This window comes from Cryptomeria japonica, chromosome 10 (genome assembly GCF_030272615.1).
Source record: "Cryptomeria japonica chromosome 10, Sugi_1.0, whole genome shotgun sequence".
Taxonomy (NCBI): Eukaryota; Viridiplantae; Streptophyta; class Pinopsida; order Cupressales; family Cupressaceae; genus Cryptomeria; species Cryptomeria japonica.
Window position 1 is genome coordinate 115517474 of NC_081414.1, and position 72089 is coordinate 115589562.

The window sequence follows — 72089 nt, forward strand, 5'->3', positions numbered from 1 at the left end:
CTAGTTCTTGCAACTAGAGGGCTCATTCTGGTTTAAGTTACCTCCCATATTGAACAGCAGGTTGAAGTCCCCAATGGTGTATCTCACAATTTGCAGGCCTAGATTTAACCACAAGTTCATGAGCAAAATTTTGGGGTAAAAAAATAGAGTCCCATCCGTGATTTTAAAGAAAATAATAATGGCTGCACAGATCCAGCACTTATTATTATAATCTCCATCACACATACGATCATAAAAATGATGCCTAATAGCAATCATTAACTGACAGTTCATTTGCCCCCAAACTCTATCTTTGATTTCCGGACCCCAAAAGGTAATCATGATTTTAACTTGACCCATTGATGTGATCAAATAATAATTGCTCCCTAACATCCCTTTTACATTGGGCCTCTCTGATATATTTAACCTCCACCTCTAAATTGACCTCTAATATTCCAAGATGAGGAACTAGTACCTTTAAGAGCCTAAATGATGTTGAGGGAGTCCCCTTCCAACCATTTTTTTTTAAATTTGAATCCCTGAGCAAGCTGGAGGCTTTTCAGCATAGCCTGAGCTTCAGCCACATGATTATTTTGGACCCCAAAAGGAGAAGCAATAGCAGAAATACAGACACCTTGAGCATTTCTGATGACTCCTCCCCCACCAAACTTCCCAGGGTTGCCTTTAGCAGCCCCATCAAAATTCACCTTGATCCATCCATGATCAAGAAATCTCCAAACAATATTTTCTCTCCTTGTCTTATTGTTAGATCTGCAAACTTTGTGGATTAAGTTCCATTCAGTAAGGATGCCTTTTTCAATTTCATTCATATCAGTAAAAAAGCATTGTTTATTGTTCCTGTGAGGAATATTTATGTTTTCTTTTATAGCCCTGCAAACTTTTTCAAAGACCACCTAAGAAGTGCACTTAGCTTCCCTAAATATTATGTTATTTCTCTCTTTCCAGATGCCCCAGCAAGTCATGGGAAGGATCAGGGACCAAAGGTTCCTGATAAGAGGAAATTTGGTGGGAAAGGTCCATTGCCAAATAATTTCCTGGAGACTCTTGTGCATAACCCAATCAACTTTCCAATTCACCCAAAACTTACTCTAGATTTCCCAAGTGAAGGAGCAATGGATAAATAGATGATCAACTGATTATTCCTCTTTCTGGCATAGCTCACACCTGTTAGGGAACATAAAACCTCTTCAGACCAAGTTATCAATAGTACGGATCCTATTGTGAGTAGCAAGCCAAAGGAACATGTTGACTTTAGGGATAAGAATTCTATTCCAAACTTTACCCCATATAGGGTTGCTGATCTGTGTAAAAGTGTTTTTATAGGCTGAGGCAACCGTAAAGTCACCCCTTGGATTATTCTTCCAGAGGAAAACATCATCAGAATATTTGTTAATAGAAAAGGACAACAACTCCTGCTGAAGCAGGGAAAACCCAGCATGTATAACATCAAGCCTCACCCATTTGTTCTCCTTCCAGTAGTTGCATTCCTCAATAAATTGATTGCAGTCTTGATTAAAGAGAGGTTCATTTTTCATCCAAGGATCCTCCCAGAACCTAATTTTGTCACCTTTTCCAAGGACCCATCCAACTCCAGCTTTGGCCACTTTTATGGATTTGATAATACTATTCCAAATGAAAGACCCAAAAGGGATATATTCAGAGTAGAGGAGATCCTGGAGAGGTTGACCATGAATATATTTGTCAAACCAAATCTGGTTCCAATCTTTCTTAATGTCATAAGCTCTCCATATTTGTTCAACAAGAAGAGCTTTATTAAAAGTTTTAAGAGATTTAATACCAAGACCTCCTTTGCTCTTTGGCTTACATACTTTGTCCCAAGAAACCAAGGATAATCTCTTTTTTTCTTCAACCCCTGACCAAAGAAATCTTTTCTGAATCCTTTCTAAGGCTTCAAACAATTTAGTTGGGATGCCAAATAAACTGAGAGCATAGACAAGGAGATCCTGGAGAGTGGCTTGAAGAAGTTGCAAGTTTCCAGCCTAAAATAACATGGATCCTTTCTAGCCAGCAAGTTTTTTGTTGAGTTTGTTAATTAACATATTCCAAAAGGAGTTTGGGGGAACTAACCCCAATGGGAGACCCAGATAAGTGGAGGGGAGCATTTCCACCTTGCACCCAATGATTTTAGCAATTCTCTGTTGTCTTATGATAGGAGTATTCATGAAGTATATACCAGACTTGTCCTAATTGACTTGTTGGCCAGTAGCTAAAGAATAATAATTAAGAGCACCTTTAAAGGCAGCAGCCTTCCCAACAGAAGAGTATCCCATTAAGATAGTATCATCAACAAACTGTTGGTGAGAACAAAAAACATTAGTAGAGGAAGGTTGAAGACCTTTGATAATTTTATTCACTTTCATTTTTTGGATCAGTTTGCTCATGCTCTCTGCCAAGATGGTGAAAAGGATAGGAGATATGGGATCTCCTTGTCTAAGCCCCCTAGACAATTTAAAGAATTTAGAAGGAGATCCATTAATGAGAATTGAAAACATTTGGGTGGAGATCAACTCTCTGATAATTTTGATTATCTTCTCATCAAATCTAAAAGCCTCCATAATTCTGAAAAGAGCTTGCCAATCCACTCTATCATAAGCTTTTTCCAGATCCAACTTTATCAGAAATCCTTCCTTATTGGCAACATTGAGGGAGTGAATATTCTCATGCATAAGAATGATAGAGTCCAAAATCTACCTACCAGGAACAAATCCTTTTTGCTCCTCAGAGATGATGAAGGGGAGGATGGCCAAAAGTCTGGAAGTCAAAAATTTAGATATGATCTTATAAAAGGAGTTACATAGACCTATTGGCCTAAATTTTCCCATGGAATCCGCCCCAGCCACCTTAGGAATTAAGGCAATAAAAGTGGAGTTGATTTCCTTAAGGATTCTTCTTGAACCAAAAAAATCTTTGACCGCATTGACTGTGTCTTTTCCCACACTATGCCAAAATTCCTGGAAGAAGAACATGGGGAAGCCATCAGGTCCTGGAGCCTTATCCCCTTGAAAGGACAAGACAACTTTTTTAATTTCCCTAGCAGAGGGGATAGCAAAAAGGGCCTTATTCTGATTAGGATTAATAATCTCGGGGATGATGTCAACCAGATCTTGTTGTTGGGTATAATCAATCTCCTTACTACCGGTGAGGAGATAGGAAAAGAAACTAACAGCTTCATCCCTAATATCATCCTCATTAAGAAGAATTTTGTCCTCAATAATTAATCTAGAAATTCTATTCGCAGCTTTATGTTTCATAGAAGTCATGTGAAAAAATTTAGTGTTTTTGTCCCCAGCCTCGAGCCAAATAGCCTTGGATCTCTGCCTCCAATAGATTTGCTCCCTAGAAATAATATTGTGAAGTTTGACTAATATATCAACTTCCTTAGCTTTGGGATACTTTTTATAGCCATATTTCTGTATTGAGTTTTGGATCTGTTCTAATTCCTCCTTCAACTTTTTTTTTGAGTCAAAAATATCACCAAAGACCTTCTTGTTCCATATCTTAATGTTATCTTTGATGTTTCTAAGTTTTTTGGCAACTTTGTACATGGATGTTCCATTCACATCAATATTCCACCAGTTGGCAATGTATTTTTCAAGAGAGGGGTGAGAGATCCACATTTTCTCAAACCAGAAAGGGAAGCACCGTTTACTCCTAATGGACTCAACAACAAAGGCAATGGGATAATGATTCAAACCAATTCTATTGACAACTGACAAGGAGCATCTATGAGAAAGAATCCAATCATTAGTAATAAGGGATCTATCAAGTCTTACCTGAATGAGGTCTTCTCCATCCCTGCAATTAGACCAGGTGTAAGAAGCTCCAGTAAGATCCATATTAATAAGAGCATTGACATTGATGAGGTCCATCAAATTAGATTTGTTGTCCAGTTGGGCTTGAGTTCCTCCAAATTTTTCAATTCCTTGCAAAGGAGTATTGAAATCTCCCATCAACAACTAGCTGTTATTAGGGAAAGATCTTCTTTCTGCTGGATTTTATCCCAAAATTTACTCCTAGCGGCTTTAGAATTAGGGGCGTCTTTATTTGTGACCACCCATTCCTTTCCTTCAGAGATTCTTTTAACTTTTATAGATATAATGTTACCATCTTCATCAATTATTTCTCCTAAAATAGTTTTCTTGTTCCAAAAAATAGCCACCCCACCAGATGCCCCATTCGAGCTACTACCATAGACCCCTCCATTTTTAAAGAGTTTAAAATTCTGAACTTTCTCCTTACTCATTTTGGTTTCCTGCACTAGGATAATATCCGGCTTATGGTCTCGAATGAGATTCTGTAATATATCTTATTTATTGAGACCATTTAGGCCTCTAATGTTCCATGAGATTACCTTCATTTGGAAACCTGGGGGCGGGATTCCTGTATAGTTCACTACCTTCCATCAGCTATGTTTTTCTTACTCTCTTGGTCCCTATGCCATTTCATGGTTTTACGTCCCTGCAGAGATTCTGATAGACCAATATCATCCTTGGATCTGGTCCTAGTTTTCACCCCATTAGGGCATCCTGCCTTCTTATTTTTCTTTTTTTCATTCCTTATTATTTCTTCCTCATGCTCATCTCTAGGATCATCTTGCATGTTATTCCATAGTTCTCCTCTTTTCTGGGATGAAGTGGGTGTATCAACTCCAATATTCTGGAATAACACATTTAGATTAACCTTAGGCAATCCAAACTTGTTCTTCCTTCCAAAGTTAACTTCATGTCCTTCAAAATCATTTGGGCACTCTTCATCTCTTTTTATTGCTGAAAATTGAAGGACCTCATGTTGATTTTCAGTTGCATCCTCAATCTCACCTTCTTCAAGAATCTCTTCAATGATTGCAATCTCTTCCTCCTGAGCCTGTAGGGCCTCAAAAGTATTGACTGTTTTGATCTCAAACTCCCTGATTTCAATCTTTTTATCTTCCTTCAAAGGGGGAGCCTTAAGAGGGTTAGCATTTCTATCTCCTTCTGATAAGTCTTGTATGTTACCAGGAATTCCACTTCCTCCTTCCACTTTACTAACTTCCTTAATATTATTCTTTTCTTTCCATACCTGTTTATGGGGATTGTTAACCTTCATAGGTTTTTTAGGGTTACTAGGGCAAGCCTTAGCCCAGTGACCAGCTTTCTTACAAAAAAAGCACACAAAGGGGAGGGACTCGAACTCTATTGTATGTTCCCATAATCCAAGTTTGGAACTTATATCAATAGAGCTAGGAAGATCCATCTTCTGCGAAATATTGACACAAATGTGTGCATAAACCAGTCTCTTTCATGCTACAGTCATTGGATCTATCGCAACAAGCTCCCCAAAGGAGTTTGATATTCTTGAGAAAACATCCTCAACCCAAAATTCAAGTGGCAAGCCAGGCAGCCTTACCCAGACTGGAGAAAATTCAAAGAAAGAATCGTTGAGTTTCATATTAGGAGACCATTTTCTCATGGATAGGGAAGATTTACCAAACATCCAAGGACCACCGCTTAATGTAGCTTCCATATCTTCACCACAAGAAAAGGAGAAAACAAAAAAAACATCTTGACAGGGATGAAACATCAACCTGACCTTTCATCCTCCATTTTCTCTTAACAAAAGACCTAACATCCTCAATATTGGGTCGTGGTCCAGCAAACTTCCCCACCAGAGAGAAGGCCATTAAAGAGATGCTATGATCAATAACCAAATCTGGAACAACAACAGCTAGTTTACCTGTTTTTCTATCAAAGATGTCTTCCACTAAGGGAAAGGATGATTTTCCAATCGATTTATTTGCAAAAAGACTACTCTAGGGTTTGAGGGCCTTCACCTGTATAGTCTTTTCTGAGTCAACTTTCACCACCTCGGGACCCAATTTTGGAGAATCTATCATCTTTTTGTGGTCAGGAGGAGGGTCTCGTTGTCATGGGTCCCCATCCGGTCTCCCATCCTCATCATCCATCGCTTGTCCTTGAGCTGCAGAGGCAGCAGAACCAAAGGACCCAACCTCATTGTTCCCTCCATTTCCAGGATTCAAATTTCCCTCTGCTTGCGTTGTTCCCCCCATCAAATTAATACAGCAGCATAATAACTTTGATGTTATAGTGAATCAATTTGAAATATTTTAACTCTGTTTGATGCTCTCTTTTTGTGTTTGGTTGTGTTGCCCTTCTTAATCCTTTGGGTCGATTTGATCTGCAGGTTCATTTTTGATAGATTACCATTAAGTTTTCCTTTTGCATTTATAATTGATCTAATTATGACTTAATAGGGTAGAATTCGATGTTAAATTTGTATTACGTTTACCTAATTAAAAACTTATAATAATTTTGGAAGACAAATGAAATCCTTATTCTGGTAGGAAGTAAGAATGAATGAATACACTTATTTTGCCCCTCTCTTTCACATTTTGTACAAATCGGCAGGGGTTGGTTTTCTTTTATTTATTTATTTATGGTTACTTTGTTGACTCGAACTATTCTTTTCCTAATCCTCCAGCCACTTTTTGGGTATTTTATTCGTTTAGCCTTTGATTTTTTTTTGTCAATACAACTAGTTTCTAACACTAATCAATTGTTTCCAGAATATATATATATATATTTTTATATATTTTTATAGAAATATTTAGGTGGTGACTATAAAATTACATTATTATATTATAAGGTGTAGCGTTAATCAGATCCATATACATAAGATGTGTTTTCGGTTGAATGGAATCTAAATTCCATAAATGAGTATAATTATAAGAGAAATAACAAACATGATACAAATAAACATTAATTATAAATTTAAAGAAAAACATAAATACTCGGGAAGGTTAATTTTTATCTTTGTCTATGAGGGAGGTATAATGGATAGGGTGCTTGATTATGGGTCAAAGAGGGAAGGGTGTTTATACCTACCCCAAAAGGGTTAAAACTTGGCCAAGTTATTATTTCTCCCTACCATATCATGTGTAGATAAGTTCAATTGGTTAGGGTTGTTAGATGCTACATGAACGCACAAGTCCAATTCTTGAAAGTTGATATCGGCTTGTTAAGACACTCCATCGTGAGGGATGGGAGCTTGTCATGAGCACTGGGAAGCACAAGCTTCAATTGGTTGGGCAGATAAAATGCCTGGGTTATTTGTCTATCTTTCATATCACGGATGGAGGTGAGTCTGATGGCGAGGAAGACACTACATCCAGAGACAGAGTATTATGTATATCATTGTTAAATCTCATGTAATATTGTATGATGTATTAATGATTTCTTATAATAGACCAATGAGGTCTCATAATTAAGCTAAGTAAGCTATGATCGAAGTATGTAAGCTATGTAAAGGGGATATGAAGCCTACTGTCAAAAATGCGATAGGAAGTCGCTAGGACAATGTAACTAACAAAATTATGTAGGGTCACCGGTGTAGTTCTTATCAATTGAGCAATTAGCAGTGGAATTGCTTGGAGATCATGGCATCTATTCGTGTTTGAGAGTTTAGCGTTGTGGATTTGGATTTATTCCCTTGTGTTCGTGGTCTTTGTTGTGTTTGATTTTCATGGCATTTGGATTTAATTCCAGTGAGACATTGATTCCGGTATTGGCCCGGTTGATATGTTCTTACTGATTAGTCTGGCAGTGTGTTGAGCAAAGATGATTTCAGGTTGCAGTTGATTCCTGTGACTTGTGGATCATTGATTTATGTTTCTTATGTCTTTTTGATGTTCCTGGAGGACCGCATGATTTTTTGTACATTGAAAGTTGTTCTTAGTGATTTGAGTCGACTTGTTATTGTTTACACGTTTCATGAACCAGTTGGTCTTTGGGCCGACTTGATCAAGTTGTTATTATTTGTGGATGGTATAAATAGAAGTTTGTCATTTGAGAAAATAGAAGATAGAAGATAGAAGACTGAAGTTTGAGAATAGGCAAGATGTAGTTTCTGGAGAGATTTTGGTATGGGGAGACTGAAGCCGGGATGGAATCATTGAGAGTTTGAGTCCATGCATATTTGTCAGAGCTTGTTAGATCAATTGCAGGGTTGTGGTGCTACAATGTACATGAGGAGGGATGGAATCATTAAGACCTCAAGTCCATGCCTATTTGTCAGAGCTTTTTAGATCAATTGCAAGGTTGTTGTGATATCCAACTCTTTACTGCATCTCTTTTTCATGATGGAGATGACCATTTGTTGTAGCTTAACTTTACTACCTGGAAAATTTAGCCAGCTAATTTTAGAATCAAAATTTTGAATGAATAACATACTTTTATCAACAAAGTGAAAATTTAGAATAGTAATATTATTTGGAAACATGGATATTATTTTTTGTCATTTGTTAAAAATGCCTATAATTTTTACCAATATTTTCTGGTATTGGCCCGATTGATATATTCTTACTGGTTAGTTTGTCAGTGTGTTGAGTGAAGATTATTTTGGGTTGTAGTTGATTCTCATGACTTGTAGATCATTGATTTATGTTTCTTATGTATTTTCCGATGATCCCGGAGGACTACGTGATGTTTTGTGCATTGGAAGTTGTTCTTAGTGATTTGAGCCGACTTGTTATTGTTTACACGTTTCATGAACTGGTTGGTCTTTGGACCGAATTGATCAAGTTGTTATTATTTGCGAACAGTATAAATAAAAGTTTATGAATCATTTGAGAAAATAGAAGATAGAAGATTGAAGTTTGAGATCAAGCAAGATGTAGTTTCTAGAGAGATTCTGGTCTAGGGAGACTGAAGTCGGGATGGCTAAAGTCTGGATCAGTGTTGAACAGTGTAGATTGTTATCAAAGACCTATTCATCAAGCAGAAGATTTGTGGATCTTAGATTTGTATATTGATTCCAGCGAGATTCTGATCCGGGCAGACTGAAGTCGGGTTAGTTGAGGTCTGAATCAGTGCAAAACAATGGAAGTTGTTACTGGATGATGATTTGTTGAGAGGATGATCTGCGGATCATAGATCTAAGGTGTAAGAGTTGTTTGTAAACCTAGGTTGTGATCCAACATGTGGCATATGTAATTCTTCAATCTGTTATAAGAATTTTTTATACTATTTACCGGTTATGTATTGTGTGTTGTTACTGGTTGTTTTTTCTGTTATTTCTGGCATTGTGTTACTGGTTACCGATATATTTTGCATGATGTTTATGTTAGGCTGTAAGGATGGGTTTTCCTTCATTGGATCCCCCTACCTTGACTGCATCACAAAAATAAGGCAAACTACTAACCACTAACATGTGTCCTACTTGTGCATAATTGTAGTATGTGTGTTTTCATTCTTAGTTCTCCTTCATTTCATGAATGTTTGTTTAAGTTAATGCATACTTAAATTTACATTAATCATACGCATGAACCATTACATAACATTTTTTTTGAATGCATGACGCTCGGGTCAGATGCTCGGGTTAGACGCTCATCGTATTTCATAATTTTCATCTACTTGTGGTTATCTTAAATTTGCTAGATAATTGGTTGGATTATTTATCCATTTGTCCATTTTTTCATAACTTATGGATCTTACTTTCTTTGCATTGAATGTAGTATTTGCACTTATATTAATGGTGATTGATATTTGATTGCATCTTGCATTTATGGAAATGAAGATTTACTTAGATTTAATTAGAAATCTGATGCACTGCAAAAAGGATGTTAGAAACACACAAGATTCAAATGTTAATGTTGTTAGTATCAATCAAAAATGAAATAGAAATGAAACTACAATCCTAAGAATGCATACCAAGAGAGATATCAAACAGATTATAGAAAGCACACAAAAATGGAGAAAAGACACTAAACCCTCCCAAATGCTCTCCAACATGCTCATAGTTGCTCCTCCCTTGTTCCTCTCATCTCCAAGTTCACATGAGTGTAGCCCTCAGCTTTTTGCACTATTATGGATGTCTTATGGAGATTCAAGATTATGAAAAATGACTAATTATGCAAATGCAAGCTAAATATGAGAAAGTCTAATTAATCTATGTTAATTTTATCCAAAATAACAAAGAAAAGTGCTCCTAGAATGCTCTCTTAAAATTGGTGTAAGTTTGATGCATACAAGATTTATGGATCTGGATTAAGAAGGAATGAGCTCTATTTATAGGAAAAACAAGGCAATGGATGGTTGAGATTGAGTAATCTCAACAAGGGGACCAAGATTTATGGGTTTATGATCCATGTGAAGGTTTTCAACCCAATCCCAAGATGACAAATGTCAACATGAGATGGTTTGAGAAGAGAGGGAAGAAGCAATAAATGCTTGAAATGATATGAAGGTTACCTTAGGAGGTAAGGTTAGGCTTGAGTTGAATGAATAAAGCCTTTATCCAATGAATAATGTCTTTATCCAATGGATAAACTCTTATGCAAGAGTTAGTGGGGATAACCATGGTCAAAGCAATGAATGCTTGAAGGGACCCAGGAGTTAAATGAGGGTTAAGTTAGAGGGAAAGTCTCTAACCATGTGGGCAAGTTGAACTAACCATTAATGGTTATGTAAAAGCCATAAATGGTTATGTAAGAACCATTAATGGTTATGTAAGAACCATTAATGGTTTGGAAGACTTTAGGGGTTAACTTGTTGAAGACATAAAGCCTTTAATGCTTTCCAAAGAATTTGAGGCTTTGAGAAGTGACTCCAAGTTACTTAGTAATGTGAAAATAATTAGGGAGGGTGATTAGGCTAATTAGGAATGGATTAGAAGATTCTAGAATGGGTTATAAGAGTCTAGTGGGTTTGGTGGGTAAGAGAAAATAGCACTTTAATTAAAATAAAATTCATTTATTTCAACTAAATAGGTGCAACTTGCATTTGTAGGAGAATGCAAGTGAGGGGTGTAGTTTGGGGATTTAAATAAATATTTTATTATTTATTTAAATGAGGAAAGGGGTTTAAATTAAATAAATGTGCTTTATTCATTTAATTGATTTAGAGTGTGGCTTGATTAATTAATTTAAATAAATTGAATAATTTATTTAGTTAATAGGAGAAGAGGTTGAGGATGGAATTAATTAAATATTAATTTAATTAACTGATTATTGAAGGTAAAATAATGAAATAAATAGTGAATATTCATTTAATTAAGTGGACAGATTTATGTGACTACAGAATCAATTATGTTAGTTTTTCTAAGGATAAGATTAGCGGGTCATTACAAATCAACCCATCATCCAAGTGAATAGAAAAGATATTCAATAACACTTACACAAATCTTGGAGAGTGGAGTAACCATATAGAGCTCTCAATTCAATAAAAATATAAATTTGAGTTATTTTTTTACCCAGTTTGCATTTATGAGACTTGTGAAGGTTGATAATTTTTCTCACAATTTCATTGAATTCAAAGTAGAACTTCCTAGTGAATATAATTTAGACAAAATAAAATCAAGAAAGGAACAAATTATATTGGGACATGAACATGTGGAAAGAAGGTGAAATGACATGTTTCAGTTATTTTAGAGTTTAAGGTTCAATTAAATTATAGAATTTAGTTATTTATAATGGTTGATATTATTTTGTCTACTACTACTACAAAACTAAATGTATAAAATTTAACAAAAATATGAAACCTAATTATATCTAACTCAACTAATTATAAATTAGCAAGTTAAGGGTATTTTTTTGTATATTATATAAGGTCCACTAAGATGAATAGTTGGCGGCACATGATAACATGTTCTCAAATAATCACCCCTCTTTTCATGATAAAATAATAAGATTTGTAATCCAATTTGAAATACATGTGCATGTGGAAAAATGTTTGCCATGGTTAATTAATTTAATTATTGAAAAAATAATACAAATAAATATATATGTACATAAAATACATGGCATAGTTGTGTATAAATACTAGGTCCATTTCTCTCTAACAAATCAAAGAATAATGTCTCCTCTACAATAGTTCCTAAAGTGGATATGTAAGGACCATAACACAATTGGTTAAATATTTTGCATAAACAGGGTTGATTCCATATTGGCGTTGGTGTTCCTTACATGTTGGATAGATAAACACCATCTCCTCTACACTCTCTACTAACTTGAATAAGATGGGTCATTACATAAATCAAATTCTATGATAGTATGCTCAATGCTCCTAGAGATACAATCATCCCTTTTTGGTAAAAAGGGATAGAGATGGTGAGTATCAAAGGAGCAATCATAGGTGGAACATGTAGCTATCGATTTGGATCAACATGTGCACCAAGTCTAGACTATGGCACAACATCATTGACACCCTATAATGATCTTGAAGACAAGAAAATGGACAAAGGGTTAATTGCATACAATAATCATAAGACACAAATAAATCATATAAAACAAGCAAATAACCTCTTATACCTTTCTCCTCCTCCTCGAATTGAGATAAGTGATGAAGTGGATTCGCCCTTTCTCCACTTGATTTGCTCCTTTGGATGGTAGATTGTGGATTTATATCCACTACATAATAAGGGATTGATAAAGGGGATTTTTGGCTTTCAAACTTACTTGAATGATGGATGAATTTTGAAGGGAAGAGACTCTGATTTATAGATTGGAGGAGGCCAAAATGGAGGGCCAAGATTTATTTGGAATGAAGGGTTGAGATTGAAATAAAATGGGAGAGGATTAAGAGGGCAGGGTGTAGGATTCAAGATATTTTCCATAAAGGTATTTATTGTCTCCACACTCCTCAAGTACATGGGGAAGAGTTCCCCTACTACATTGGAAGAATAAAAAGGAATTAATATTCCTTGGGGGAGGACAAAGGAATTAAAAATTCCTAAATAGGAGATTGTGTGGGAAGAATAAAGGGATAAAGGACTTAAAACTTTCTTGGGAAGAGGAGGCATGGGGATATGCAAGGGATTTGAAATCCCTTGACATGACCAAAGTTGGTGCATTTAAGGTTTGGAGGGTGAGATGGGAAATCCAGTTATGATAAAAAGTTGACCCATCCCTAATCAAGGTGATTAGGGATTTGAAAATGATTAGGAAGAGTGATTAGGCGGGTTAATGAGGGGTTAGAGTGCAAGTGGAAAAGTTAGGAGGATGTGTAAAGATGTAAAACGTTTTAAATTCAAAAAAAAATGAAATAGTCTTTATTCTTAAATAAACTCATAATTCCTTTAATAAGTCTATTTTCTTCCATTATTCTATTCTTAGCTCTAAATGATCATTCCACTGATATCATAACATGCACGAGATTTCTATAAAGAGAAAAATATTCTTTATTCAATAGTATCTCACTCATATCTACATATAATGCTTAGGACTTTCAAATGCCTTAAGTTCATATAACAGAAAAACATAAACTAAAGGATGAGATGTGTCCATTGATCTTCAATCCAAGCTATCTTCAATGCAATCTTTAGAATGAAGATGAGAACAAGATTCAAGTGCTTTTTCCACCCAACCTTGAAGCTTACACTTCCTCAGAATTCTTGGTCAATAACGAATACCCGACCCTGCACAAACTGCTTAGCAAAAAGAATTCGATAGACAAGATGGAATATGGTGCATGCCTCGAATGATACATGCATTTTCACTTTTCTAATTCCATAAGAAACAAGAAAGATCAATCAAGGATATGGTAGAGAGAATAAAATATATCCATCTATTTCAATGGTCAATAAGTTACTCGGTTGAGTATATGATGAATACTAAGAGGGGGGGGTGAATTAGTATACCAAAAAATACTGAACTCAAACACTTAAACAATTTAGCAGTAAACCGATATAACAATTTTACTAACAAACCGGTTAAGACAAATGCAAACTAAACAACAAATAAGGCATTCACCCACAAGAGCACAATCACCATAACACAAGAGATTTTGACGTGGAAACCCAAATGGGAAAAACCACGGTGAGATGAAACTAACAAGTAACTATCTGCAGAATAGTAACCTGACCGATTAAGGTCATACAATGTTCTTCACCAGAACAAATCCTGGTAGAAATCTCAATCTTTGTTAGGAGATAAGTCCGATTAAGGACTACCTTGTGAGAGGATTTCAGATCCACAGTTGTGAACCACCTTGTTAGAGGATTTACAAAGGCTTTGCCAGGCCTACCCAATTAAGGGTTTCAGACTTGTCAAAGATGTGAGTAATCAACAAGTGAGTGATCTAAATACTAGCACAGTATGCTTGGTTAGATCCTTGATAGCTCATTGTTAATGCATTTCAGCATTACTTCAGTCTTCAGTATTTCCACACCTTGTTTCTTCACAAAGACCTAATCTACTTTTGTGATCGCACATACAAAAACCTCATCAACCACGTAAAACCCTAACAACACCTAAAACCCTCGACATGATGTCCTTATAAAGGAATCTGATTTCATGTCGGTCCAATAGGATTACATTGCAAGTTCCTAGGTTCAGTGCATCTGGACACATTTGGTAACATGGCACAGAATCACCACCAAAGTGTTGGTGGATGATAACTCATCACAAAAATAATACCGGTTGGTAACTCATCATAGAGTAATATCGGTTCATACATTTAATCGATTACCGGTTCACTCAATTTACCAATTATCGGTTTGTCAAAATGAAGAGTGGGAAAAATGATAACAACTGTTTTGATCCTTCATATTGCTTTGCCATCCTTGAACCGCTTTAGGTCTTCATACCGCTTGAGATCGGTAAACACTTTCTACAAAACACCGATAGTCTAAAGACTATAATACATGATATCGTTTGGAACAAATACTAGTTGAACATAACTCATACATACAAAAAGTGATCTCAAAGCAAGTGTGTGTCCATCAATGACAATCACAACATCATCATCAAAAATATTCCAACAGTATAATGCCATGCATAGCAATAAAATATAGTTTGGAAAAGAAAACTATTATCTCTATGATTCCACATTCGGCACCCGTCTCGGAAGGTAACTTTCTCACAAACACAAACACATCAATCTTTCCTACTATTTGTAATGTATTTAAAGAAGACAATCTTTTGCTTAATAGATAAAGAAGAAACAATCCTTCATTTACAACCAATTATGTTTAATAAGAAAACATTCTTTCACTTCTATCTTTTTAAGTAAAACAAGAATAAGAATTAAAAATAAGAAGGTGTAACACATGTATGCATATTTAGCATATAGATAAAAGTAAAATTCAGAAATACAATTTACATTCTTTCATCTTTTCTCATAAAATCCAAATAGTGTAATCATACATCTTATGAAGTTTATAAGTTTAGAATGCATAAGTTCTCTATCTTTCCATATGTTCTTGACTATCTACTTCTTTTCTTGAATTTGATATTAACAAATGTTTTCCATGATCTAAAATGATAATTCTAATTTCCACATACCTATATGTCTTTTTCAAATGAAATTTCTCATAATCAGTGTGACTTCTAAAGAAATAACTATTCAGAAATAGAAATCTTTTCTTCACTAAAAATCTAAAACAATCAAATCTCAAGATAATACTATTCTTATTTTCTAATAATAAAACAAATCATTGCTCGTTTAAGAGCCTACCTCTGAAATACTAACCAAGTTTGATATGATGAATGATAATCTTCTCCAAATCTGTCTGCAATACGTGCATATATCTTACTATCTTTTTAGTATCGTTGTACTCTATATTGAATCCAAACAACAGTCTATATTTATGCTAATTGCACGCTATGTTTTCTGCAACGTTTTCTCATCAATTTGGGCTTACACCCCACTGCTATAATAGTTTTCCTTGCCACCATGTAGAACATCTAATAGCTACTTGGCCACATGGGGCTTGTTCCAATGGTAAATACCACATCTAACATTTTGATAACTTCTTCAAACACATCATGGTTATTCTTCCTTGCAATGTCCATGTTCAGCTCAAACACTACTTTGTGGTTGGTTACATAGTCGATATACTCATTGGCTCTTTTTTTGCAAGGTATTTATTACGTGGAACAGTCCTCATAGTTCTCATAGTTCATAGCACAAAGTGCTTATCTCATTTGTACTCAATGAGTTCGATATGGTGATGAGTCGATATTGATATTGATCTCCCTATGCAAATCGTTTATATATGTATATATAACATAAACTCGATTATTTGATACTTGTGCCATTCTTTTAACTTTTGACATTACATATATATATAAATGATTATGTATATGTATAAACAAAATGCATGAATTAAAGTAATTAAATTTCATAATAATAAGATATATATACATTATAATTATATGCATATATACATGTATATGATCGAATTGATATTCAAACTCCTACATATATACATATATATAGTTATATATGTGTGTGTGTGTACTATTATAAAAATACAAAAGTGAACACATAAGTATAATATTTCATCCAATTACACATATCTGCACACAAAGAACATATAAATCTATGATCAATATCTATATTTAACCTAATATTTGAATATAAGTCTTGCTTTGAAATAAGACATGTCATTTCACAATCACTTATGCAATTTGGATTTGATTCAATCACAAAATTAAATCATGAAACAGATACACATATATATTCTAAAGTGGTGTGTGAGATTCCATCTATTCTAGTGAAGTCCATGAGCTAAAACAACTCTACTTGAACCATGTTCTCGCCTTCATCCACATTCACCTATTCCTGCATTCACTTTCACTCAATTGCTCATTAGCAATGGCGATCCCTACTTTCATAATAAAAATAATATTGATCATTCAATTGCATTTACGTAATGTAAATCATTTCATCACATTGAATTCCTATTTCATTATCATCTATTTCACTAAAAATTCCATTTCCATTTCATTTCAATTTCATAAATGAAAAATAAGCATTATTTTCCTAATAAAATAATTATAGATAAATATGATTTGTGACATCCTTCCTCACTTGGAAGAGACAATGTCTCAATGTCTTATTATTCAATCAATAAGCACATAGTATTTCAACATCATAAAATATTAACCATACATCATAGTCTCAAATCATAACATAACAATAACAATAGCATCCATGCTATCCAAGTTCACAACATGTAAATCAAATTAGAGTATCAAAGTATCTCGTGCAATAAGAAAATACTATTCTAAGAAAGAAAATGAGGAAAATGACAGTTAATCATCTCAACATCCTCCCATGTAGCACTATCCTTAGAATATTGGTCCCATTGGACCTTATACTGAGTGAAATCTCTACTACGTAGATTCACACTACGTTTATCTAGGATTCGGATGGGATCCACTAGCATCACTCTCGGATCCTATACCTGTAAAGATCGCCAATCAAGAATATGAGATACATCAGGGTGATAAGGTTTCAACAAAGAAACATGGAAGACATTATGGATTCGAGCTAGAGAAGGTGATAAGGCAATTCTATAAGCAATTGGATTAATAACTTCCAGCACATCAAAGGGTCCCACATATCTCGGTTCCAACTTTGATGATTTCCCAATAAAGTTGTTATGAGGCTTGACCCTCAAAAAGACTTTATCTCCTACAACAGACTATCTGAAAGTCTTCTTTCTATCAGCATATCTTTTCTATCTATTGGTTTCTTCTTTCAATCAAGTCCTAATCAAATTCATATGCTCATCCATTTCTTTGAGTAAATCAAGACCAATAATGATCCTATATTCCATTATATCCCAACTAATGGGTGTGTGACACTTTCATCCATAGAGTGCCTCAAAAGGTGCCATCCCTAAAGATGTGTGAAAGGAGTTGTTATATACAAACTCAACGAAAGGCAAATACTCCTCCCACTTGTACTGCTAATCCATGCAATACATCTGTAGAAGATCCTCCACAACCTGATTAACCCTTTCTGTCTGGCCATTAGTCTAAGGATAATATGTTGAACTAAAGTTCATTCTGGTTCCCAAAGATGCATTCAATGTTGTCCAAAATCTAGATGTCATCCTGGTATCCCTATCTAAAATAATGGTTTCTGGTACACCATGCATTTGAGATATTTCTTGCACAAATTTCTTTGCAAGAATAAATGATCCATCCTTTATATTTCTAGGTATGAAATGTGCAACTTTTTTCAACTTGTCCACAACTACTAAGATGGTATCATGCTTGTTTTTTCCCATAGGTAACCCTTGGCTAAAATCCATATTGATTGCTTGCAATTTATACTCAAGTATAACATGTTGAAATAAAAGTCTTGTCAGATAAACATGCTCAGCTTTCACTTATTGACATTCCAAACACTGTACCACATACTCAATCACCTCTTTCCTGAGTTTAGGCCAAAACTACAAAGTTCTCAATTCACCTGCCATCTTTATCACTCCAGGATGTCCTAAATAAGATGATTGTGCACCTCATGCAATATTAATTTCCTTAATTTTCCACCTTCAGGAATATACATCCTTCCTTGGTATCTCAAAATACCACCAAGTTCCAGTTCATATCCATCAAATCGGTGATTTGAAGGATCTACTCCCAAGGCTTGCTTAACCCTTAGGTAATGCTCATCTCCAAAAAGATTCCACAACACTTGCTGCTTCAAGTTTGACCTTGTACTAACCATAGCAGATAGATGTCTTCTTCTGCAGAGAGCATAATCAATGATGAATCGTTTGTACCAAACTCGTACTGAGAGGGGGGGGTGAATCAATACTGATAAAAATACTTTTCCTTGAACCGGTATGACTAAGAACCCTGCACTTTGACTAGCAAGCAATAACACCGGTCAAAACCAGAGTACTACCGGTTAAGCACAGTGAAATATATAAACTAGTAACTTAGCTTTCCACACAGTCCAACATCTTATTTCCACTTCACCCATATGCATACACTAGTAATACGACGTTAGAAATGTAAAGACTTACTAGTTCAACATGCTTTATAGCTTAACAGAGAATAACAAAGCATCACATGAAAAGCATCACACATAACACACATATTTTTCATGTGGAAACCCAACTAGGAAAAACCACGGTGGGGATGAATACCCATAAGTTGTTCTTGAACTCTTTTGAAGTCCGCTCTATTAGGATCCTAGTCCGGTTAAAGACTGTTACAACAAGTTCTGATAGGAACCGATCCTACTAGGGATCACCCAGTTAAGGGATGGCTAGAATACCCAGTTAAGGATTAAAACCTGTTAAAGGTTACCTTGTTAGAAGATTTTAGAACTCGATGATTTTGAGTCACCCTGTTAAAGGATTTACAACAAGTTGGTTAAAGCTACCCTATTAAGGGATTTTCCAACTGTTGAAGTGGTTAGAGATCAACAAGTATACAATGATCTGGTAATAGCACTCAATGCCAATACAGATCCGCTTTTGTTCACATATTTTGCACTCACACTCTACAGGTATCTATTCTCTTATCTGGTCTGGCAAGAATCACATATCTCTGCACTTAGATACACTCACAACATTTGCCAACAACCTCAACATGAAACACAACATCGACCTTATAGGAAACCAAAAGGTCGGTAGCATAAACCCTAAGCCCTAAACATATAGGTTGAGCAATTCAGTCAGTTCAATCCTAACCATTGAACACTTTGCTTTGAATACAAAGGTCTTGAATAGATCTCAAGATCTTCTCCATCGTTCGTTCTTCACCACTTCTTGGAGACTGATAACCCATCACGCATTCTCCACTATTTATAGAGACTTTACACATTCCTGAGGTAGATAGGATCAATCTCCTTCATGCAAGATCCTTCACGTGCACAAGGCTGACATGGCAACACAGTCTGTTCTTCATTCCAATGCTAACACATTACCAAATTTCACCGGTTGAATCACAAAGGCGTAGAACACTTCAACTGGAAACCCTAAAGCTAAGACTACCAACCAGTAGTTATACCATATGAAACCTTGATACAAAACATTCCATATACCGATTCACATTCCAACATACCGGTTCACTTGGACAGACATACCGCTTCACTTTTTCACATATACCGGTTCTCTTGCAAGTGCTTACTTAATATACTGGTTCACTCTTCATCATATTGACATCAATGACAACACACAATATCATCATGTCAACATACACTACACATATGCCAACAATCTCCCCCTTTGGCATTGATGGCAATATACAAAGATATCTCTAAGCTTCACAACTTTTCCCCCAATACTGCAGAAATCTTCTCCGCTTCACATCTTCTCCCCCTTTGACAACAATGCTAAAGTGAAGGCATAAGCATCTATGTTCTACTATGTTGCTCCCCCTAAGGAGTAGCATCCTTCAACACACCAATCCTGAGAAAAATATATCAATGTAAGTCCTGACTAATGTGGAGCACACACCTTTAGTTCACCTCTTGAAGGGGCAGCACCCCTAATTCACCTCTCAAATAGGTAAAGGTATCCTTCGGTAGAGGTTTGGTGAATATGTCTGCTAACTGTTCCTTACTGGAAACATGTTCCAGTACAACTTCTTTGTTCTGAACCTTTTCCCTTAAGAAATAATACTTAAGCTCAAAGTGATTGGTTCTAGACTGTAAAACTAGATTCTTGGAGATGTTAATCGCACTTGTGTTGTCACAAAATATACTTACTGGTTCAGATACAGGAACTTTGAAGCCATTTAATACATGCTTCATCCAAATAGTCTGGGTGTAGTTCATAAAAGTTGCAACATACTCTACTTCTGCTGTAGATTGAGAGATGCAGCTATGTTTCTTACTCATCCATGAGACCAATCTTCCACCAAGAAAGAATGCACCACCGGTTGTGCTCTTTCGATCGTCCATATTACCAGCCCAATCAGCATCTGTAAACACTTTCAGTTGAAATCATTACTATATGGATACCATAATCCATAGTCAATAGTTCCCTTCAGATATCTCAGAATTTGCTTGACTGCTACCAAGTGGGATTCTCTTGGGCTTTTCCGGAACCGTGCAGCAATGCCCACAGCATGTGCAATGTCTAGTCTACTATGTATTACATAGTGCAATTTACCAATCATTGATCGATATTCCTTCTCATTTACCAATCCTGAGTCATCATCTTTGGATAACTTACAACCGGTCACCATCGGTGTTCTAACCGGTTTGCTATCTTCCATGCCAAAGTTCTTCAACACCTCTTTGACATATTTGGACTGAGTGATAAAGATTCCATCTTTCAATTGTTGAATCTGCAGTCCAATGAAGAACTTAATCTCCCCTATAAGTCACATCTCAAACTCCTTTTACATCTCATCTGCAAAATCATGACTCATCTTGTCATCTCATCCAAAGATTATGTCATCAACAAATACCTCACAGATCAGAATCTGATCTCCTTCTGACTTCAGGTAGATATTACTATCCTCACTTGTTCTCTTAAATCCAATCTTCACAAGATGGGAGTGCAAGCATTCATACCATGCTCTAGGTGCCTGCTTTAGTCCATACAAGGCCTTATGTAGCCTACACACCATGTCACTGTCTTCTGATAGGGAAAACCCATCTGGTTGCTCTATATACACTGCCTCTTCTAGTATTCCATTCAGGAATGTAGACTTTACATCCATTTGATATACTTTGAATCCCTTGAATGTTGCATATGCAAGAAGCATACGAACTCCTTCCAATCATGCTACTGGAGCAAAGGTTTCTCCATAGTCTTCTCATTCTTCTTGGGCATATCCTTTACACACCAATCTGGCTTTGTTTCTAACCACTGATCCATCTTCATTCAGCTTATTTCTGAAAACCCATTTGGTGCCAATGACATTTTTATGCTCGGGTCTAGGTACCAAAGACCATGTACTATTCTTTTCTATCTGGTCAAGTTCCTCTTCCATTGCCTTGATCCAGTCTTCATCTTTATGTGCCTCTCTGAATGTTTTAGGCTTAAATTTAGAGATCATGCAAGAGTTTTCTCTGATCTTTCTTCTTGTAAGAATTCCTGCATCCTTGTCTCCTATGATCTGCTTTGGATCATGATTCAGCTTTACATACCTAGGAATGATCTTAGTTGTTTCCTCTTGCTTTTCTTTTTCATCCTCATCTTCATCAGCATCAGCATCCACCAGTGTAGGAGCACTGATACTGGTGCTTGGTTGTTTTGCAACCGATTCCTAGAAGGTTACTACCAGTTCATCTCCTATTTTCTCAGTGTCAGTTTCCTCATATTTCTCAGAGGTTTCATCAACTCTAACATTGATGCTTTCAAAAATTCTTTGAGTCTTATTGTTGAAACATTTGAGAGCTTTGCTCTTTGTGGAATACCCTAAGAATATTCCCTCATCACATTTAGCATCAAACTTGCTCTGATGTTCACTCCTCTTGATATAACATCTACTACCAAATACTCTGAAGTAACTTACCACTGGTGTCTTACTGGTCCAATACTCATAAGGTGTTTTATCCTTGCCCTTTTTTATGAGTACTAGGTTCATTGTGTAGACTGCAGTGCTCACCGCTTCTCTCCAAAAGGTGTGAGCAACCTTTCCTTGGATCAACATAGTTCTAGTTGCTTCAACCACAGTTTGGGTGTTTCTCTCTGCTGGGCCATTCTGTTGTGGAGTCCGGGGGGCACACATTTGCCTCTTGATGCCATTCTCTTCACAATATTTTTTGAATTCACCGAAAGTGAATTCTCCTCCTTGATTAGTTCTTAAGCACTTAATCCTCTTACCGCTTTCTTTTTCTACAAGTGCTCTGAAGGCTTTGAACTTTCCAAAAGCTTCAGATTTGTCCTTCAAGAATGTGACCCACATCATTCTTGAGCAATCATCAGTAAGAATCATAAAATACCTATCTCCCTGCACACTCCTAGTTTTCATAAGACCACACAAATCAGTATGCACAAGATCAAGTAAATTATCTACAGTGAAAGGTTTACCTTTGAAGGTTGAGGAAGACATTTTCCCCAGTTGACACTCTCTGCACAAAGGATTCTCCAGTTTTCTCAGTATAGGCAATCCTCTAACTGCCTTGATCTTACTGGCCTTCACAATATTATCAAAGTTTACATGGAAGAGTCTCCTATGCCATATCCATCTATCCTTAAACTTATTAATAAGACATGTACTAACATTAGCATTTAGTTGAAATAGGTTACCTTTGGTCTGCATACCGGTAGCCATCAGTTCACCATTCTTTCCCTTCATTTTGCACACTCCATTTCTAAATTCCAGAGTGAGTCCATTATCATTCAGTTGAGAAAAACTCAAAAGGTTGTGCCTAAGACCTTCTATCCAATACACATTGTCAACACTACTTCTTCCATTCAGAGAGATGGACCCTCTACCTTTTACCATACATGGTGCATCATTACCAAAATGAACCACACCACCATCATACTTTTCCAGAGATAGAAACTTACTCCGGTCACCAGTCATATGGTGAGAACAGCCACTGTCAATAATCCACTCATTGGAATTATCAAAGTGGGAGACAAGAGCCTTCTTGTCTAACACATCTTCCTTGACTACAACAAACACAACAACTTCATTCTCTTCATCTTCTGATTCCTCATCAGTGACACCTTCATCAACTCCTACAAAATAGTTTCTCTAATTTCCTCCTTTGAACTTCTTGAACCTCTTTGGTTTATCCATGTTGTCACCATTAGGGCAGTTTATAGCAATGTGTCCTATCCAGTTACAAGAAAATCATTTCAAAGGAAGCTTACCTCTGTATTTACCAGTTCCCTTGGGAAGTCTCTTGGCAAGAAGAGCTTCAAATTCCATCAGGATCTCCTCATCATCCATTTCTCTACTTTGTCTTGGTTCACCACTGGTACTAGATTCTTTACCTTTTCTAGATGGTGCAATAGATGCTCTGAAGGATGATTCAGTCTTCTGAATACTACCATCATAGCTATTTAGCTCATAGGATGTTAAATTTGCAATGATGGAGTCCAGGGATACCTTTGTCTTGTCTATAGACCTTAACTCATGAATAGCAGCAACCCTTATTGCATAGACCGATAATAAGGATCTCAAAACTTTGCTAACAACAGTGGAATCTTCCATTTTACCACCTGCACTCTTGATATCTCCAACAACAATTTTGATTCTTATTCCATATTGTTGAATGGTCCCTCCTTCAACCATCTGCATGTCTTCAAACTTTCCCCTAAGGCTTTCTTCCTTAGCTTGTTTCACATGCTCATCACCGCCATAGATATTCTCAAGGGCATCCCATACTTCTTTGGGATTCTCTTTGTCCCGAACATCAATAAACTCAATGTCAGATAAACTACTAATTAGGACTTCCATGACTTACCCATTCTCCTGAATCTCTCTTTTGATCATTGGTGAGAGTACCGGTAGGGATAACATAAGCATTCTCAACATAGCTCCAATGTTGAGCACCCATGCTTCTGATATATATCTTCATTATGTCCTTCCATATTTTAAAGTTGTCTCTGTTGAACTTTGGACCTTCCCTCTTCATCATTAGATTAGGATCTTTACGTCAAGCGGTTAAGCTTACAACACAGAGGACCTAGAGGATGCTCTGATACCAATTGATGAATCAATGATGAATATTTGGTACCAAAATGGTACTGAGAGGGGGGGGTGAATTACTACTGATAAAAACACTTTTCCTTGAACCGGTTTGACTGAGAACCCTGCACTTTGACTGGCAAGCAATAACACCGGTCAAAACCAGAGTACTACCAATTAAGCACAATGAAAGATATAAACTGGTAACTCAGCTTTCCAAACAGTCCAACATCTTACTTCCACTTCACCCATATGCATACACTAGTAATACTACAACAGAAATGTAAAGACTTACTGGTTCAACATGCTTTACCGCTTAACAGAGAATAAAAAAGCATCACATGAAAAGCATCACAGATAACACACATATTTTTCATGTGGAAACCCAATTGGGAAAAACCATAGTGGGGATGAATACCCACAAGTTATTCTTGAACTCTTTTGAATTCCACTCTGTTAGGAGCCTAGTCCGGTTAAAGACTGTTACGACAGGTTCTATTAGCAACTGATCCTGCTAGGGATCACCCGGTTAAGGGATGGCTAGAATACCCAGTTAAGGATTAAACCCTGTTAAAGGTTACCTTGTTAGAGGATTTTAGAACTCAATGATTTTGAGTCACCCTATTAAAGGATTTATAGCAAGCTGGTTAAAGCTACCCTATTAAGGGATTTTCCAACTGTTGAAGTGGTTAGAGATCAACAGGTATACAATGATCTGGTAATAGCACTCAATGCCAATGGAGATCCGCTTTTGTTCACTTCTTATGGACTCACACTCTCCAGGTATCTATTCTCTTATCTGGTCTAGCAAGAATCATGTATCTCTGCACTTAGATACACTCACAACATTTTCCAACAACCTCAACATGAAACACAACATTGACCTTATAGGAAACAGATAGGTCGGTAGCATAAACCCTAAACCCTAAACATTTAGGTTGAGCAATTCAATCAGTTCAATCCTGAGCATTGAACACTTTGCTTTGAATATAATGGTCTTGAACAGATCTCAAGACATTATCCATCGTTCTTTCTTTACCACTTCTTGGAGACCGATAACCCATCACACGTTCTCCATCGTTTATAGAGACTTTGCACATTCCCAAGGTAGATAGGATCAATCTCCTTCATGCAAGATCCTTCATGTGCACAAGGTTGACGTGGCAACACAGTCTATTTTTCATTCCAATGCTAACACATCACATAATTGATAGTTCTAATACTTAATGTAAGTACAGATCCAATAGCTAACAAGATGAGAGGACGGGAGGGGCTGAATCATACAAACTTAATCTTCCATAAAAACAACAGATTCAACCTCGGTAACATATACTTCAGTAATATAACCAAAACTGCTAAACATGCAAACTCAAAAGCATATAAACATCATAACACTCATAACACCAGATTTAACGTGGAAACCCAAATAGGGAAAAACCACTATGGGATTTTAGACCCACTAAGAAATATACTCTTCTAGAGTATGCTCGGTTAAAAGCAAATCCTGTTAAAGATTACAAACACATTGCTAGATGTGACCCGGTTAAGGGATTTCCCTCGGATCTGTTAGGATCTTCACCTTGTTAGAAGTGACCTTGTTAAAGGATTTCAAACACTCAATCAGAATGTCACCTTGCTAGAGGGTTTTACAAATAAGACTGTTAAGTCCACTCAGTTAAGAGATTTTCTATCACTTTACAAAATAACAGTAATACAAATCTATCTACAACTTCACATCTAAAATGCTAAAGCAGATTCTTATTTTCTCGATACAATAGCACTTATCTTGTCCATCTATTGGGCTCTATACTCTATTATTTAAATAGGTCTTCAAGCTTCTATGCTCGGTAATCACTATGTAGCATCCCTGTGCATACACTTGCCTGCATCCATTGTTTATCAACAGTTCCTTATTTATAAACAATTTTCTAACCGCTTAATCTCCTTGATCACATTTCCCATGATCAATCATAGCCTTCAGATCTTCAAACTTTGACCAGGTTCAATGTATCCTTTGATCTGAAAAATGTTTTACCCCACCTTGGAACTTGCATACATTCCTTGGAACTTGTGCTAGGGTATTGCGGTTCAATCTGAGTTGTAGATCTTCTTGTCGATTTTCCTTTGCCATAGATTCTTTAACAAACTTCATGCACGGCATACCAATCATTCAATCATAGCCAGCTCATCAGCTTCCTTCATTAAATAATGCTTTTATTCATTCAATGCATTCTGTTACGACTCGGTTGCAACTCGGTAAATACTAAACTTCACTCGGTAGACATTCTGCCTTCATTAACTGATAGCGATAACCTTAGGGTTTACCGACTAGGTTCCTTAGGGTTTACCAACTAGGTTCCTTAGGGTTTACCGACTAGGTTCATTGCTCGGTAACATGGTATAGTATTAACCTTACAATCAATTACATATGTAGGATATCAAAACAATCTAAACATCATGATCTCATCATTGTCTAACTCGGTAATAGTTGCCCATTGAATAACTTATTTCTCCCCTTATTCATCACATTCTTTCTATGTCTTTTACCGACATCTTTATACTCATCAAATCATACTTTTTAAGATATGGCAACATCATACTGAATTAGTTCTTGACATCAATAACAAAATAATAATATTAAGACAGTAAATATCCTTAATCAGTTATATCCATAATCATCAACAACCTTCTCAATATCCTTATTGAAATACCAACAATCTCTCCTTGTCTGTTATAATGCCAACAATAATGTCATCGGTTGAATCACAAAGGTGTAGAACACTTCAACCGGAAACCCTGAAGCTAAGACTACCAACCAGTAGTCATACCATATGAAACCTTGATACAAAACATTCCATATACCGGTTCACATTCCAACATACCCGTTCACTTGGACAGACATACCACTTCACTTTTTCACATATACCAGTTCTCTTGCAAGTGCTTACTTCAATATATCGGTTCACTCTTCATCATATTCACATTAATGACAACACACAATATCATCATGTCAACATACACTGCACATATACCAACAGATAGATGTCTTCTTCTGCAGAGAGCATCTACTACCCTATTTTCCTTTCCTTTGATATATTCAATATCAAAATCATACTCATTTAGGAATTAAAGTTACCTTCTATGTCTTGCATTAAGATTAGGTTGTGTAAAAATATATTTCAGGCCTAATTGGTCTGTTTTCAACTCAAATGGATTCCCTAGAAGGTAATGCCTCCACATTTGTAATGCATGGACAATAGCTAAAAGCTCTAAATCACATGTTCATAGTTCAACTCATATTGCTTCAGTTTTCTAGACTCGAAAGAAATCACTTTTCCTTCTTGCATTAACACTGCTCGTACACCTTCACCTGAGGCATCTGTAATCACTACGAAGTGTCCATTAGGATCTAGTATAGTTAAGACTGGTGTTGTTGTCAATTTTTGCTTCAAGAGCTGAAATGACTCTTCGCACTTCTCAATCCACTCAAATTTTGTTCCCTTCTTCTGAAGAGAAGTAATAGGTGTCGCTATTCTACAAAAACCTTCCACATATTTCTTGTAGTATCCTACAAGACCCATAAAATGTTTGACCTTTGTAACACTCTGAGGTGTTGGCCAATCTACAATTGCTTCTATCTTTGCAAGATCAACTAAAATTCCTTCAAGAGATATAACATGACCTAAATAGTGCACCTTTTCTTGAAAGAAAGCACACTTTGAAAACTTTCCAAAAAGATTTCGATCCCTTAGTCGTTGCAAAACTATCCTTAAGTGCTTCTTGTGTTCCTCTTCATTCTTGGAATAGATCAATATGTCATCAATGAATAGAAGAACAAAATCATCCAGATAATCTCTAAAAATGTTATTCATAAGGTTCATGAATGTTGTTGGGGCATTGGTTAGACCAAAAGGTACGACTGTGAACTTGTAGTGTCCATATCGAGTTCAAAATATTGTCTTAGGAATATCCTCATCCTTAATCCTCAGCTGGTGGTAACCTGATCGAAGATCGATCTTAGAAAATATTGTTGCACCTTTCATTTTATAAAATAACTCATCTATCCTAGGCAAAGGATATCTATTTTTGATGGTTACCTTGTTTAGCATCCTATAATCAATACATAATCTCAAGGTACCATCCTTCTTCTTCATGAAGATTATTGGTACACCCCACTTAGATACACTAGGTCTTATGAAACCTTGCCTAAGCAACTCTTGCAATTGAGCCTTAAGCTCATACAATTTTGTGGTAGTCATTCTATATGGAGTCTTGGATTGTGGTTCGGTTCTAGGCAAGAGTTCTATAGAGAAATCAAATTCCCTTTTTGGTGGTAACTTAGTAAGGTCTTCTGAAAAAACATCCAAGAACTCTCTGAGAACTAGATAATCCTTAGGGCTTTTCTTAGCATTATCCAAGTCACTTACAATGACGGAAAAAATAAAACATCCCTTCCTTTGGGCTTTCTTGAGTTGCATAGCTGATATGTGTCTTAATTCAAGAGGCTTTTGAGATCCAAGAATCTCAACCGGATTTCCAAAATCATCTATACAACTAACAACCATATCCTCATAGTTTACTATAGCTTTGTGCTTAGTTAACCAATTGATACCTAAGACCACATCATATGATCCTAGTGGTGCCACATATAGATTAACCTGAGTTTCAAAACTAGGAAGCTCTAAGTCACTGCAAAATAGACATGAATCTACCCTCTTCTCTACTCGATTTCCATATTGAACCATCCATGCATTTGACATATAACTAGGTCTAATAGATAATATAGAAACTACTTTAGGATCAAAAAAGCATTCAATAGCTTTTGTATCTATCAAAATAGAAACTGATTGCCCAAAAAGCTTACCCATCATCTGGATAGGTGAAGCCTGAAAATTAGCCTGATGGTTGTCAACCGCTACATGATTCTGATGTTTTGAAGCTCCTTGTTGATTTCCTTCTCTTTGAGTTGTGCTACGTGTATACACCTAAAATAGTCTGAAGATAATTAATTAAATATGCAGTTATTTAATCAATCCCCCTTCCCAATTAATCGAATTCACAAGCAAATTTGATTAATTCCCTTATTCATTTACTAGTAAATAAATATACATGATTGATTTATATAGTTCATTTCATATCCCCCTTTTGATTAATTAATCCTCCCCCCATCTAAATTCATTCTTATAATCTCATAATTAGTTAAAACAAATCAAATCATGATTTGTTGAGATTAATTACCATTTTCCAATTATTTGAATATCTAAATTCAAATGAGCACATGGCTCCTAACTTTTAACATCCTAACCTAACCATCCCCTAACCTAACCCATTCTATCTAATCCTGGAGTCTAACTAACCCTATCCTCTTGCACATCCTAACCTCTTTTATCCTAACCTCTTATGGGTTGGATATTCTCTCCTTGAGACACGTAACACTTTTGCCACATGTCTCCTCCCTTGGACACTTTCCCTCTCATCAGCAAGGCTCCTTGACACTTGTCACCATAGAGATGACAAGTGTCCCTTCCTCCAACCTCTTCTCCAACTTCCTCAATCTTGACCCTCGATATCTTCGGATCAAATCTGGACCGTCAATTCTTTTCACCTCAACTTTGGCCTTGGAATTCCTATAAATACCCCTCATTTTGGAGCAATAACGATCCCTTGCATTCATAGTTTTAGTATCATTACTATAGGCATTTTCATCTCAATCATCTTATAATTAGCATTTTGGATTAATCATATCATATTAATCTAGTTTTTTAGATCATGCATTTCATACCATTTGCACAATCAATCATGAAGTAGCTATTGAACTCTTGATTTTCCACTTTGGAGGTCATTTCTCCGTTGAGAGCCAAACAATCCAACACCTTCAAGGTCCTCAAGAATAGAGGAAAATGGGACATCTCAAAGGAGATTTTGGTTTGATTAAGCTTTCAATTTTCTTCATAATTCTATTTATGTTGTCTCATTATATGTGTATTCCTATTCTATTTACCATATTTTTAGCATCACATTAATTGGCACACACCATGGGAACGACCCAAGTGGGAACGGCTAAGGCCAAGTACTCCAACCCACTATAAAATAAATATGATTTGATGAAAATAAAGTCAGCGAAAGTGCTCGGGAATAGCTCTCCTTCGTACCTTCGGGTATATCAAACCTTGGTTTTCAAGGCTAGGAGACCTCTTAATTGAGTTTATACCCCGACATGCCAAACGGATCCCTTACTAGTTCCAATTAAAATTAGAAGCTGCCCAGTTTACCTCTAAACATTATTAAATTCTTAGTGCATGGAGGGGGGAGAATCTCTCCTTAAGACACTCACCATATGTCTCTCTTGAGCGTATGTGTGAACTCCCCTTTTGAAACCTTATTGCTAGGCTCATAATGGGACTCCACTGGCTCTCGCAAAGGCAAAAACACGTGCGCCCTTTAGGGGGGTGACAAGGCTGTGTGAGCTGACAGGGTACCAAATGTGGGCTAAGAACTAATAATGAATCCAATCTCCTTAGGATAGACTGAATGATGTGTTTTCAATTATTGAAAACTCGTGAAAACTTGGGCTTTCTTTAAAGCTTCTTGAACATACACTTTATGCACATCCTTTGGGACAAAAATACAATCTGAATTTTGTGTTTGTTAGTCAAGTCAAGATATCATCCATTGAAATACAACATAAATTACAAACTCAAACTTCAAATTGTCAAATTTACAAGTTTCACAGCAGATTAGCTCTCACGGTCCAAACAATAGCACTCACAGTCCAAATGATAGCCCTCACGGTCCAAACAGTCACTCTCACGGTCCAAACAGTCGCTCTCACAGTCCAAACAATCGCTCTTTCTATCCAAACAGTCACTCTTTCGGTCTAAACAGTCACTCTTTCGGTCCAAACAATAGCTCTCACGATCCAAACAATAGCTCTCTTGGTCTCAATAGCAGAGTTCCTAGTCTAAACAATAGAGTTTCTGGTCTACACAATAGAGTTTCTAGTCCAAACATCAACTCTCTTGGTCCAAACAATAGAGTTCCTAGTCTAAACAGTAGAGTTACTAGTCTACATAGCAGATTTTCTAGTTCAAATAACAGCTCTCTTGGTCTAAACAATAGAGTTCCTAATGTCCTCATGTTTCAACACTAGATCTCCTAGTTTGCACTTTCTAGGTCTAAATATCAATTATCTGAGTCTAAAAATAAAAAAGTTGGGTCAAAATAACAATCTCCTAAGTTCAAACACCAAATTTGTTAAGTCTAAACATCATTGTTTTCAGCTTTAGAGTCACTACATTGCAAAATAACGTTCATGGTCATTTTATGAGCGTTTCTGGTTAGTATAGCAACATTTTTGGTATGTTCCTCATCGTTCTTGGTTAGTTTGTCAGCGTTTAGGATTAGTTCCTCAGTGCTTTTGGTCTATTCCTTAGCATTTCTGGTTATTTTGTCAGCATTCTTGTTCATTGTGTCAGCATTTTTGGTCATTTTGTTAGCGTTTCTGGTAAACTACACCAAAATCAGAAAACTAAAACAACCCATTTCTCAGACAATCAAAGATAAAGACTCAGTCATCTTCTCAAGTCACTCAGTTAGGTTATCTTTTGTTAAAATTGATTCAAAGCTACACACACTAAGTTTCTCAAGTATTCACCTCCAACAAGTTCAAGATCTAACATCTCAAAGTGCAACATCATATTTTCTTTGATAAACTGATCATTCAAACATAGTTTTTCATCAGGATCTATCATCCTTTATTACGAAACTACAATGCTTGATCAGATTAACCTGGTTCTTTATCATAAGATATATCATTCCTATTGAATTTGGTCATATCAAAAATCACAAAATTTGCACTCCAAACTAAGATCGAAAAACTTGCAAACTGGCAAATACTTGAATGACCATTTTGTGTCTTATCAATCTATCATATTTACTTCAACAATCGATCATTTATTACGATACATTATAGAATATTTAAACCTCGCAAAACATTCAAAACATGTGTATGCCCGTTTTAACCAGGGCTTAGAGATGAAAGATTGAAGAAACGAAAACATAAACATTTGAAATGACTGAAGATTATAGGAACATGGAATACCAAAAATAAATACAAGAAGAAGAGAACATAATAGAACAACATATCTAAGAAATCAAACAATATCCAAAATTTGATAAATTTATGGAGAAAATATTGGAGGGAGAAAAAGAAAAATACTTCCTAATGTTAGCAAAATATGGTGCTACACTCCCCCAAGATTTTGATGTGAGAAAATTAGGACAAAAGAGAAGTAATTATTTCCATGATAGCGAATGACATGAGGAGATTTTCAGTCACAAAAAGGACAATGCATCAACCCCTGTTAACACAAGAACTAATGAGGAAACTTTCATTCCCAAAAGGGATGATGTAGAAATTCTCAAAAAGGCTAAACCTAATGAGGACATAAGAAAGAGTCAAGACAATATAAGAAGAGATCCAGATCATACTAGAACACAAACTTATGGTTATACAAGAATAAATCATATTGATAATCCTATTACAACTCTTACACAACAAATACAAACGCTGCAAACACAGATTCAAGATATGTAGAGACGAACTGTCAGAAGAGACTCGCTTCAAGAAATATATCCTTATCAATTCGATAGAAATCTAAACATGATACCATTTCCTATAGGTTGTGAAACTCCTAGATATGATAAATATAATGGAAGTATTGATCCCCAAGATCACATACAATAATTTTTCACAATGAGTATGGAGTTTTCACATGAGGATACATACCTGATGAGATTATTTCCAAAGAGCTTAAGTGGACTAGCTATGGAATGGTTCTCCAAACTTCCACCAAGAATTAGATCATTCATAGAATTGGTGGATAAGTTTGTTTCACAATACTCTTACAACATACAACATGAGGTCACAGTGCTAGACCTATGTAATACTAAACAAAAGAGTGGAGAACATTTCATGATGTTTCTATAGAGATGGAGACGGTTAGCTTCACGATATCCCCGTATAGTGCCAGAATATGAGAAAATGGACATATTCATTGGCAACCTAAATGATCAAATGAGTTATAATCTAAAAATGCAATGTCATCAAAGTTTTTAATAGATGATTGATAATGGAATTAGGATGGAGGAAGCCATGATAAAGAAGGGTGATTTGAAGCTATACAAAGGAGTTAATCCTCCTAATAAAAATGCTACCAACAACAATGATAAACCCAAATTTTGGAATAGAAATTGAAATATCGTCAACGATAGGATAGTGGATAACAACAATGTAAAAACAAAGCAACCGATTTTCAATTTATCTAATCACTCAGCTGCAGTGCAACAAAACAACAATCACCAAAAATAAACTTTCAATAATTTATTTTGAAGCAAATTTAAAAATATTGGTGAACCACTTGGATCGGCACTAAAGACACTTATTGCAAACAAGTTGATTACCTTGTCAGAAGAAAGAAACTTTGAACCCAAGGTAAAACCTACTTGGTGGAATGACAACCATTATTATGATTTCCGTCGAAACAAAGGACACCAAACATATGCTTTTCAATGGTTAAAACATGACATCCAAGATTTGATTGATAATGGAATGATAACTGTGGATGGACATATGACAAACGAATCTCACACATCTTTCAAAACTTTGCTTCCTAACTATGAGAGGCGTGAATCATTAGCAGTGCATAATGGTAAAGGTAAAGCAAAGGTGAACTAAGCTCATGCATATGAAAATGTGGTAAATGTGATTGTGGTTAAATAGAAACAACATCAAGAATCCACATATGCTATCACAAGAAGAAAATCCAAAGTTGTTTTGTTGGGTCCTACAACTAACACATCATCCACTTCAAAACAATATAGTCTAGTGGATCAACTACAGAAAACTCCTGTGCAAATATCCATCTTATAAATTTTAAATATTTCACTTGCACACAAAGAAATTCTATAAAGAGCATTAGCAGATACAACAGTGTCCAAAGATCTTTATATAGATCAATTCCAAACCATGGTGGGACACCTCACAACCCCTCACTACTTATCATTTACCAAAGAAGACAACATGTCCTTACAACATCCCCATAATGCTCCCTTGCATATTGAAGTCCTCATTCATAAGACGCGAGTTAAATGTGACCTAATAGATGGGGGAGTTGGCTTAAAAATTTGCTCATTGAGTCTTGTTCGTGCTCTAGGTTATTCAGAAGATGCAATTGATCCCCAAAAAAAGATCACCATCAAAGCATATGATGAAGAAGAGTGTTCCTCTAAAGGAATTATGATATTACCCATTAGAGTGGGACCTTTGCAGAAAGACACAGCATGCCAAGTTCTAGACTTGGACTTATCATACAACATACTCTTGGGAAGACCCTGAATACATGACATACAAGTTGTTCCATCAACATATCATTAGTGCCTAAAATTTCCCTACAATGGGCAGGAAATCACGATCTCAGCAAATTCAAATCCATTTCAGTACTGTAGTAATCTAAAACCAGATCAAGAGGTCATTGTTCCTCATAATAGGGAGGCATCATCTTCAAACACACAAACCAAGAAAAAATCATTTGCCTCAATTTTGTCAAGTATGGAAAAACAAATGCAATTAAGAGATCGAGGGAACGATGAATATTCACTGTCACAATTACCACTTTCTCCTAAATCCTATGGAAAACCATCAAACTTTAAACAACAACCAATTGTGAAACATCTTCCAATATTTGATGGAGCATTTGTTAGTGATGGGACCTTATCAGAGGAAACAAAAGACAAACATGTGCTACAATGGCTATACAAGGATGAAGAAGTCCAACAAAGATCAACAATGTTAGAATACCTACAAAAAAGTATGGAAAAGGATTTAACATGCTTCAAAAAATGGGATACACTAGAATAGGTCATGTAGGAAAAAGAAAAGAAGGTATCTCAGAACCTATCCAACCTCATACTCAGCAGGCTACAAACAAATCAGGCTTAGGCTATGGACAAGTTACTCTACCAGAGAACACATCTTCTAGCCAACAACAAGATGAATATGAAAACAGACAAGAACAACTTACAATTGAAAGGCAAGAAACTACTGCCAAACAATGAGAACAAACAAACATGAAATGGCAAAATAAGAAAGCTTCTAATCAACAAGAAAAACAAACTAAAGGCACCTCCCAAGCAGTGTTAAATCTCAATCAAAACAAGCGAGAAGCAAGTACAAATGAAAGAGAGTTGATAGCAAGATTGACAAAACTCAATCTTAGTCTAGAAGAAGCTGAATATGAGAGAAGAAAAGATATAGCAAGAAAAATAGAAGAAACAAATCAAACGCTATATGAACAAATCTCCAGATTACAAGCTGCAAATGAGACAGATTCTAATGAATGGGAATGGGATTCCTATCATTCTGAAGAATCAGCTGAAGAAACTTGCTTTGAAGAAGATGTAGGAGTCAATGTAGTCCATACGTATGCAAGACAAACATTGGGAACTAGCCCACTTGAATTAGAATCACATTCGGTTAACTTGGGCTTAATTGAGGACAATTAGGAGCTACTTGCAAAAGGTCATTCTAACAAGAGTACCGTTCTAGACATTGAAGTACATATTGAAAACTTTGACATCTCTATCATGACCCTAAATACCCTCAAATTATCTCAACATGAGGATCCCTTACCTCTAATCCACCTTGAACATATTGATTGGGAAAATGAAAGACATGATGCCATTGATACCTTTCCTAATGACCATACCATATCCTTATATCTTAATGCAATCGAACCCACAATGACTTTCACCAGGGATTTCAACAACGCATCTTCTAGTCAAGTGGGTGCCAAATCTCCCAGTCGCAAAAGTAAAAATAAAGAAAACAATATCAAGTCTAATGCTAAAAATCATTTATTGGCAACATTAGACCAGGAAAAAGTAAAAAGAAAGGACACATCTAACGGTGAAAACCTCCTTGAGGCATCGAAAGATGGGAGATTTGACACCTTGCCTAAATACTGTCAAGAAAGGTCATCCATATTGATCGAACCAATAAAGGCAGTTAACATTGGCACAACAAAGCAACCAAAGATTCTACATCCAGCAACTTCTCTATAGAGCAAGAAATGAAACAATATATGGAATTCTTCAAACAACGGAAAATCAGTTTTGCCTAGTCATATGAAGACATGTCAGGGTTAGACCCAAATCTTATTATGCATCACTTAAATGTTCATCCAGAGCCAAACCAGTTAAATAGAAATTAAGAAAGATACATCCTCATATCGCTCTTCTAGTCAAAGAAGAACTAAATAAATTAGTGGATGTAGGATTCATCAAACTTGTAGCATATCCTTAATGGGTATCAAACATCATTCTTGTGTCCAAACTAGATAAAAGTATCAGAGTATGCACAGACTTCAGAGATCTTAATAATGCATGTCCAAAGGATGACTTTCCTTTGCCTAACATTTACATCATTGTTGATTTAACCGCTAGACATTCCATGTTTTCTCTAATGGATGGTTTCTCTGGATACAATCAGATTAAAATAGCACCTGAAGATCAAGAAAAGATAGCTTTCACATGTCCCTGGGGTACTTTCTGATGGAACGTCATGCCTTTTGGATTAAAGAATGCAAGCGCTACATATCAAAGAGCAATGACAACTTTATTCCATGACGTGATGTATAAATTCATGGAAGATTATGTGGATGACATATTGCCAAAATCATACAATAGAGAAGAACATATAGGAATACTGGGAAAGATCTTTGACAGGTCAAAACGATACAAGCTACAGCTCAATCCCAAGAAATGTGCCTTTGGTGTCACTTCAGGAAAGCTATTGGGATACATTGTTTCAGCTAGGGGTGTCGAAGTAGATCCACCAAGGTCAAAGCAATCATGGAAATGGCATCTCCCAGGAATATCAGTCAACTCAAATCACTTCGAGGAAGACTACAGTCAATCAAAAATTTTGTTGCTCAGCTAGCAGAGAAATGTCAACCATTTACTCATCTATTTCACAAAAATGTTAATTTCAAGTGGGACCATCAATGTGAAGACACATTCAACAAAATCAAGGCCTATCTCATGCAACCACCCATCCTAATGTCACCAATTCCAGGAAATTCATTGTTACTTTATGTATCAACCACTAAGGTATCATTAGGAGTTATGCTCGCACAATAGGATAATGAAGGAAAATAATGATTCATCTACTACATCAACAGAACATTAGTAGGATACGAGCTCAACTATTCACCAACAGAAAAAGCATGCTTGTCGATAGTTTTTGCTTCTCAAAAATTAAGACACTATCTATTATCTCACTCCATCAAGTTGATTGCTAAAATCAATCCATTGAAGTATTTTCTCAGTAAGGCGACATTAATAGGATGATTAGCGAAATGGATCATTATCCTAAGCAAGTTTGATATTGAGTATGTGGATAGAAAAGCTATCAAGGGGAAAGTCATTGTATACCAACTAGCAGAGGCACTACTTCAAGATGATCATCCTTTACACATTGAATTTCCAGATGCTGACATTCTCACAGTCACCATAAAGACATGGAAATTGTACTTTGATGGTTCATATACATAGCATGGACTAGGAGTAGGTATTCTATTAATCACGACACAAGGTCATACTATTCCAAAAGCTTACAAATTAATCTTTCCATGCACCAACAATACAGCAGAATATGAAGCTTTGGTAACAGGTATAAAGATGGACATAGAATGGAACATTACACAACTTCAAGTCTTTGGAGACTCTCAGCTCGTCATCAATCAAATTAATGACAATTATCAAACAAAGGATGATAAACTAATGCCTTATAAAAAGATGGTAGATGATTTCAAGAAGTATCTTGTATAAAAAAACTTTTGAGCAGATTCTGAGGAATGACAACAAAACAGCAGACGCCATGGCAACACTTGCTTCTCTACTTTAGACACAAGAAAATCAAGAGCGTTACGAATTCCTAGTGGAAGAGTTGTTTTACCCTGCTCATGATTGTCTTGATTCCCAAACTATCTATCACCTTGTTGGGCATGATTCCTCCAGCTATGGCCAAATTTATACATACCTGAAAGATAACACCATCCCTCCTGACTTGTCAAAGAACCAAAAGAGAAACTTTATTCGCCAATCCTCCCATTATACTCTTGTCGTAGATACCCTTTTTAAACAAGGTCTGGATGGTACTCTTTTAAGATGTCTCGAGCAAGAAGAATATGAGAAGTCCTTAATGACGTTTGTGGCACTCATTCAAGTGGTCTTACCCTTTAGAAAAAACCCATTCGCTTGGGCTACTATTGGCTACTTATAGAACGAGATTCTTTTTAGATAGCTAAAACATGTAAACAATGTTAGATCCATGGAAATTTAATTCATGCACCAACACAAGAGCTTCATGCTTTGGCAACATCTTGGCCTTTCTGTCAAAGGGGTCTTGATCTTGTAGGAAAGATCAATCCTCCTTCATCCAATGGTCACAAATTCATCCTTGTAGCTATAGAATATTTTATAAAATGGATTGAGGCGGTACCTCTCACAAATATCACTAGAAAACAAATTGTTGCATTTATCTTGAACTACATCATATGTCGCTATGGCATACCCATGACCATTATCACTGATAATGGGCAACCATTCAAGAACCAAGATATACAAGAGCTTTGTGAGAAATTTCAGATCCAACATAGATTCTCCACACCCTACTATCCACAAGGGAATGGGCAAGCAGAAGCATCAAACAAAATTATTCTAAAAATTCTCAAAAAGACAGTGAATGATGTTGGCAGAGATTGTCATATTCAATTGAACCCTGCTCTATGGGCCTACCGTACTAGTATCCGCACACCAACAGGCACCACACCTTTCTCTCTTGTCTATGGATCAGAAGCAATACTACCAATAGAAGTAGAGATATTATCTCTACGAGTATCATTAAAAGGCCTTATCCTAGATGAAGAACAACGAGTATCTAGATTGAAAGAGTTAGAATTGATCCATGAAAGAAGACAAAATGTCTTTGATCATTTAAAGGTATATCAACAAAGAATTTGACAAAGTTATAATCACAAGGTCAAACCACGAGCCTTTCAAGTTGGAGAACTAGTACTAAAGGAAAATCCACAAAACCAGTTAGATTGAGAAAAGAAAGGGAAGTTTGAACGGAACTAGTTAGGTCTGTTTGTGGTCACAATAGCATTTGGGTCAGGTACATATCAACTATCAACATAGGATGGGGATCAACTCGAAGAACCCATCAATAGCATATATCTGAAGAAGTTTTATATCTAAAAAGGAAGAAAAATCCAAAAATAGTGAAAAAGTAGAAAATCCAAAAATAGTGAAAAGTAGAAAAAGCCAAAAACAAGGAAAAAGAAGAAAAATCCAAAAAAAGGTGAAAAAAGCAGAAAATACAAAAACAGCGAAAACAGTGAAAAATCAACAAAAAAAATCAAATATGAGAAAAAGTGCAATAAAAATTGATGGTGAAAACCTGGCAACTAGGCGTTATCTGTCAGCTAGCTCTTCCATCTATTGGTTCATACATCCTTCGGCTTGCATTCATTTCCATCAGCGTTGTTCATATCCATAATAAAGCCTTTGTACATTCATAGGCATCACGAGTGATTTTTCACCATGGTTTGGATCATTGTGTATATCATAATAAAGTTTGTTTCTAGACTGGGGGCAAAATCCTGAACCTAGTTGGACGCAAAAAATTTCATCGTTTTGAGCTTAATCAAACAAGTAGAACAACAATTAGGAAACTCTTGTCACGCAAAAACTGAGACACATCCAACATTGAACACAAGATCAAATTATCAACCATCAACTATCAACTATCAGTCTAAATATGACAAACACATATCAATGGATGATATCTTTTGACTAATGATTTTAACACTTTGACAATAATGGTTTAACTATTTTATCTTGATTTTTTGCTATCATGATTTCTGAGTGACTCTAGGATGTCTTTGACTAGAGGAACAAGGAAGGAACATGATATTTTATTGTCTACTGTCTGTAAATTAATCATTAGTATGTGCAAAGTTGTCTCGGGATGTGATTGTCAAAGTATCATTGAAGATATTTTGGATTTTCATATAGAAATGGTTAATACTGGTTGTTTTACACAAGTAACACTCAGGTCATCTTGGTTTAATTATACCTCGATGCGTGTGCTAACTTGCAATAGCAAAACCTAGGAAATTAGTGCTCAGGTCATCATGGTTCAATTATACCGTCGATGTTTCCACTCACTTCCCATATTTTTAAAGGCTCAATAATGAAACAAAGAAATGACCACATCACTGGTTTGATCATAGCAATGCATTTCATTTTGCATGGGATCACAACACTCGTCTTTTCCAAGGCCATAGGATTCAACATGGTGTTATTTCTCTTATTACGTGATTAAGTGCATTGGACATTAACAAAAATAACCAGTTAATTCATCCTACATGATAAGTTAGTTCATCTCATGTAACCATTGCATACAAAGACATCATTCATATAAAAACATCTAATCATTCATTCATTTAGTTAGTTCATTGCATTGCATCAATCTCATATCAATCATATAAAGTAGCATCATTGCATTGCATTACATCCATCTCATATTAACATCCATGGAAAAATCATAAAAACGTCATAAAAAAATAGAAAGCATTGCACTACACATACATCACATAGTACTTATAAGCATCACCATCCATATTCACATTTGCATAAAATCCTGTAAATATTGCATCATCATATAAGAAGCATACATCCATCATTTGGAATTCATAAACAAATCGAAAATAAAGCATACATCATGAAAGTAACACCAAATCATAATCATATAGCACATAGATTGTGCATCCATAATCTCATAGGTCATGTAGAGAGAACATGATTGATGTTGGGAAAAATGGTGTCTCAACCTTGCATTTATGCGAGGTTACTATTTATAGTAAGTTTTCATTTGAGCACGAAATGGTGCGAAACTCTCCCTGAATCTTCTGGTTGGCTAGATAAGCATTCCGGTAAAGTTGCGTCGCAAGGTCACGGCTAGTTTTGAAGATATTAATGTTTTCGTCTTGGAGGGGTGCGATAAAATATTTAAAATTAATTTTGGAGGCTTTAGAGGCTCCGAAACGCCCTGAAAAGTGGCCATAACCGGCACAGCCGGTTACGAGGTGATAGAGCACTTCGCGAGCTTTCCGACGCTTCAAACGGTTCGTCAATCGGACACTCGGTTCTCAAGTTATGGCCTCCGGAAGTTTGTACTCCTAAAATAGGAAAAATAATTTGTATCGGATACATAAATGAGCTATAAAAGGGAGCGACACGTGTTGATGTGTGCTTTAACATGTCATAGGGCATCTAGAAGGGAGATAAGGTCGGCTACACCTTATTGGGTGGTTTTAGCCCATGGTTTTGTAATACCGTTTGACGGTTTCTTGTATTGTATCTCTTATTTATGAGGTGTGTGAGATAGAGGTTGTGTGTAAAAGTCTCATGGCTATTGAGTTGCCTCTGAATCTCTGATTAGTGGTACTCCTGCGAAGAGCTTGCTCTGCAAGTATGTTGTAATCTGTTTTTGATTACTGAATAAAATATTGAGCTGCTTTTGGAGTGTGGGGTTTTTCTCCCGAAAGGGTTTTCCCCACGTAAATCACTGTGTTGTGGTATGAATGCTATTATATCTATTTCTATTTTCTATAACTGTTGTAACAATCTGAAAAAGTTTTGCTTTACCCTCCTCTCAAGGTTAGTGTAGGAAGTTGTTTCCGCTACTTAACTTCCTTACAATTGACTGCATATCATATCATCAAAAAATCAATGTCCAAGATAATACACAAATATATGAGATACATCACCAATATACATCACAAGAATCATCAATATCTCATCACAAAAGGTGTGTACATGAATGAATCAATGTCCCATGTTAGTGTGACCACTAGGGCGTGAAGCAAAACTCTATCCTGATGCGACAGGTTTGGTAACACCAGTCGATACCCCTGTACCTAGGTCCCCACTTGGGGGATCTCTCTAAAGTGGCCCTATCACTCCTCGACTCTCAGACTGGCTCTGTCCCGAACTCCTGCTTAGCTATGAAAATCCTAGAGCCCTCGGATCAGCAGCAACAACAATATAGTATAAGGTCATGTAATACTCAGCCTCCCAGATTGCCTAGCACATCATCTTCAAGGCAGCCTTCCCTGAACTAGACTCTCTTAACATCTATACCTGTGCCTTGACCTGTCGACACCTATCTCTAGTTGCATCTATCTTGGCCATGAGAGAGGCCATTCAGATCTCTACCTGGACAATCTGGACCTATGCCTATGTTTATACCTGGGACATATATGCCTGTGCCTGTACTTGTAACTATGTCATCTGGACCTCTAGTTGGGCTATCTAAGAGTCCCTCTCTGCTAGTCATCTCTCTAGTTGTTGATCCTAACCCTGCAAGTGAGTAATTTGAGCCTATTGTTGATGAGACGACATCCTAATGAGGATCCGTCAAGGTGCATCTGCATGTGGCTTCTCAACCTGTGATACTCCCATAGGTACTTTCTCAACCTGGGGAACCTCCTACTCTGGAACCTGATGCCCCTGATCCACTAGACCTAATCTCCTCTGTTTTACCACCTGGGTCATCCAATCCATATATATATCTCTAGCAGATTTAGAATTGTTGGCTCTTGGTCTGCCTGCCACTGCCACTGCTCGGCCATCTCCCCCATCATCATCTCCTCCATCATCTTTTGCATCATCATCTCCTCCATTGTCATCTCCAACACCATGATCTCCTACATCTCCTCTGTACTCATCTCTATCATCCCCTTCTTCTCTACCATCATCTCTGCCCCCACCTCCTCTCCCCCCACCATCCCTTGGTTGTCTAGGAGCTCTGCATTGTAGCCTCTCATCATCCTCATCTAGAATGGGCTCTAGCTCACCCCAACATGTTAACCTTGAAAACCTATGTGCAGTAAAATATACGGCGTACTCAACTATCATCTTGCTATCTATCATACCCGGTAGATAATCCCAATCCAGTGGCCCCAATGATCGATACTCTACACACACCTGGTCATATGAAATAGAGGGCCCCCAAGTAGCCACATCCAGTCTCCTACGAGCATAATGAGTTGTACCCTGTGGTATCCCTTGTATCTTGCCATACTGTCTCAACACCCTCATACAAAGGAATCGCTCAATAACATAGGGTGTAGACCCGATCAGGTACTGAGTCATGAATACATACAGTATCTCCACTAAATCCTTGGGCCAGATCTCACAATCTATGTATGGTCTCCATATCATGGTATCCAAATCATCTAGTGTTCGTCACCAATACTCCAATTTGCCCAGCTTTTGCTGGACAATGGTGCCTAGATACCCGTTAGCATAGGGTCTGCCTACATGTGCATCTCTGTCAACCAATGGTCATGTGATAGGTAGATGATCCTAGGCCCATATCTGGAGAATTGTCACCTCTGTCGATTATTTGGCCCATCCCTGATACACTACTCGGTGCTAGTCATAATACAAGTGAGCCAGCATGCATGACCCCCAAAAAAATCGAGTCCCCTATGTTACCAACTACTCAAGAAGGTAGCCCCATCCAATAGATAATCCCTTTGACCTATTATCAGGACAAAGGAAACCCCCAATGAATCCGACAAGAACAGTGGGTAATGTAGCATAATCTAGCTCTAACATCTCTTGCCATGCAATATCTTATCCGTCAACCTCATCATCATCAAACACTCTACAAAGTGCATCTATCTCACCCTACTCACCAAGATCATAGTACACTAGCTCGCCCATCATAGGGATGCGCAGTATCCGGTATACATCTTCAAGTATCACTGTCATCTCATCGATTGGTAAGTGAAAATTATTATGCTCACTATGCCAATGCTCTGCTAAGATTGTCAATAATCCATGGTTAATCAATGGTCGAGGCATGTCAAGAAGGGAAGATAAACCACACCTATCAATGTGGTCTCGCTCTACCTGGATAAGGCTAGATATCAACATCCATGTCTTTGGGAAGCACTCTCAAGACTAGAGGACACTAAAGTGCTTCTGCAATCAAATCATCTCATCATATCAGTATCTTGATTTATCTATCTATCAAATCAATCTATCTATCAGTCTATCTTGCTCACTTGAGATTTCTATCAAATTTCGTTGAGCCCCTATCAATGACACTCATCTATCATGAGGTCATTATCAATCCTATCTCATCTCGCATGTAAATCAAGATAATCAGAACTGATCATCAAATTCCATCAGTCATGAGTATCTAATTTTATCAATTAGATATCTAATCAAATCTATCTTACCCTATCGAAATCAAAAATTAAATCAAATTGACAGCATTTTGGCATCTTTATCAAAAAATCATGATGTTTGGGGTTCAGAGGAGCAACAATTTTTTTATCAAAATTATCAAAATCAATCATCTGAAAATTAAATCAACTCATCTAAATTCATCAAAAATCCAATCGCAATCAAAAACTCAAATAATCAAGTCATCAAAAGTCGGAATCAAAAGTCTCAAGTCAATAATCGAAAAATCAATTCAAATAACCAGTCATCGCAAAAATCAAAACTCAAAATAAAAATTAAAAAAACAAATCATTTTGTCAAAAACCAAAAAATCAAATCATCATCAGGAAAACAAGTCAAAAAAACCGAAAAATCAATTCATCGTCGAGAAATCAAGTCAAAAAAATTTTAAAAATTGGGCAGCATCACGCATCAAAATCTATCAATCAGCATTTGGGGAATCATATCAGGATTTATCATCTCAAAAATCAATACCACATCACATCCACATCATATCGAGATTTATCATCTCAAATCGAATCAATATCATATCAAAACTGAATCCGCATCAAAATCAAGACCGAATCTGTGTCCTATCTAGATCAATATCAACAGCGCAATCAATCGAGTTTTCTTTGAATTAACGCATCGTCACACATCGCTTCAAAGAGGGTAAAAATGTATAAAACTAAAAATGGTTTGAAGATAATTAATTAAATACGCAGTTATTTAATTAATCCCCCTTCCCAATTAATCAAATTCACAAGCAAATTTGATTAATTCCCTTATTCATCTACTAGTAAATAAATCTACATGATTAATTTGTATAGTTCATTTCATATCCCCCTTTTGATTAATTAATCTCCCCCCATCTAAATTCATTCTTCTAATCTCATAATTAGTTAAAACAAATCAAATCATGATTTGTTGAGATTAATTACTATTTTCCAATTATTTGAATTTCTAAATTCAAATGAGCACATGGCTCCTAGTTTTTAACCACCTAACCTAACCATCCCCTAACCTAACCCATTCTATCTAATCCTAGAGTCTAACTAACCCTATCCTCTTGCACATCCTAACCTCTTTTATCCTAACCTCTTATGGGTTGGATATTCTCCCCTTGAGACACATGGCACTTTTGCCACATGTCTCCTCCCTTGGACAGTTTCCCTCTCATGAGCAAGGCTCCTTGACACTTGTCACCACAAAGATGACAAGTGTCCCTTCCTCCAACCTCTTCTCCAACTTCCTCAATCTTGACCCTTGATATCTTCGGATCAAATCTGGACCGTCGATTCCTGCCACCTCAACTTTGGCCTTGGAATTCCTATAAATACCCCTCATTTTGGAGAAATAAGGATCCCTTGCATTCATAGTTTTAGCATCATTACTATAGGCATTTTCATCTCAATCATCTAGTAATTATCATTTTGGATTAATCATAGCATATTAATCTAGTTTCTTAGTTCATGCATTTCATACCATTTGCACAATCAATCATGAAGTAGCTACTCAAATCTTGAGTTGCCACTTTGGAGGTCATTGCTCCACTGAGAGCCAAAAAATCCAACACCTTAAAGGTCCTTAAGAATAGATGAAAATGGGACATCTCAAAGGAGCTTTTGGTTTTCTTTTGTTTTGTAATTACATTTGTGGTGTCTCATTATATGTGTATGCCTATTCTATTTACCACATTTTTAGCATCACGGTACGTTGTGGACAATTTGAAGCATAATGATTTCCCCCATAGTTATAACATCCATCTCTAGGTCTTGGGTATCCACCAAATATATTCCTGTCAAAGTTCTGCCTAGTATTGGGATTAGTGAAATTGGTGTTATTGTTCACTTTCTTGTTTCCACCTTGTTTCACTCCTCCTCTCTCCAAAGTATTTGGTCCTCTTTTCAAATTCCTTATCTGTCGGTTTCCCTTCTGTTGGTCATTGTTTTAAAAATTCCTATTCCCAAAACCCGGTTTGGTATTCACATTCTTTCAAAAAATTGCCAACTGGTGCAACTTTTGTTCCTATTTAGTTCCTTTCTCAAAACCTTCATCCATAGTCAATGGATTATGAATATCCATTTTTTCTCCAATGTGAGTCTTCAAACCCAAGATGAACTTTCGAATGCGGAATCGTTCATCCATCTGGTACTGTGGAACATACTTTTGGAGATTGGTGAACTTCTCCCAATATTGAGTAATTGTCATACCACCTTCTGTCAGATTCTGGAATTCAGTCATCTTCTTGTCAAAGAATAACTGAGGAAGCCACCTCTTCCTAAATGATTGCAGGACATAGTTCCCAAGTAATATCACCAATCTGTAACTTCTTTTCAGATTTTTCATTGTCCCACCATGTCGCAGCTTCTCCAGTAAGCTGATAAGCAACCCATACTACTTTAGTTTCATTGGACATGTTACAAAGTTCAAAATACTTCTACATCTCAATTACCCAAGCTTCAGCACCATCACCAATGGTCTTACCATCGAAATTAGGTGGGGCTATCTTTTTCAAGTCTTTGGCTAGCTTCCCTTCAATCCTAGCTCGATAATCAGGTTGTTCCTCAGCTCTAGGAATTTAATTTCTAGGTTGCTCTTCCTATCGAGGTTGTTCATTTTGAACCTCACCAACTCTTCAAACTTCTTGTTCGATTCCATCTATACTAGCATTTTGTTGATTTAAAAGATCAAGAAACTGGTCAAGTATTTCATTCTCGTTGCTTGATCCAGCTCTAGTAGTTCTAGAACCCATTGCAATTTGACAACTCATGTATCAAGGAATGTTTCTTTAGCATAATGGTCATAGGCCCTAGTGTTATAAACCTAATGCTTTGATACTAAAATGTAAAAACGTAAAATATTCTAAATCCAAAAATAAAACAAAATACTCTTTATTCTTAAATAAACTCATAATTCCTTTAATAAGTCTAGTTTCTTCCATTATTCCATTCTCATCTCTAAATGATCATTCCATTGATATAATAACATACACGAGATCTCTATAAAGAGAAAAATATTCTTTATTCAATAGTATCTCACTCATATCTACATATAAAGCTTGGGATTTTTAAATGCCTTAAGTTCATATAACAGAAAAACATAAACTAAAGGATGAGATGTGTCCATTGATCTTCAATCCAAGCTATATTCAATGCAACCTTTAGAATATAGAAGAGAACAAGATTCGGGTGTTTTTTCCACCCAACCTTGAAGCTTACACTTCCCCAGAATTCTTGGTCAATCAAGAATACTTGACCCTGCACGAATTGCATAGCAAAAAGAATTCAATAGACAAGATGGAATCTAGTGCATGCCTAGAATGATACATGCATTTTCATTTTTCTAATTCCATAAGAAACAAGCAAGATCAATCAAGGATATGGTAGAGAGAATAAAATATATCCATCTATTTCAATGGTCAATAAGTTACTCGGCCGAGTATAATGCCATGCTAAGCAATAAAATATAGTTTGTAAAAGAAAAATATTCTCTCTATGATTCCATATTCCGCACCCGTCCTAGAAGGTAACTTTCCCACAAACACAAACACAAACACATCAAGCTTTCCTACTGTTTGTAAGGTATTTAAAGAAGAAAATCTTTCGCTTAATAGATAAAGAAGAAACAATCCTTCCTTTACAACCAATTACATTTAATAAGAAAACATTCTTTCGCTTCTATCTTTTTAAGCAAAATGAGAATAAGAATTAAAAATAAGAAGGTGTAACACATGTATGCATATTTACCATATAGATAAAAGTAAAATTCAGAAATACAATTTATGAGTACACATTCTTTCATCTTTTCTCATAAAAATAAAATAGCGTAATCATACATCTTATGAAGTTTATAAGTTTAGAATGCATAAGTTCTCTATCTTTCCATATGTTCTTGACTATCTACTTCTTTTCTCGAATTTGATACTAACAGATGTTTTCCATGATCTAAAATGATAATTCTAATTTGCACATACCTATATGGCTCTTTCAAAAGAAATTTCACATAATCATTGTGACTTCTAAAGCAATAACAATTCAGAAATACAAATCTTTTCTTCACTAAAAATCTAAAACAATCAAATCTCAAGATAATTCTAATCTTATTTACTAATAATAAAACAAATTATTGCTCGTTTAAGATCCTACCTCTGAAATATGAACCAAGTCTGATATGATCAATGATAATCTTCTCCAAATCTGTCTACAATACGTCCATATTTCTAATGCTTTTCCTCCTCTATGATGTTCCATCACTTGATTTATCTCCTCTCTATTCTCTAACCTCTCTTCTCTTTTTACTATTTACTATTCTTTGCATATTTCTTACTATCTTTTTTAGTTTCGTCGTAATCTCTATTTAATCCAAACAACAGTCTATATTTATCCTAATTGCATGCTATGTTTTCTACTACGGTTTCTCCTCAATTCGGGCTTACACCCCACTGCTATAATAGTTTTCCATGCCACCATGAAACACGTCTAACAACTACTTGGCCACATAGGGCTTGTTCCAATGGTAAATACCACGTCTAATAGTTCGATAACTTCTTCTAACACATCATGGTTATTGTTCCTTGCAATGTTCGTTTTCAACTCAACCACTACTTCATGGTTGGTTACATAGTCGATATACTCATTGACTCTTTTTTTGCAAGGTATTTATTATGTGGAACAATCCTCATAGTGCTCATGTTTCATAGCACAAAGTCCTTATCTCATTTGTACTCAATGAGTTCGTGATGGGATGGGGTTTGGGATAGACTAGCCTAGTCTATGCTCTTGGATCCTTTCCTTGGATCACCAGGTGTTCTAACCACACCCTAGGGTCTCTAGGACTTCCCTTTCTTGTGGAATCCACTGACCTTGCCCAATCCACCCACCAACAAGTTGAAAAAACTTCTCCTAAGGTCTCACCTACACATGAGACTCAAGAACCCTTACTTAGGCTAATAAGGGTTTGGCTTGCTCCACACCTTCCTAGGTCCTAGAAAGGATCGGTCAGGTCTAATACATGGTTTTTCCACCCATTCATGTGCCCCCAAGAGGTTTCAAGCTTCCTACCCCTTACCGATTTCACAATTTTGTCTTTTGCCTACAAAATAGGGCTACAAGGATTTTGACCAATTAGGCCTCCTACCCGGTCCTTTAGGGCTCCCTCTTGCAAATGATGCACTTGCTTGTGAAACTTCCTAAAAGACCTACTATTCATTTGGTAAGGACTCAAGGATTTTTTAGGTTTTAGGCCTCCATGTGTCCGTACACTCCCCTAGGTGGATATTAAGGTTTTTAAGGGTTTTTAAAAGGGTTTTTAGGCCTGCCAGGGTCACAGTATAGGTTTGGTGCTCTTGCCACCTTGTCTGGATTGATGGAAGCTCCTCCTTCACACCAATGGTGCTTCACTCACCCCTCTACAAATCCTCCAAAGGGTGCCCCCTCCTCTAACCTTCCTTGCTCTCCAAGACCTCTGCAACTTAACCCTTCCTAGTCGGGCACTACTCAGTCTCGCCTAGGAGTGGGTCTTTAGATGGCCTCCTTGCATTTTCAAGGGCCCTGCTTGTTGTGAAGTATAGTACAAGGTCTGTACTCCCGTTCCCCATGTTTTCATGGTGATTCCACAATAGGGAATGGAGTTATGAACCCATTCTCTCAAAACAGTCCAAAACTGGACAGTGAGAAGGAAATTTACAAAGTATTTACAAACATGCCTCACCTACAGATAAAAACCTAATCTAAATGCTTAAAGTGAAATTGAATACACCATACAAGACACTCCACACAATTTTGCATGAAAATCAATCCATTAACAATCTTCCTCTACTCCATTTGTGCCGACTGGCAACAAAATTGCAGTCACAGTCAGTCACTTTGCTTTTGGCCGTACAACATCTAACATCCAACCCATTAACTTAGGGTTTGCAACTACTTATACTACCCTTTCCTCAGTCTGTGTGCCTATATTAGGGTTGTCCACACTAACCTAAGGATTTTTGACCTCTAGGTGGAAAAAGTTGCTTGACAACTTTTAAAAGTTGTCATGCAACTTTTGAGCAACTTTCTCAATGTTGCTTTTCCTGACTCCTAGGCCCACATTGGGCTAACCTAAGGACACCACCATGCTAAGAAGGACCCATAAACACCTCAAAGGCACACATACCCTTTATTTTCAAGAAAATCTCAATCTTGACTTATGACCCTAAGATCTCAACTAGGACCCTAACTAGGACCAATGAGCACATGGCTCTTATTGTATGTACAATGGCTTCTTAAAGAAGCATGAAAGCCCTTCGAAGGGTGCTCCTGCACCATAATCCCCCTCTACAACAAGCTAAGGAATTAGGGGAGTGAGAAGAGCTGGATCAATGCTAAACTTCTTGAACTTGCTCTCCTCCACCCAAGTAGCTTCAGATATAGGTTGGCCTGCCAATTTTACCAAGTGCTCCATGTAGACCTGGTGTCTAGTAGACTTCTTCACCCTTGAATCCAAAATCTCCTCTGCTATAGGCTCCTTCACTTGACGTAAGGCATTCACATCCAATTCTTGTAGCACCTTGGCATGGTTCTCAGTCTGCCCTTCTATCTCACCCTTGTACATGATCAGATCAGCAACATTGAAGATTGGTGAAATGGCTAAATCTGAAGGAAGTTCAACCTTGTAGGCATTCTCACCATATTTTTCCAGAATTCTACAAGGTCCTACCCTCTTCATTTGCAGTTTAGTAAGTTTACAACTTTGCATCCTAGCTTTGCTCAAATGGACCATCACATAGTCACCCACCTTGAACTGAACCTTTCTCGTTTTCTCATCTATTTTGGCCTTCAGTTTTTGAGTGGATTCAAGGATGGTTTTCTTGACTTGCTCTTGGACTTCCTTGATGGTTTGAGTGAAGTCCTCTACTTGCCCACTCTTCATCTCCATGGAACCAAGTTCCTTGAGTTCACACACTCCTCTTGGGTGTCTACCATAGACAACCTCAAAAGGACTTCTTCCAGTGGTCCTATTCACACTGTCATTATATGCATACTCTGCTTGAGGAATGATTAGGTCCCATGTCTACCCATACTCCCTAGTTAAACAGCTCAACAAGTTGCCTAACACCCTATTGATGACTTCAGTTTGACCATCAGTTTGTGGATGGTAAGCTGAGCTAAATGATAAGTTAGTTCCTAGTCTTCTCCATAAAGTTTGCCAAAAATGGCCTATGAATTTGCTAACCCTGTCTGAAACAATGCTTAAAGGGAGTCCATGAATCCTAACAATCTCCTTAAAGAAGAGATGTGCAACATAGCTAGCATCATGTGTAGTTTTACATGGAATGAAATGGCTCATCTTGGAAAATCTATCTACTACCACATAGATGTTGTCCATACCTGTCTTTGTCTTGGGAAGTCCTACTACAAAGTCCATGCTTATACATTTCCAAGGCCTATTTGGGACCGGTAATGGTTGATAGAGACCAGCATTGCTTGATCCTCCTTTTGCTCTTTGACACACACCACATTGCTCCACATACCTCTTCACATCTCTTGGAAACTTTGGCCAATAGTAGTACCTTTGTACTAAATCCAAGGTTTTGTTGACTCCAAAGTGTCCACTTAAACTACCATTGTGTTTCTCTTGGATGAGGTTTTCCCTCATGGATCCTCTAGGCACACACAATTGATTACCTTTGAACAAGAGACCATTTTGGAGAGTGTAATATGCATACTTACCATGGAAATGGTTCTCAAACTCCTTGAAAACCTTGTAAGCTGATGAGAAGTCTTCATCTCCTTCATAGAGGTCCTTGAAACCTTCTATTCCTATGCTCTGCAACTGTAACTCTTGAACTGTCAACAACTTCCTGCTTAAAGCATCTACCACCTTGTTGAGTTGCCCCTTCTTATGCTTGATGGTGAAGGTGAAGGATTGGAGGTATTCCATCCATTTCAAATGTCTATTGCTAAGTTTCTCTTGAGTGTTAATATAACTCAAAGCCTGGTTGTCTGTGAACACCACAAATTTCATTGGAAGTAAGTAATGCCTCCATTTCTTTAGAGACTGCACTAATGCATACAACTCTAAGTCATAGGTTGAGTACTTCTTCTTTGCTTCATTAAGCTTCTCACTGAAAAATGCCACAGGTCTTCCCTCTTGACTCAATACACCCCCTACTGCAATTCCACTTGCATCACACTCCAATGTGAATAGCTTGTCAAAAGTAGGTAGGAGTAGGATAGGTTTTGTGGCTACTTCTTGCTTCAATAATTGAAATGCTTTGTTAGCCTACTCAGTCCATTTAAAGTTAGTTTTAAGGCCTCATTTTATGGTGTCAAGGACTGGTGCACATATGCCACTGAAGTTCCTCACAAACTTCCTATAGAATTGAGCTAAACCATGGAAACTCCTAACTTCAGTCCCTGTTCTAGGTGCAGGCCAATTCAAGACTGCCTCCACTTTGCTTCGATCCATCTTCAAGGTTCCCTTAGACACCACAAATCCTAAGTAGACCAACTCTTGCTTCAAGAAGTCACACTTCTCTAGGTTGATGGATAACTTCTCCTCATGCAAACTCTCTAAGACTAACCTCAAATGCTCAAGGTGCTCCTCTTTGGTTCTGCTATAGATGAGAATGTCATCTAGGTACACCACCACAAACCTGCCTGTGAAGTCCTTTAACACCTCATTCATCAACCTCATAAAGGTGCTTGAGGCATTGGTGAGTCCAAATGGCATCACAAGCCATTCATACAATCCTTCTATGGTCTTGAAAGAAGTCTTCCACTAATCTCCCTCCTTGATTCTAATTTGGTGATAACCACTTTTAAGGTTAAACTTTGTAAAATACATAGCACCTCCTAAACAATCCATCAAATCCTCTATTCTAGGAATAGGAAACCTATACCTTATTGTGATCCTATTGATTTCCCTTGAGTCAATGCAAAGTCTCCACTTGCCTCCCTTTTTTGATGCTAGCACTACTGGGACTGCACATGGGTTGATGCTCTTCTTGATCAGTCCTTGTTCCAATAACTCCTGCACTTGCCTTGCTACCTCCTTGTTTTGGTCAGGTGTGAGCTTATATGCAGCTTTGTTAGGTAGGGATGCATCGGGAACAAAGTCTATTTTATGGCTTATAGACCTTCTTGGTGGGAGTGTTGCAGGTGCTCCTTCACTCACTATGTCCTTATACTCTTGCAACATTTGCTTCACCTCCTTGGGTACTTCTACCTGCAACTTGTCTTCTTCCTCCTTTGGCTTCACAAAGATGGCACACTTCACTATCTCCTCCTCATGTAGCAAGTGTAAGAACTCTTTACTAGTAGCCAATAAGACACTAGGTGTTCTTGAAGTTCCCTCTTCATTCTCTATCAAAGACTGAATCTTAAAGGTCTTGTTGTCCTTCTTGGAGGAAATGGAGTTCTCCTCTCCATCATAGATCATCTTCCTATCAAATTGCCAGGGTCTACCTAGAAATAAGTGATAGGCATCCATGGGTAACACATCATAAAGGATCTTATCCTTGTATCCTCCAATAGAAAACTCTACCCAAGTCTGTTCATTGACAAGCACACTCTGCTCATGATTCAATCATGTCACCTTATATGGGTTAGCATGGGGTATCCTTGTGAGTTTCAACTTCTTGGTTGCCTCCTCTGAAATTATGTTATCAGTTGACCCTGAATCAACTATTACCTTGCAAACTTTACCAAGGATCTTGCATCTCACCCTAAACAATGCTCTCCTATGCTTAGGTTCATTCTTGACTAGCTGTCTTATCAAGACCCTAATGAACATCAGATTTTCTCCAATCTCTGATTCAATATGGTCCACTTCAGGTGTCTTGCTGCTTGAATAGTCTTCATGTGCATAAGCAACCCTCTTTCCACTGTTTGATGAGGTAAGCTTGTCAGGGCATCCATATGCCAGGTGTCCCAATTGACCATAGTTGTAATATTTCATGGTTGCAAAGTAGGAGTTACCTCTGTTGGTACCTCTACCCCTATTTGGACCACCTTGTGCACCTCTTCCTCTAGAATGGCCCCCTCTGAGATTCGTTTCACTGCCTTGTTCAGTCAACTTGGCTTCTCCTTGGTTCCTTTGCTCATTTGCCTTGCTTTGGTAACCACCTCGGTGATTCATTTGTTCTCTACCTCTGCCTCTACCCCTGTTATTAGAGTCTCCTTTCCTTTTGTTCCTCTCTTCCACCTTGGCAGCAAGTTGATGACATTTTTGAACAGTAGTAGGAATCCATAGGCTTATCTCCTCTTGAATGTTCCACTTTAGGCCACTTAGATACCTAGCCACCTTGATAGATTCATCTTCTTAGACTTTGGATCTAAGACAAAGCTTTTGAAATTCTTTGGTGTAGGAGGTCACATCAAGATCTTTTTGCTTCAATCCATGTCTCTTCTTATGAAGTTGGACTTCATGATCCTCTGGTAAATAGTTCTCCTTGATCTTACTCACCATGGCCTTCCAATTGGCAATAGGTAGCTTCCCCGTGCTAACTCTCTCTTCTTGCAAGTACTTCCACCATGTCAAAGCTGCTCCCCTTAGTCTTGATTTGGCAACCTTGACCTTTTGAGCCTTTGTCACTCCCTCACACTCAAAGTGGTTTTCCATGCCCTCAATCCATTCCATGACAGTGTCAATGTCCATCCTTCCATTGAAATGTGGCAATCCTTCAAAAGATTTGGTGTTCAAAGCCTTAATAGCCTTTACAAAAGGTTCTTCATTGAAAAAGGGATCTAGTTTAGGTATAATGTCATCTATGTCAATGGTTTTCTTTCCTTTATCCTTGGTGTCTTCACCCCAAAGTCCTTGTGTCCTCTGATCCACTACTTCCTGCAGCTTATCCCTTATCTCGCTCATAGCTTCTTCAAGGAGTCTATTCTTCTCCTTTTGCTCTTCCACCTCCCTAGCCAGCTCTGCATTAGTAACCATTCTTCTCTCCCCTACTAATTCACCAGTATATAGAGACATACACAGTCCATCAAATCTTTAACTTGCTCTGATACCAATCTGATGGGATGGGGTTTGGGATAGACTAGCCTAGTCTATGCTCTTGGATCCTTTCCTTGGATCACCGGGTCTTCTAACCACACCCTAGGGTCTCTAGGACTTCCCCTGCTTGTGGAATCCCCTGACCTTGCCCAATCCACCCACCAACAAGTTGAAAAAACTGCTCCTAAGGTCTCACCTACACATGAGATTCAAGAACCCTTACTTAGGCTAATAAGGGTTTGGCTTGCTCCACACCTTCCTAGGTCTTAGCAAGGATAGGTCAGGTCTAATACATGTTTTTTCCACCCATTCATGTGCCCCCAAGAGGTTTCAAGCTTCCTACCCCTTACCGATTTCACAATTTTGTCTTTTGCCTACAAAATAGGGCTACAAGGATTGTGACCAATTAGGCCTCCTACCCGGTCCTTTAGGGCTCCCTCTTGCAAATGATGCACTTGCTTGTGAAACTTCCTAAAAGACCTGCTATTCATTTGGCAAGGACTCAAGGATTTTTTAGGTTTTAGGCCTCCATGTGTCCGTACACTCCCCTAGGTGGATTTTAAGGTTTTTAAGGGTTTTTAGAAGAGTTTTTAGGCCTGCCAGGGTCATAGTATAGGTTCGGTGCTCTTGCCACCTTGTCTGGATTGATGGAAGCTCCTCCTTCACACCAATGGTGCTTCACTCACCCCTCTACAACTCCTCCAAAAGGTGCCTCCTCCTCTGACCTTCCTTGCTCTCCAAGACCTCTGCAACTTAACCCTTCCTAGTCGGGCACTGTTCAGTCTCGCCTAGGAGTGGGTCTTTAGATGGCCTCCTTGCATTTTCAAGGGCCTTGCTTGCTGTGAAGTATAGTATAGGGTCTATACTCCCATTCCCCATGGTTTCATGGTGATTCCACAATAAGGAATGGAGTTATGATCCCATTCTCTTAAAACAGTCCAAAATTGGACAGTGAGAAGGCAATTTACAAAGTATTTACAAACACACCTCACTTACAAATCAAAACCTAATCTAAATGCTTAAAATGAAAGTGAATACACCATATAAGACACTCCACACAGTTTTGCATGAAAATCAATCCATTAACAATCTTCCTCTACTCCATTTGTGCCGACTGGCAACAAAATTGCAGTCACAGTTAGTCACTTTGCTTTTGGTCGTACAACATCTGACATCCAACCCATTAACTTAGGGTTTGCAACTACTTATACTACCCTTTCCTCAGTCTGTGTGCCCTTATTAGGGTTGTCCACGCTAACCTAAGGATTTTTGACCTCTAGGTGGAAAAAGTTGCTTGACAACTTTTAAAAGTTGTCATGCAACTTTTGAGCAACTTTCTCAATGTTGCTTTTCCTGACTCCTAGGCCCACATTGGGCTAACCTAAGGACACCACCATGCTAAGAAGGACCCCTAAACACCTCAAAGGCACACATACCCTCTATTTTCAAGAAAATCTCAATCTTGACTTATGACCCTAAGATCTCAACTAGGACCAATGAGAACATGGCTCTTATTGTATGTACAATGGCTTCTTAAAGAAGTATGAACACAATCAAAAATAGATGGTGGGAGCCCTTTGAAGGGTGCTCCTGCACTAGTTCGATATAGTGATAAGTCGATATTGATATTGATCTCCCTATGCAAATCATTTTCTATGAGTCTTAGTGTTATGCTAGGTCGACTTCACTTATGTCGACTTCCTTTATAACATGCATGGTTTTGTTGACTATGTCTTGCAATTCTTAACTCGATGCATTAATGCATACGATATACCTCAAGCAAGTCGATATTTATATATCGACATATATATATATATATATATATGTGTGTGTGTGTGTGTGATCGAATTTATATTCGAACTCCTATATATATATATATGTATATATATACATATACATATATATATATATATACATACATACATATGTATATATATATATCTATATACATATACCTATATATGTATATGTATATATGTATATGTATGTATATACATACATATACATATATATGTATGTATATACATATATATACATATATACACATATACATATACACACACACACACATACATACATATATACATATATATGTATGTATATATGTATCTATGTGTGTGTGTGTGTGTGTGTACTATTATCAAAACACATAAGTATAATATTTCATCCAATTGCACATATCTGCACACAAAGAACATATAAATCTATGATCAATATCCATATTTAACCTAATATTTGAATATAAGTCTTGCTTTGAAATAAGACATATCATTTCACAATCACTTATGCAATTCAGATTTGACTCAATGACAAAATTAAATCATGAAACAGATACACATATATATTCTAAAGTGGTGTGTGAGATTCCATCTATTCTAGCAAAGTCCATGAGCTAAAACAACTCTACTTGAACCATGTTATCGCCTTCATCCATGTTCACCTGTTCCCGCATTCACTTGCACTCAATTGCTCATTAGCAATGACGATCCCTAATTTCATAATAAAAATAATAATGATCATTCAATTGCATTTACGTAATGTAAATAACATGAAAATAATTTAATTCTTTGTATGACAAACCATCTAAGTAAAGCTACCTCCTCTCTTCCCTCCAATAATGAAATCCATCTAAACCAAAATACATGGTTTTAACTAAATTTATCGATAGTTACATAGAAACGGAAAACTTATTTAAGTAGGGAATAATATGAGGATTAGCATGGAATGGATCTATTTTCGTTTGCATTGTGGCCATGCTTAAAGTTATCTTTACTCTCAACCTTTTTTCATTAGTTTTAGAAAATAAACAGTATTCAAGAGCAAAAGTAAGTAATTTACCTTTTCTTAAAAATATTATATTATTTAAAACATTTAATATTAAAATTTATTTTTTATTTTAAGATTCTTTAAAACATTTAATATTGTAATTTATTTTTTATTTTAAGATTCTTCTCAAATATCTAGACAATTAGTAAATAAAAAAATATTTAAATTTTTTTTTTGACTATGATTAAAATTAAAATTATATTTTTAAATTAATTCTACCTTAAATAAAATGAAACTTTAATATATAATGATTATGTTTGGTGCGTAATAAACATATTTTAAGTAAAAAAAATATTTGGCTATAATTTAAGTTAATATTATATTTAAATTAAATGAAACTTTTATATATAATGGCTATTAAAGTGTACACTTTTTTATAAGAGAATAATTATATTTAATCATATGTTTCATTATTCTATTTATAAATTTAGTCTAGAAATTTTTTATTTTTCTAGTATATCTAAAAATAGAATGTTTGATATATTTTGATTTTATATGCATATATGTGCTATATTTAAAAACATTATTTGAAATTTTTATACGTTTAATTTGTATTATTTATACATTTAATTTGTAGGATGCCTTGCCCAAGATTAAATTTTAAAAATGCAGAGCGATGAAGAAAACATTGAACACAATATGCTTGAAATTATATGAGACAATGACATGAACAAATGGCTAATGCACAAAGAGAGGAAGTGAATAGTATTGAAAATGCAGAGCAATGAATAGAACAACAAAGAGGATATTCACAAAATTATATGAGACAATGGTATGAACAAATGCACAAAGATAGGAAGAAAGAAATCATCAAAAGTAAAATGATAGAGAAAGACATGTTAAATGTAGGACAAATATGATAGTGGAAGAGATTAAAGGAGAGATGAGACAACTTGTAGATGAGATGATAACACATCATACAATAATTCAAGATGATCAATGCAAATTGAGAAGAAGAATGCAAAGAGCTACGCATTTAGATCAATTGAATGAGATAGAAAGACAACAAATACAAGTGTGCAACCGTGAATCAATTCAAATACATTGTCAATATCATGGGAATGTTGAGGTTAGTTATAAAGGGATGAATTTTATTACAATAAATCACGTGCTACAAACACCAAATAATAGAGTTCAAGTTGCAATGAATGTTGATTCTCAAAATCATATAGAAAACAATAGTTTACAAGAGGAGTTAATGTCTCAACTAAGAAGATGAAGGCAATTGCAAAGAACACAAAATAGAAGGGATTGAGGAATATTTAATAATAATAGAAATATTAAGATTGATTTCAAGACTTTACAAATGACATTTTGACATGGACTAAATAAACTTGTTACACCAAGTATGTGCTATATTTGTCAAGAAAGTTATCATGAATGAAGGTTTTATGGGTACTTGAAGACCCTATATTCAATCAATATCATCAAGAGAAGAATGAACCTTTATTTTCAACATTAAACAATATGGATCCTAGTGCACAACCATTAGAACTTGAAAATTTAACATAAATAGAGGAAATGTTGATAGCACATGTCAATCCAATTCTTTAATTTACACATGTGATTGCAAGTTAATATAAATAAAAAGGACATAAGATAATTTTTTACAAGAAGTGAGAGAAATGGCTAAATTTTTACTCAAACAATAAAAGATTTACCGATTATTATTGTTTGAAAAAAGGATCAACTTGGAACAGATTATAATTTTACAATCTATAGAGAGATTGTATACAAAGCACTTAAGTATAAAATAAAACATGATAAGTTCTATATAGATGTTCAAATTGATAAAAATGCACCCAATGAACTTACATGCAATTCGGATAAAAACATTTTTGACCAAATGAACTTTGTTCATATGAAGTTTGATTTAGATGCAAATGAATATATATTTGTGGGTCCAACAATGGAGTTGGATAAAGGAAATCTTATTAATCACACTACATCAATGGCCTCTAGACCACCAAATGATCAAAGAGAAATGGAACTAATCCATGCATGGGTAAATAACCCTAATGTAGATCTTGGATCACTAGTTGATTGGCCATGAATTAGAGCATCTCTAGTGAATTAGTATTTCATGGAAAGATTACTTGATATGGCTTTTCCAACACTATTTCCAAATGGATGATGCGATTGGATAAAACCACAAATGAGGAGAGTCCATCTACATGAGTTTTTAAAACATTTATTTTGATATTGAGATTATTGTTTTGGATGAAACCTATGATTTAAATATTATATGATGAATATGATTAAGCAATATCATACACAAAATTCATCTATAGTGTTTGTCAAAAAGATCTTGCAAGACATGTCAATCACAATCAATGAGTTGCAAGAACATATGGAATATATCTGCCACTCACATCTAGCTGATTGTTTGATGTGTTTTAATACAACAATAAGGGGTACAAGGTCTTATTCATAAAAATATCAATTTTAATTAAATGACCTCTGTAGACACTTAAAAATAATTATTTTTAATTATTTTTAATTCCTCACATAATTAATTAATTAATTAATTATGTTAATTCAAATTCTCCTCAATATTAATTAAATATAATTGATATTGTCACTATAGCATGTGACTGATTTATTTAATAAATCAATCCCTTTCTTTATTCTTCTAAAAGATTAAATCCTCACAAATCTTCCTCTTGGCTAATTAATTTCAATTAATTAGCTAACCTACATGATTCCTACAAATCATCTTCTTAATTCATCATTAACCTAATAAATTCTTCTAGAAACTCCCTAAACTCACTTAACCTTATTCTTCTAATTTTGAATTCCCCCCACTCATTCTCTCTCCTAGTCAAATCCTCCTATAAATCCTAATCCCACCTAACATTTCCTCTAATCCCCCTCCTCATGAGTTGCTAATGGCTAATCATCATGATTAGCCACGAAGTCAACTCCTTGTCCCTTCCATCCAACCACTAGCTTTTAATGCTCTTTTCCTAGGTGAATGTGAGATCTTCAAAATCTCACAATCCTCTAGGCATCTCATCTCCCAAGGAATTTTTAATTCCTTCTTATTCCTCCAATCCCCATGATTATCCCTTTTTGGAGAATTTTAAATTCCTCCTCCCCATTCTTCAAGGAATGTCACATCCCTTGCTCCTCTCAAGGCACATTGGGAAGTCTTCCCAATGCACTTTGCTCTTCTCAAGGTACCTTGGGAAGTCTTCCCAATGTACCTTGAGGAGTGTGGAGACAAGAAATGCCTTTAAGGCATATCTCTTGGTCTCCACACCCTCTCTTGGGCCTTGTGTGAGCACATAAGCAATCATAGCCCTTCATCTTGAATCCATCCTAGCCATCCATTATTCCTCTCCTCTTCCTATAAATTGAGGAGTCCATCCCTCCATTCTTCATCTCCAAGTTCAGTAATCTTATGCTGCCCTTTTGAGCCTAGAAAAATCATTTTAACATCCTTATCATGTCAAAATCATCCTACATCCACACTTAATCATCTCATTTCCATTATCTTCCAAATCCATTCCATTTGTGCACAACATTGAAGAGTCATCCACATCAAGCAAGCAAGATGAGCACATCAAGCAAGCAAGATGAGCACATCAAGTGGAGAATCATCCAAGGGCGCCTTCACTTCATCAAGCTCCATCCGAAGGAGAAGGTAAAAGGATTGTGTGAGGTATATACATTTTCATTATTCATGTTTTCATGCATTTCAAATTATGTCTTTGATTTCATATACTTCCATGTTTGATTTGCATGCTTATTAACTAATCCACCTCACCAGTCTTTTATCATCTTCAATTTGGCATGCTCGGTGGGACCCACGTCCCGAATTTAATGAATTTTTTTGAGTTTTTTTTTGTTAAGTTTTTTTTTCGCAGGTTCACGACTGTTTCAGGGATTTGGCGCGACTGCAGGAGAAATTCAAAAAAAAATTGGGCATCCACCCATAAAATTCTTCTATCTCCTCATTCTTCCTCTCCTGCATTTTCTCACTCCTATTTATTTTCTGTTTTTGCTTCAATGCGAGCATATTTTGTAAAAAAAAAAATTTGAATATCAGCGTGCGACTGCATTTTTTCCTTTTCTATTACGTAATTTTTTTAGTTTTAATAATCTGTCTGTAAGCTGCTCTGTTTAGTTTTAATAATCTGTCTGTTAGTTGCTCTATTTATTTTAATCATCTGTTTAGTCTTAATAATCTGTTTGTTCGCAGCTCTGTTTAGTTTTAAATAATGTCTGTCCGCAGCTCTATTCAATTTTAATCATTTGTTTAGTTTTAAATAATCTGTCTGTCTGCAGGAAAGTGTGAAAGTAGGAAAGTATGCTCTTGTCTATCTAGACAATCAGAAATCCAGACCTTTGGCACTTTTCAATTCTGTTTAGCGCGACTGTCTGCTCTGTTAAATTTATGAATTGTGTAAAATTTATTCTATTTTTTCGCCATATCTGCTTTATCTTCACTCCATTTCCCTCCAAACTTCACTAGATCCCCCGCATTGCCATTTTGCGCATTTCCTTCTTTAGGGGCCTTATCCCAAAATCCACTTTTTGAAGCCCAAAAACCCACATTCCTCTATTTTTAGGGTTTGTCATAACTCCTTCCCCTTTTATCCAATCACCTCCAAATTTTCCCATATTGTCCATCTCCAACTTTTTCTTCTTTGTCCCTCTTGGAAAAAAATTTCCATTCCTTCATCTCTCCTCCAAAAATCCCCATTTTTTACTTGTTTATCCCTTGGAAAGTAGCAAAAACCTAGTCAAACACTATTTACCCATCAAATTTTCCTCCAAATCCACATTTGTCATTAGTAAAAAAGTTTTTATTCCTGTTTTTCTACTTATTCCAAAAAATTCAAAAAAAAAAATATTTTTGTCATTTTGTTGTCTTTTGCAGGACGCTTGTTGAAGACTCCATTTTTCAAACTACTAATCAAGTTGTTTTGCAGGTTGCCTAATAAATCCAACCAAACATTGTGCATTTATTTAAATTAGGCACCTAGATATTAATTAAAATGGAATGAACCATTGTCTTGTGTGTCTTTAAGAAAAGCGTAAAGGTAGGAGAGTATGCTCTCGTCTAGCTAGATGATCAGAAATTCAGACCCTCCAACCTTTTCTTGTTTGATTGCATGTTTACCTCTAGCGGGCCTGCCCTCCCAACTTGCTCTTTGAGAAGGTAAGAGGGGAATGACCCAAGTGAGTACACCCGGACTTGGGGTTCCCAACTCACTATAATAAATAGGCCATTGACTACGAAAGGGTCAATGGTTGGGGCTATATGAGAGCTCACTCTCACATTGGGTGCTTAGTAGGATCCTAGAGATCTCAATCACACTTGCGTGACTACTAATTTCTTGGTGCTTCATTGGGCTATAGGCCTCAATTGTGCTTGCGCAACTTTGAAGGGTAGCTCCTAACGAGAAGACTTACTAAACACCTTGTTCATAGTGGCAAAAAACCTTCTAGTCATTGGTGCAGGAGGTCGGATCTTCGAAGCCACCCATATTTTTACGGCCCTTAGTAGAGACACAAAGTTCGCCATGAGGAGTTTTCATGGGAATTGATGCTTGGCTTCCCCGAAAAGTGAGTGCTATGGAGGGGAGCCAGTGGAGTTAAGCATCTAAGTGTCTACGCTGGGTAAGCATAGCTGGGAAACCGATTGGGATCCAATGACTATTGTCCTTGCCAGCCTTAAGAATGTTGTATATGAGCATGAGTGTCTTTGAGATAATATGTATTTGATCATTGTGTTTTCTTTGTTTGATACATACTTGCCAAGAGAAGACTAAAAACATATCACTATCCCCAAACACTTTGCAAAAACACTTGTCAAGACACAAACAATTGTCCAAGTCATTACCCACATAAAGTCCAAAATTACATCAAAACTCCATTAGTCCCATGTTTCATAAGCCCAAGAGAGAATCTAAGAGTCCATCCTCTCCATCAACATTCAAGTTTGTCCTTTGAAACACCTACTATCATCCAAATCAGGGTGGTCATATCCCTTCATACAACTTGCCATTCGAATCGATCCTCCATTAAGTCATGTTCATGCCAAAGACAACCTAGTCATCAAGTTTCTTCTAAACCATCACTATCATACCTCCTCCATCAATCATCCTCAAATTTCCTAAGGACTTAGCACATTAAATCAATCTCCCACTGTTATCAAATCAATTATCAAAATTCAAATCCAATCATCCTCTAATCCAATTTAACCTTGCATTAAGGTTACATGCCTTGCGAGATTCCATTTAGACCTCATCATTAATCAATTGCATCTCGTGCTTGAAGGGGAATCCTCTCCAAGTACCTTTTTCCTAATCCTTTTGAGTTGATCAAGACTCTTAACTCACGTCTTTACTTTGCTTAGGGTCATTAGTCAACCCTTGGTATAAGAGAGGTGTCTTAATCATCAATCCAAGGTCTAAATTCCACACAACTTGGCCATCACCTTACTTGTGGTTGCATCCACCACCTAAAATCCTCATCCAAGGACTAAGGTGTCAAATCCTAATAAAATCTGGGCTATAATCCAAGAACCATACCAATCAACAAAATCCAAAATTCCACAAATATCTTGCTAAGTCCTTTCATCACAAATCTCCCCCTCCAAACTTTTCCAAGGTTATTCGTGTATGGTTACAACTCGATCCCAAAAGAGAAAGATGGCCGAACAACAATATGGCATGCCATACATTAGTGCCCTATATGAAGATCCCACACAAGATCCTACACAAAGTGGGCAACCTAGCAATCAATATCAAAGCCAAAATCCTAGCATGGTTAGGCAAGATGAACTCTCTCCAGAAGTGCAAACTTTCCTAGCAGATTCTTATAACCAAGAGATGATGGAAAAGTTTATTCAACACAATCCCACTGCACTTCTAAAAACTCTCCTTGAAAATGGAGCTCAACTTCCGCCTGAATTTAATAGATCCACTCTCGCCCAACAACCACAAGGAGACCTCATTCCCACACAAAGTGTTTCACCTATTATTCAAAATCAATCAATCGCAGCCCCATCAATCATCCAAGCTCAATCAATGCCACCCATGGCACCTCCCACCATGGTCTCCATCCCATCTTCTTCCTCCTTACCATCTATACCACTATCAAGTATGATCTCATCTATTCTCCAACACACTTCTATACCACCTCCTTCCATTCAACCACATATGTCTATTCCACAAACTTCCCTTCCTGCCAACAATGTCGCAAATTTCATCTGGGCCGTACTCAATCCCGTCACAACAATTTGCGGACTGCAACCAACTATCACACAAATCCCTGCGACATCGGTCCTCACATCCCACGTTCCCGCCTCCTCATCATATCAATACATTGGTGGTGGTGCACCTTCTTTGGCTCACCCAATTCTTGGGGCAAATACAATTCATCATTATCAAAGTCCATAGCAAGATCTCATCAAGGAAATTCAAGACATGAAAAATATCATCAAGGACATGAAACAAAGGACTAATAAAAGGAAAACTTACTCATTCGAAGAGTTTTGCCCTTGTCCTTACAACCCGTCTATATGAAGGCAAAGAAGACCCCACGATCCGAGAATTCCACATCTTATGCCAAGAAGTCTCCTATAGTGACCTTTATCTTTGCAGACTCTTTCCCAAGAGTCTCACTGGAGATGCCCTAGCATGGTTCTCATCTCTACCGCGAGGTTCCATTGTCTCCTTTCCAGACTTGGCAGAAAAAGTTGTGGCCCACTATGCTTACAACATGGTTAATGATGTTTCTATGATGGACCTATGCAATACAAAACAAAGACCCAGAGAAACCTTTCCCAATTTCCTACAAAGATGGTGACATCTTATCAAAACATTCCAATGGGACATGCCAGAACAAAATCAAATTGAGCTATTTCAAAAGAAATTGGTGCCTGAACTTTTGAGACCCTTAATATCCCAATGTATCAAATCCTTCCAAAAATTGACCGATAAGGGCCTCGCCCTTGAATGTGTCTTGTTGGAGGAAGGAACCTTGAAACATTACCAGAAATCAACACAAAGTTCTTCCTCTTATCATAACGACAGGCCAAAATTCTAGTCTAAGAACAAAAACGTGGTCAATGATGGTGTAACTGATGCAAAGTGGGTCCAAACCATGGCATCTCCCCCAAAATCCCCCACCAATAATCATCAATTCAATAAATCAAAACAATCAAAATCAATCCCAAAAACCCACAACAATGTCTTAATCTAGGGACGACCACCCCAATTGAATAGCAGGACCCTAAGAGACTTCACTCCTCTTGCTAAGCCTATTGAAATGGTGTTTCAAAAACTTGTCCAAGCAGGTGTAGTGGTTTTTCCAATCACTCGCCCGTTTGACCCCAACCAACCTAAACCAAGATGGTATAATGAAAATGAGTATTGTGAATACCATCGTATCAAGGGACATGATACACGAAAGTGTATGAAACTGAAGATCTATATACAAGATCTCATTGATAGAGGTGAGATTGAAGTAGCAAATGCAAAACCTAGTAATAACAATGACAAACTCAAAATGTACCAGGAACCCTTCCTGAAGCATGATAAAGGAAAAGGCTCATCATCTAACGCAATGGGTTATGACTACGCTAATCACATAACCAGATTTGATTTTTTAGTAGGTCGCATTGAACCTGCGGACACTCATGTCAATGTCATAACCATCCAAGGAGTTAATCCTCCTTCTTCCCAAAACAAACCAAATCCTGCTAGGATAGTCATTCAAGGCGCCACGCCTTCCACCTCCCATTTCCAAAATGACTACAATGTAACTACATGCCGAGGTAAAGTCACCATCCAAGGAGCCCCTCCCCCACCAAATCCACCACCCATGTCTTCCACCCGCCGATATGACCTCCCGAACCAGCTTGGGAAGACTCCCGCTCAGATCTCCATTTTGGAACTTCTTAAAACTTCCCCAATCCATAAAGAAATTTTGGAACAAGCCTTTCTCGAATCACGTGTTCCTGATAACATCAACGCCACCCAATTCCAAGCCCTCATTGGAAACCTTGTTGCCCAGCAGCAGCTTGTATTTACCTCCAAAGATGCTCCCGCAGATGAAGACCATAACAAACCTTTGCACATCGAAGCTCTTATCCACAAGCATAAGGTCAAACGTATCCTGATAGACGGTGGATCCGTGCTTAATCTGTGTACATAAAATTAATAAAACAATTGGGACTTTCTGAGGATCTGATAGACACATCAAGAAGGATCACAATCAAGGCATATGATGATGCGGAAAGAGTTTCAAAGGGCATGATCGCCTTACCTCTTCAAGTGGGCCCCATTACAATTGAAACCCCTTGCCAAGTACTAGATCTTGATCTCCCCTACAACATTCTCCTTGGTCAACCATGGATTCACTCCTTGAAGGCTGTACCCTCCACCTATCACCAATGCATCAAGTTCCCCTTCAATGGAAGAGAGATAACTATCAAAAGTGATCCACAACCCTTCCAGTATTGCAAACTCCTAGAGGAAAACCATCCATATCATTGCCCATTAAATAGACCCTCACCAACACCTCCTTCTGACACATCAAATGTTGCCTCCACATCATCCCAACTAGATAATCAAATCAAGATCTTGGACAATGGTTGTGGAGAATACAAATTGGAGGACGTCTTATTAATAGGCAACCTCCCTCTCTCTCCTAAGTCATTTAGCAAACCAAAGGAGCTCAAAAAGGACCTAAAACTAGTCATACAATGCCAAAATACCACCTTCCTTTAATGGGGCCCACTTAATGAGGAGAGTCTTGAAGAAGCAGATGTCTGTTCCTGGTTGTACCGAGAAGAGGATGATGAGCCAACGAAAGTACCCAATAAAATGTACCCAAAAGCATCTGCCATAGTTGAAAAAATGGGATACAAAGGATACAACCTAGGACCAAAGGAAAAAGGAAGAAAAGCACCCATAAATTCTATCTCCTACAGATACAATAGAGGTTTGGGGTACACCCCGGTGCCTAAGATTACTATCGCTGGTGCCCCTTCTAGTCCTTCTTCGGATATCAAAAGTGCTGACGAAGAGGAATTCCACGAAATGCCTTATGAATACGAGAAAGATATCTTCCTTGACACTTACATCAATACCATCACCCTTGTAACCCCTGCCACTTCACACGAGCTACATCTTATCCATCCTGAACTCATTGACTGGGGCCAACGAGACAAACCCACTTTAGATATCTGCGCCGACGATAATGCTCTTGTTGCTCTCTTGACGGCGCGAAACCTGGAAGATTGTAACAGATTTGAGGGTATTCAACTACATGAAAAGGGATACTTTGGTAGTCAGGTCAATGCCCTTAGCCACAAAAAAGATAATAAAAGGAAAAGACATGATTCCTTAGGTGAAAACCTCCCTGAGGCACCTTTGGATGAACAAAAAATAAAAACAAAGGGCATATCCGAAAGTGAAAACTTGGAAAAGGCACTTGACGATGAGGGACTTGACCTCCCTACCATTGGTTACCTTCCACAGGACAAATCAAATTTGTTGATAGAAGAAACAAACTGTATCAACAAGGGCAACGAAGTCATTCCAAAAAATGTGCTCATTGTCAAATCCCTCACAGAAATAGAGAAACAAAACTTCATCAACTTCCTTACAGAGGTAAAAATCAATTTTGCATGCTCCTATTCCAATATGCCAGGATTGGATCTTGCCTTGGTGGTTCACAATCTCGCCGTCCGCCCAGACTCCAAACCTGTAAAACAAAAATTGTGCAAAATGCACCCACATATTGCACTCCTGGTCAAGGAGGAACTCCAAAAGATGTTAGACGTAGAATTTATCAAACCAATAGATTACACTGAATGGGTCTCTAACATTGTACCTGTCAGCAAACCTGTCGGGGGCATCCGCATCTACACAAATTTCTGAGATCTAAATAGAGCTTGTCCTAAAGATGATTTCTCACTCCCTAATATAGACATGATTGTGGACCTTACAACAAGACATGAAATGCTATTGCTAATGGATGGGTTTTCCAGATACAACCAAATCAGGATAGCAGATGAGGATCAACATAAAACCACATTCACAACACCATAGGGTACTTTCTGTTATCGGGTCATGCCTTTTGGTCTCAAAAATGCTAGAGCTACATACCAACGTGCCATGACAACAATTTTTCATGACCTCATACACAAAAATATGGAGGACTATGTGGATGATCTGCTAGGCAAATCTAAGACAAGACAAGAACACATTCTCATTCTAAAGCGGGTCTTTGAAAGATTAGAAAAATACAAACTACGCTTGAATCCCAAAAAGTGTGTGTTTGGAGTCACATCGGGAAAATTATTAGGATTCATTGTTTCCCGCAGAGGCATCGAGGTCGATCCTACAAAAGTAAAAGCTATCATGGAAATGCCTCCACCAAAAACTCTCAGACAACTTCGCAATCTCTAGGGAAAACTCCAATTTGTTAGACATTTTATTTCACAACTAGCAGATAAGTGCCATCCATTTGCACACCTCTTGCGCAAGGACGCAAAATTCAAATGGGACTGCTTATGTCAAAAGGCCTTTGAGAAATTAAAAGAATATCTAGCATCACCTCCAGTTTTGATGCCACCTACCCTTGGAAAACCCCTCATTTTGTACATATGTGCTACTACAGTGGCATTGGGGGCATTACTGGCACAAACAGATGATCAAGGAAAGGAACACGCCATTTACTACATCAATCGGACATTGGTAGGATGTGAACTCAATTACACCCCCATTGAAAGAGCATGTTTTGGCATTAGTGTTTAGCACACAAAAACTTCGACACTATATGCTGAACAACAAAACAAAGTTGATTGCTAAAATTGATCCACTTAAATATCTCCTATCAAAAGTTGCTCTCACTAGTAGAATCGCCAAATGGGTCATGCTCCTAAGTGAGTTTGACATTGAATATGTGGATAGAAAGGCAATCAAGGGAAAAGTCATTGCAGATCAGTTGGCTAAAGCTCCACTTCCAGGTGACCATTCTATTCTCACAAAATTACTAGATGAGTTCATTATGACTGTTTCCACATCCTCCACATGGCAATTATACTTTGATGGCTCCTGCACCTAAAATGGATTGGGGGCAGGAATATTATTGGTCACACCTCAAGGAGATGACATCTCCAAATCATACAAGATAGCCTTTGCATGTACCAATAACATAGCAGAATACGAGGCACTCATCACAGGTTTGCGTCTGGCTATCCACTAGAAAATAAAGGAGTTACAAGTTTATGGTGATTCTCAGCTCGTTATAAAACAAGTCAATGATGAGTACCAGACAAAAGATGATAAACTCCTTCCTTACCATACCATGGTTGAAGATCTTAAGAAACATTTCATAGCAATCACATTTAATCAAATCCCACGAACAAACAATAGGGCTTCAGATGCAATGGCCACCATTGGCTCCCTCCTTCAAATGCCAGCACATAGTCAGAAGTGTGAGTTCTTGGTCGAGCAATTATTTATACTAGTATATGACCTACCAGAGTCTAAAATGGTGTGTGTTCTCGTTGGTCCTGAGTCCCCTTGGTACCAAGAAACCTTCGCTTTCCTCAAGACAACACCATTCCCCCACATCTCACAAAAACACAACAACAAACCTTCATCTGTCAATGTGTTCGTTACACCATCCTCAGAGACACCCTATTCAAAAGGCATTTCGATGGTTCCCTCCTAAGGTGTTTAGATAAACAAGAGGCAAAATGGGAATTACGTGAAGTACACGAGGGTATCTGTGGGGCACACTCAAGTGGGCTCACATTGGCTAAAAAGCTTTTGAGAACAAGATACTATTGGTCTAAAATGGAGGTAGATGCATATAATTATGTGAAGAAATGCATCCCTTGCCAGCAACATGGCGACAAAATTCATGCACCATCACAAGAATTGCAACAATTTATAACACCATGGCCCTTCTCACAGTGGGGGCTTGATCTCATTGGGAAAATCCACCCTTCATCTTCCAATGGACATAAATTCATTATCACTGCCACTGAATACTTCACCAAGTGGGTAGAGGCTATCCCTCTTACTTTCACCACCGACAAGCAAATATCCAAATTCATCCTGAACTATCTAATCTACCGGTATGACATCCCAAAAGTTATTATCACAGATAATGGCAAATAATTTAAAAACTAGGATGTCAAAGAGCTCTACCAAAAATTCAACATCCAACATCGCTTCTCCACCCCATATTATCCCCAAGGCAATGACCAAGCTGATGCTTTTAATAAAACCTTAATCAAAATCCTCAAAAAGACAGTCAATGAATTTGGCTATGATTGGCACCTCCAACTCCATCCCACTTTGTGGGCCTACTGCACCTCCATCCACACCCCCATAGGCGCCACCCCTTATTCCCTAGTATTTGGCTCTAAAGCCATCCTTCCCCTTGAGATCGAGATCCCCTCTCTAAGGGCATCGCTGCAAGACATCCTACCAAAGGAAGAATACAAAATTGTCTGCTTACAAGAGCTAGAATTGTTAGATGAAAGGCGCCTCAAGGCCTTGAACCATCTCCGAGTATA